This window comes from Zalophus californianus, chromosome 17 (assembly GCF_009762305.2).
Source record: "Zalophus californianus isolate mZalCal1 chromosome 17, mZalCal1.pri.v2, whole genome shotgun sequence".
NCBI classification, from domain to species: domain Eukaryota; kingdom Metazoa; phylum Chordata; class Mammalia; order Carnivora; family Otariidae; genus Zalophus; species Zalophus californianus.
In genome coordinates, this window is record NC_045611.1 from 1,853,492 (window position 1) to 1,904,911 (window position 51,420).

Genomic DNA, 51,420 nt, shown 5'->3' on the forward strand with positions numbered 1-51,420 from the left:
CGCCGGGGCGGGGCGCGCGAGGGAGCTCCGAGGACGGCGGGCCGCACGACGAGCCTCCGTCCCTAGCACGGCGTCCTGAGCGCCCAAGACACGGGCGGCCCTTCTCGTGTGGGAGCAGGGGCCGTCTTCACCTAAGAGTCTGTAAACCCTGGAAGGCGTGGGAACATTTTTCTGGGGCGTGAGGTCGAAGCAGTCACTTAATTTTAAGAGGGTCCGAGTTAGAAGCGAAGGCGACTCGCGCCCCGCGTCACCCCGCTGGGTCACTAAGTGCGGGGGCGCCAAGCAGCGGCTCGCCCCGGCCGGCCCCGGGGGAGCGGGAGAGCCGACAGCTTCTCGCCTACGCGCCTCGCAGCCCGAGGGCCCCCAGGCGCTCCCCGCAGCCCCAGCCCCCCGGCCACGGGAGGGAGGGGCCGCCGGCCGGAAGCGCGTAGTGCGGGGGCGGGACGGCAGTGTCGCATTTCCGCGCGCCGGCCGCCGCGGGCACGTATTTCCGGCGCGCCGCTGCCCGCCCCTCTGGGAGTCCTGGTACCCCCTCGGACCGGCGCGATGGGCAAGAAGGGCAAGAAGGAGAAGAAGGGCCGCGGGGCGGAGAAGACGGCTGCCAAGATGGAGAAGAAGGTGTCCAAGCGCTCGCGGAAGGAGGAGGTGAGCGAGGCCGGCAGCCAGGCCCGGCGCGCCCTCCGCTCGAGCTGCCCGCCACCCGGAGCGCGCCGCTGCGGTCCCGGGTCGCGTCGGGCTTCCCTCGGCCGGCGGGGCTGGCGGGTCCGGGTGAGGGGGCGTGGCTCGGCGACGGTGGGGTCTGGGGCGAGGGCCTGAGCTTCCGAGCCTCTGCCCTTACCCTCAGAGAGAGGGTAAATGACCCTCACGGCGGCTCCGAGCCGTGAGCTTCCCTGGGAGCGAGTGCAGCGCGGGGTTTCCAGGACAGCTCTTGGGAGCACCGCTGTCTTCTCTCTCCCGCCCTCCGTCTCTCCTTTCTGTCTCTCTCGGTCTCTCAGTCTCCATCTCTGCTGCCCCCGCCCCCGCCCCCGCCCCCGCCCCCGCCCCCCAAGCCCGGGCTGCAGATGGATCGGTGCTGAGTTTAGCGCGGAGGGTTCTGCTTTCTGTTGGCGGTTGCTCGCGCGCTTCCTAACCTGGGTGATTTATGATGCTTCGCGAGTGTGTGCTGTGCTGCCTGGGCGTCCGTCCTCATGACCAGGTGAGGTAGGTAGCTTTGGCACGCCCAGCTGATAGCGAGGAAGTCAGAAACGAGTCACGGCTGTGAAGTGGCGCCGAGCTATAGTTTGACCAGGTGTTCCCAATTCCCAGCTCTGACTCCACACTGCTCCCTTTTTCTTCAAAGCCTTTCATGTCTCTGTTTCCTCATCTGTCAAGTAATGGGGTCGGGCTTTTCCTTCTGCTTCCTCTGGGCTCTGCTGTTGTCAGGTTCTTCACCACTTCCCTGTGCAGCCACAGGCCTGGCTTTGCATCTCCTCTCTGGCACAGCTAGCCGGAAGGCCTCAGAGGAGCATGACCTGTCCGTGCAACCTCTGTGCCTCAGTTTCTCACGTGTGGCTGCACAGGCCTGGGTACGGTCATGGCACAGAAAGATAGTGAATTTGTGGGGCATCTTTAGAACAGAGCTTGGCACATAGTAAGCACTCAGTAACTGTTAGCTGGTTTTCACTCGTGTCCCGTCTCTCTGCAGAGCCCGGTGCTTAGGGGAGGACAGGGGCTCCCCTGTGGGGAGAGAAAGCCTGTCGGGTCTGGGGCCTGGGACTTTGCGTGTTGCCTTCATCAGTCCTCAAAACAGATCTTGAGGATCACTGGTCGTCTGATGAGGTCATGCCCATAGAGGATACTCTCCCTTTCTTAAAGTCAACTGTGTCATATGATGTAACCTCCTCATGAGAGTGCATCCCCTCATTTCCTGGCTAGGGCCCTGAGGGCGGATCTTGGAGACAACTGGGAATTCTGCCCACCACAGAACTCACGTGATACCTGCTTGACAACTCCACTTGGGTGTCACACACGCTCCTGCCCCTTCCACACTGTGCGTGTTGAAGCCCTTTGCCCCCAGGAAGGTAATCTCTCGGGTGAATGACCCTGGGCCAGGCGCTCTGGAGTAACTGTGACTCCCAACAGTCAGTCCCTTCACCCAGGTCTCCATAAAGTTCCAGTGGGTCAGGAATTTGCCTTGCCTACCTGAGGCAGCGGTTTTGCATTAGAGATGTGCTGGTCGATAGGAGAGCCTTTAGGCAACTGCTCACATAGAAGTGGCAGGATAGTGATTGCTTTTGTGGACCGCCAGGAGGGTGAAAACTGGCAGAGCCCCTTTGGATCCCAGTTTGTCCATATCGAGAAAAGTGGAAGCTGCCACATAGCAGTTATGCACTTGAAGGCTTACCTTGGAGAAACTTCCAGCTACACAAAGACATTTCACAAAAACGAACACAGTAGTGTTTGTGAAAACAAAGCACTTTCAATTGACCCAGATGTTCAGCGGCAGCAGGATGGGTGGAGAAGCCGGGAGGGGAGGGAGTGGTAACTCGGCCACAGTGAACACGATTGGAGTCGGGGTGTCAAACTTCATTCAGCGGCATTGAGCAAAACAAGTTGCAGGAGAATGTCCAATATGATGCAGGTGACATGAAGTTGAAAAATGTGAAACGATAATACGTGTTACTTAGGGACTTGTTTACGTGTAGTAAGAGTACAAAGAAATGCGTAATAGTAAGGAGCACTCTGTCCCAGAAAGTGGCTGCTTCCTGGGGGCTCATGGGTACACACAGGGGAGGTGGAGGGCTGCAGGAGGTGGCTGTTCAGGCCGAGGAATGTGGTGTTCTGATGTAAGGAACTGAGGCAGCCTTTGCAGCTTGGAGCCAGGAGGTGGGGTGGGAAATGAAAAGGGATCGTCTGGAAGTGTTTTTAGGTTCAGGAAGGACGTCTGCCTATATTGTGGAATGTGGAACTGGGGAATGAGAGCTGTGGGGTTGGGGTGAGAGAAGCAGGGGAGAAGGAGGTGGGGACACATCTGAGATCCCAGCATGAGCAAGGGGAGGAGAGTGAGCATTCAAGAAGAGAGTAAGGATGGAAGGAAATTTTCTGCATGGTGCACAGGTCACACATCACTTGGGTGTGTGTGTGTGTGTGTGTGTGTGAGTGATCACTAGTAGATGCAGGGATATGACTGGACTGGGAGTAGGAAGACCAGGTTCTAGTGCTGTCCAGCTGGGCAGGTAAATTGGCACCTTAACTTCTAAATCTGTTTCTGCGGTTGTAAGAATAGAGACCTTCTTACCCAGATTAGCTGCAGCTGATAGCTGCTGAGCTCTCAGCCTGCAGGCACAGTTCTAAACAGACAAGTCTTGCTTGGAGCTCACCTTTTATTATTTTGGTGGGAGCGCGATGTAAACAAAATGAGTAAGAGCAGGGGAGTCGCAGACACTGCTATGCAGACTGCAGAGCATGTGGTGGGGCGGCCAGGCCTGGCCACAGTGAGAAGTGGTGGAAGGTGCTGGCAGAAGTCAGGGAGGGCTTGTCTAAATGGGAGGCCCTTTGTGGGGAGTGTGAGGGTTTGGAATGAGATGGTACATGCAGTGTGTGCATCTATGTGTACTTCCAAGAAAACTGCCTGTAGGGTCAAGCTCTGAGTATTTTTGCAAGTGTCAGAGTCTGTGTCCCTGAAATGGGAGGAACATGTGCTCATCCCTGGATGTGACTGGACCCCGGGCGGGTCATACAGAGTGGGAAGGTTGAAGCAGGTTTTTGACCACAAGAGGATTTAAGAACATGTCTCAGGTGTGACTGCTTGTTTGCCTTTAGGAAGACCTTGAAGCTCTGATAGCCCATTTCCAGACACTGGATGCCACAAAGACTCAGATTGTGGAGACACCGTGCCCCCCACCTTCACCAAGGTAAGCCAGCAAGGACTCTTCATTCGAGCGTCTGATGGATTTGTGTACATTGGAAAACCACTTTAAATTGGCACCATGTTTTCATAAGTAACCAGGCACATGGAATGTTTTCCTCATTAAAACCCATTCCCATTCCTTCCCAAGCCCAAGTTACCACTCCCTCCCCTCCCGGGTTCTCCACCCAGATAAGCTCCCACAAAACGGTTTTTTCACTTTTCTTCTGAAGAATGGGAGAGAGGCTTTTCAGATCTGTTGTCACAAGAAACACAGAAACAAGGTCCCCTGGCTCAGCTGCTCAGCAGGGATTGTGCCATTCAAAAGCTGTCCAACTGATCACAGTTCATGGACGAGAGCATTGCCCCAGTGAGCTCTTCAGTTTTTAAACTTTTCAGGGGGCGCCTGGGTGGCTCCGTTGGTTAAGCGACTGCCTTCGGCTCAGGTCATGATCCTGGAGTCCCGGGATCGAGTCCCATATCGGGCTCCCTGCTCCGCAGGGAGTCTGCTTCTCCCTCTGACCCTCCCCCCCTCATGCTCTCTCTCTCTCAAATAAATAAATAAAATCTTAAAAAAAAAAAGTGTGTGTCACAGGCGTAGAACTTCAGATTACAGTCTTTTGTTGCTGTTAGTAACGACAAGTGTGATTTTCAAACATAAACGTGTGTAAGCCATTTTAAATGAATTTGTAAATTACTTGAAGAACTCCAGAGTCTTCTGTAGGATTTCAGATACTTGGAATGAGCCAAAACGAGCAGGCCTTGGTTTTCCTCTTTCTTACTCTTCTGTGTCAATTGCTGTCCTCTCAGCTTCTGAATTCTAGGTGTGTTAAAAGTTGATTTAGGGCCCTCTAATTCTTGTATTTGCTACTAACAGGCTAGAGGGAAAACCCTGAATGCATTGAGTTAGGAATCAGGAAAGGCCAAATGACCCTAGAAAAGATACCACCTTCAGAGAAGGGGAAATGCATTAACTTCACAAGCACACGAGACTGGTTTGGTCGAGAAATGATTCGCTTCCTTTCCCTCAGAATAAAAATTAATCTTACTAGTGTTGCTGTCAGAAATGAGATTAATTTTTTTTTTTTAAGATTTTATTTATTTATTTGACAGAGACAGTGAGAGAGGGAACACAAACAGGGGGAGTGGGAGAGGGAGAAGCAGGCATCCCGCCGAGCAGGGAGCCCTATGCGGGGCTCAGTCCCAGGACCCTGGGATCATGACCTGAGCCGGAGGCAGACGCTTAACGACTGAGCCACCCAGGTGCCACAGAAATGAGATTAATCTTACTAGAGCTGCCACCAGCCCGGGTGGAGGCCCGGGTCCAGCATGTCAGGAGGGGGGTGCCAGTCGTGCCTCTGATGCCCAAATCCCACCGCCTCAGACACGGGGTTTAGTTTCCCCTGTCCAGAGATGGGGGGACAACATGGTGGCCCCTGTGCAGAACAGGGTGACGCAGAGTGCTATCCAGCAGCTCCTGGGGTTGCGAGTTGTCCCTGTCTTCACGTAAGAGACATCAGGAAGCGGATGTACTTCCCCCCCCCCACCCCCCGTATTTGGCGTGTTATCCCGGGGGACACAGAAGTTACACATGTGGTAGACACACATTGTCCTTGGAATGGTTAAAGCAAGTGAGTCCTTGAGATCGTGAATGCTTCGTACCTACAGCACCCCTGAGGGAAGCCATTCTGAATGTGGATTGATTTCCCCCCCATCACCCTCCCCCCCACCTTTTGGTGACGTTTAAAAACTTCCCTAAAGTAATGTGCCCAAAAAGCCAGATTTAATGTTAGGATATAATTAGGAACCTTGGCTCTTCCCTGGTCAGCTGGGAATGCTTTCTGATGGGGCTGAGATATGATGAGATCTTTCAGTCAGTAACCTTAGTAACTTCTCCCCCCATCCTTCTCCATCATATTATAGGAAAAAACCATGAAAATTACCAAGTTTTGTGAGTGTATGTATTCCCAGGTATTGGCTGCGATACAATTTAATGGGGAAGCAAGGACCATAGACCAGGTGCATGACGGAGGGGGTGCGTGTGGCCGGTGTGGAGGGCGGGGACCCTGTGGGGGCTCTGGGCCTGACTTGGATTACTGTTTCCTAGCTGTGCTTGTTAATTTTCCATAGAAAATTTTAATAGGTGTTAAGTGGAAAAAAAATTTGGGGTTAACTTTGGGAAACATGGTTTCCTTTTGAAATTTTTAAGAAACTGTGGTAATATATATCTAACATAGAATTTCCCATTTTAACCATTTTTAACTGTGCTGTTCACTGGGATTCCTTACATTCACGGTGCTCTGGACCCGTGAGCTGTCACTCCCCATGCCCCTCCTCTTGGCCCCTGGTGACCACTACTTCCTGGTGTTTGATTTGCCTCTTCTAGATAAGTGAAGTCGCATAAGTGAAGTCTCACAACGGCTGTCCTTTTGTGTCTGGCTTCTTTCGCTTAGCATAACCTTAAGGTTCATGCATGTTGTAGCATGAACCTGAACTCCATTCCTTTTTAAGACGGATTAGTATTCCATTGTATGGATGCACCGTATTCATCTTGTCGATAGACCCTTGGGTTTCCACCTTTGGGCCCCTGTGAGTAATGCTGTAATGAACGTGGGCATGCAGGTGTTTCTTCGAGTCCCTGTTTACCGGTTTCTTTGGCACGTACCTAGGAGTGGAACTGCTGGGTCATGTGCTAATTCTTTGTTTAACTGTGAGACTGTTTTCCACAGTATAGTCCAATTTTTTTTTTTAAGATTTATTTATTTATTTTAGGGAGAGAGAGCATGAGCGGGGAGAGGGGCAGAGGGGGAGAGAGAGAGAGAATCTCAAGCAGACTCCACACCGACCCCAGGGCTTGATCTCACAACCCTGAGATCGTGACCTGAGCTGAAATTAAGAGTCAGACGCTCAACCCACTGAGCGCCCAGATGCCCCAGCATAGTCCTATTTTATAACATTGGTTTCTTTATGGCAAACTTTCTAAACCTATAGAATGTTTTTGTGTACAGTAAATCCCCAAGAGAAAAAGAGAGTTGTCTGATTTCTCAAACTTATCTGACATTGAAACCTTTGTCTTCCTTTATGAAGTATCTTCTGAAATTACTGTTACAGCCTGCCCCCTGAGGAAGGCCACATGAGGGATTTTGAAAGAAGGGGATTTTCCAGTGATTGTTTGTCTCGCCCTCCCACCCCCATCACTGTCTTACTTTCTGCTGAGATGGGCCACGTGTATTTATAGTTTCCTTTTAGCTGGTCTTTTGTCCTCATGTGTGATATAAGTAGGAAGCTATTTGTGTTTTTTAGTGTAAGCTATCTGGATACATACTGGAATGTTTAAGTACTGGACTTTTTAAACAGTGAAAGATTTATTTATTTACTGGAGAGAGAGTGCAGAGTGAGAGAGAGCATGACCAGTGGGGAGAGGCAGGGAGAGGGAGAAGCAGGCTTCCCGCTGACAGGGAGCCCAATGCAGGGCTCGATCCCAAGGACCCTGGGATCATGACCTGAGCTGAAGTCAGATGCTTAACGACTGAGCCACCCAGGCATCCCTATAAACAGTTTTGACTGTGATTTAAGAGGATAGACCTGTAAAAATAAGTTAGCTGTGGGAAATGTGGCCCTTAAATTAGGAGCACTTAGACTTCCCACTGCCTGATGGTTTTTACCCAAATGCTGTGTGAGTCACCCAGGTCCAGGGCCCTCCTGGTGTTCTGGCTGTGAGTGATTTTAAGGGTTAGGGGCCTTAGCTAAGTTCCCAGCGCCAGGCTTGTCTTTGACAGAAGTCTGGGGAGCTGATACAGCCCTCTGGTGGAAAGGAGGCCAGCTCTCAGCTGGGCGCCACGTGGCTGGATTGTGTGTTGAACTGTTGCTTCTGTCTCTTATAGGTTACATGCCTCTCTCTCTGCTCATCCTGAGAAAGACGAATTAATCCTTTTCGGAGGTGAATATTTCAATGGCCAAAAAGTAAAGTATATATTTTTTTCTTTTCTCCTCAAATTTTCATGGGTCTCATTTTGAATAAAATTAGTTTAAAGCCATGATATCAAATATGCATTGGTCCCACCTCCTGGGCCTGTAGGACTGGCATGTGACCTTGTCCTTGAGAAGCCACCAGGATCCTTCAGTGAGCTTTAGACTCACAGCTCTTACCGCCTGCTTGAGATCGACCAGCACACTGCTCACTTGGCTTGATTATTCATATGCTCATGATGGGTTTCAGTTGTTTGAATAGTGGAAGAAAGTGCTGATAAATTGTAGAGCTAATTTTCATTTTTGAGCAGACCAAATAGACTTGTGTTTCAGAATTGTGTATGAAACATTTAGAAAAGCCTGAGTTTGCCTTCCCTCCATGCTGAGGATCCCTGTGAGTTTGACTTAACTTGTTCATCTCCCACTCTGAATTCTCATCCTTTAAGAACCAGGCTTGACTTTGAGAGATGACTTGCCAAGCAGCAAAGGGTATTGGTACCTTACGTGCTAAGAGGCATGGTGGGCAGACAGTTTTTTTCTTTGTCGTTATCCCAAAGGATCCGAGGGGCCCAGCCACAGGCTTCCTGCATTGGTATGATTTACATGGCTTTAGGAAACCTGTTTCCTGGGGAAAGCTAGTGATTGAGATCCTGCTTTCCACTACTGTCACTTGCATGGAGGTTTCATTGATGACACGAAGTCCCTCTTCCTTTTTGCAGACATTTATGTATAATGAACTATACATCTACAATATCAGGAAGGACTCCTGGACCAAAATGGAGATCCCCAATCCACCTCCAAGGCGCTGTGCTCACCAGGTATGTGTCCGTGTTGACCCTCCGCCTTCTTTTCCTGTGAGGGTCTGTTGTGTGCTCGTGGAGTTGGTAGACGACAGGTGGCCTGGTAGAGAAGGCAGGGGGGCTTACACATGGTCCCACTTGCTGTCACTGACTTGAACGCATTGCTAAGTTTCTTGCTCTTCAGTGTCTTCACTTATGAGATGGAGAGGCACACCTTCTCCAGGTGGCCTGAAGAGCATGGGAAAGAATCTAGGTAAATCTACTTTGTGTGGTGCCTAGGACACAGCAGCCGCGTGGCAGGATACTCCTCCTCCATCGGAGTGAGAGGCTCCCGTAGGATCCAGACCTGGTGGCTAGCGAGAGGAATTCCTCGGGAGAAACGGAATGTTCCAGGGTAGTCATTGAGGCACGACATGGGTCATAACCAGAGATAATGAAGGGTGCTGAAGTCAGCCTGTTGTTGGCTGGTTTCTGCTTCCCTGGGGAGCTCTGTCAGAGCTGCTGCCCCTGTCCAGTTCTGTAACTCCACGAGGACGGGCCCTTAGTTTTTTCTGTTCATTGTCCTAACCCCAGACTGGGAACAGTGTCAGGGCACAAAAAATAATTTGAATGAGTGATACGTTTTCAGCATGGAGAAAAAAGATTGTACGAGCCTGTCGTGGTGCAAGTGAAGCATCCCTCTGCAGTACGTGGGATCCTTTCTCGGGTTCTCTCCTCACGGGTAGCCTGCTGATCTGAAACTGGGTCTGCGAGGAGGCCTCCCCTGTCTGAACTGCACATAGAGCCTGGCAGGCATTTGGACTGGTTTGTGTTTTAGAAAAGAAGAATGTACTTGCAGGTTTAGCAGTACGATCTTAGTAAGCTTTGATTTTAATAAGTAATGGATCTTTTTTTTTCTTTTAAAGATTTTATTTATTTATTTGGCAGAGAGAGAGTGAGCACAGTTTCCTGAGCAGAGAGCCGGACGCGGGACTCAATCCCAGGACTCTGGGATCATGACCCGAGCTGAAGGCACATGCTTAACCCATTGAGCCACCCAGGTGTCCTAAATAATGGGATCTTGAAGTTTGATCTGTTCACCAGAGACTGCCCTAGTTCTTGAGAATGCATGATCTGCCCCAGCCCTCCAAGCTGAGGACGAGTCCTGTCTTGTCCCAGCCATGATCTGTCCATGTCCCCAGCCCTCCCAGACAACTCCTTGGATTCCTGGACCCCAAGAATGCTCACGTTCTGATGGAGCAGTCCCACTCTGGGCCCATGTCACGTGATGTGGGCTCAGGGGCTTCTCCCGAGTTTGTTTTCTTATCCATTTTAATCACAGTTATTTTTTTTAAAAGATTTTATTTATTTATTTGACAGAGACAACAGCGAGAGAGGGAACACAAGCAGGGGGAGTGGGAGAGGGAGAAGCAGGCTTCCCGCGGAGCAGGGAGCCCGACGCGGGACTCGATCCCAGGACCCCGAGATCATGACCTGAGCGAAGGCAGTCACTTAACCAACTGAGCCACCCAGGCGCCCTTAATCACAGTTATTAATTGTGGTCTTGAAGAATAAGTGTAAAAGTCTTTGTGATTTTTAAATGCAATTATTTTGCCAGAGTGCTCAGCAGGCTCTGATTCATATGCATGCCTTAGGAGGACTTTCCTAGTCTGGGACTTAATAATATCTTTGTAGTTAAGGTTGGTTCGCCGCTTTCTCTGAATTTCACAATGAATCAGAGCCACAGGGAACAGAAAATTGGTTGTAAAGTCTTTGGCCTGAAGGTCATTACAGTCCAAATTCTACGACATTGAATTCTGTGACCTAAAACCTTCCTTTTTATAGACTTGTTCAGTGTGATGTCAGAGGTCATGTTCTTTATCTTCTCTTTAACTGAGGCATAGGGGGTGGAAAGAGGAAGCCTGCATGTACACCATTCTTTGTCTTCTAGATTCTGGAGTTCTGGGGGGTGAAGTTGATTTTAGTGTGTAATTTGAGAGTTTAGGTGGCTTTTCTATGAGAACACAGCCCAGTGAGAGAGAGGAAAGGGCGCTGGTGCCTGCTGGGTGTGTTTGGCCGGATGTGTGCAGGCTTCAGTGACTCGCTGCTCCTCTTGGCACCCCGTTTTCTGGGAGGAGGACGCAGTCACACAGCTGTGCCTAGAGCGTGAGGATGCCACCACCAGTGGGAGGGGGCCGCTGAGAACTGCAGGGACAGGTGACGAGGAGGTGGCCGTCGTCAGATCACGTCTTCTTGATCCCTGGATGGTTTCTCCCAAAGTAGTCACTAAAACTCACGTGAAACAAAAGGGGTTCTCCCCTGAAATAGAAAACAGTTGATGGATAAAAATATCCTCTGTGTTCTTATCAGTCTAGTGCATTAATGAGCAGTAAGTAGTTTCGGAGAGAGGTTAACGTGTAAGAGACCTTTCTTCGTGAGATAAGCAGAATTCCACAGTGGTCCGTTGGAGCTGCAGGAAGTGTCAGCCTCCGTCTGAGTCCTGGCTCTGTCTCAGTCCCCGGGAGCAGGCATGGCGGGGGTCCTGGGTTGCTCCCTCAGGAGATGGGAGGCATCTTGTACATTCGAGGCACCCTTCTGGGGCTGGGATACGGTGACAAAAAAGACCAATTTGCCTTTCCTGACGATGTCCCATGGTTTGGGTTTTCTCTGGTCCTGGTGGCCTCATGTGTTTTTTGGACCCCCACTTTCACAAAGCTGAAGCTGCTGTCAAATCTGTTCCGAGTCTGTTACTTTGGATTCTGATGGGTTTTTTTTTGGCATTTGGAGGGAGAGTGGGGAACTTAGGGTTTTCCAGATGTGACTTGATTCCAGTTAATGCAACAATAAGCAGACCCAAGTGCCTGGGCGGCATACAGCCTCGTGGGACGGGTGAGAGCGAGGTGCTGGTGAAGCCAACCTTACCTCGCCCCTGGAGCGGTGCGGCCGTGCTTTGTCTTTGTGAGGCCCAGCTGTCGGTTTCAACAGGAACTTCCAAACCGCTGTGTGTATGTGTGCATGAATATGTATACATTTAACGTTGTTTTAGTTTTATTGTTTAATTTCCCAAATATGCAAGTTAATCACTCAGGAGAGGGCCGAGGTGGGTAAGCTTGCTGGGTAGGGAAGCTTCCAGCCCAGTGACCTCACTTTCCTGCCCAGTCGGCCAGGCCTGTCGTGAGGAGCTGCCGGCTGGTCCAGCCCATGCCTTGATGGCTTCCATAAGAAGAATCCGTATTTTAGGATATCGTAGGAAGTCATTTCATTAGTGCTTAGACTTTTTAAAACGTAAACTCTTTAAGATCTCCTTACTGGGCCCTGAATGTGTTATTTTTGTGTTATGTTTTGAGGTGAATGTACATTTTGTGGGTATCTTCTGGCAAATTTTTTTCTTCTGCTGCAGGACATTTTAGAGTACAGTGTGTTTATTCTGAGATCAGCTTTAACTGACAGTGACCTTAATAAAAATCAGTTCTTGGAGAAATTTGGCACGGATCCGTGACCTCGATTAGATCCCTTTCTTACTGCTTTCCCTTTCACTCACTTAACAGTTATGAAGTAGGGGCGCCTGGGTAGCTCAGTCGTTAGGCGTCTGCTGTCGGCTCAGGTCGTGGTCCCAGGGTCCTGGGATTGAGCCCCGCATCGGGCTCCCTGCTCAGCGGGAAGCCTGCTTCTCCCTCTCCCACTCCCCCTGCTTGTGTTCCCTCTCTCACTGTCTCTCTCTCTCTGTCAAATAAAAACAAACCAAAACAAAACAAAAAAAACAGTTATGAAATAGAAGGAATTTGGAAATTTAACTTGGATGAGACTGAAACTTTTGAGTTGGAATTATAAGATCCTGTTGCTAATTCCCAAATGAACCACTTTGTTCCTTATTTCTGTAGCCAAGAAACTTTTTTTAAATCTTTTTCTTACTTTGATATAGAGCTGTATATTGTTTTTACTCATAGATAATCTATTAAAAATATTTGAATGGGGCGGATTATTTGAAATAACTAGACTTGTAAAACATGTCTTGCTGAAGGTTGTATTTGCACAGTAGTGTGACTTCTGTGCATTTCAGTACAGGCATGCAAACTAGTTTCCCTAGAAAACACTATTATAAAGATGTTTCAGTTTAAGCATCATCAGTAATGTGACAAGGTGCCCCCACATGTGTAATGCACGTACTTTTTTTTTTTTTTTTTTGCAGAAGGGGAAAAAAACAAGATGAATTTAATTTACCCTAAAACCCATTTTCTTCATCTTTAGGGCTGGCAAGTAAGGGGAGATTTTCTTTATTATCTATTTCCTTAAGATCCTTAAAAAAACACGTAATTTTGCAGGAAGTGCAGATGTAATTTATCATAATTTGTCTTTAACTGGTACATTGGAAAGGCTTCTCTCTCGGGATTGCTTTGTATTGATGTGCATTGGAGATGCGGAGCCCTAGGTGTGTCTGACCTTGCTGTGTTAGCAGCACACACGTGACTTGCCCTTTGCTTGATTTCTTAGACTTGAATTTCCTAATTTTATCGGCTGACTGGGGTTATGTTAAGTGGCTAAAGTGCCTTCTAATCTTTAAGAGATGGGTCTAGTTTGAAGTCGGTACGAAAGTAATTTGCCTAGTACTTCTCATGTAGTAGTTTTGAAATCATTCTTAAAAGGTGGAGAAAGTTCTGTGTGACTCAAAATCTCAATGCTGGATCCCAAACAGAAGTTGTGTTTCTGTGTAGTTGTTCCTATTTTTCTTGACATGGGGTTCACTGATTTTTTTTTTTCCTCTCAATTTATACATTTGTCTAAATGTTTATACATTTTTTTTTTAATAATTTCTATTCTTTATTGTTTCCTTTCACTTTGGGTTTAATTTGCCTTTTCCACTTTCTTAAGGTGGAAATGTAGAACATGTATTTTAAATCTTTTTTTTTTTTAATGTTTTATTTATTTATTCATGAGAGTCAGAGAGAGAGAGAGGCAGAGGCAGAGGGAGAAGCAGGCTCCCCGCCTGGCAGGGAGCCCGATGCGGGACTCGATCCCAGGACCCTGGGATCATGACCTGAGCCGAAGGCAGACGCTTAACCATCTGAGCCACCCAGGCGCCCCTTAAATCATCTTTTCTAATATAAGCATTTGAAGCTATATGTTTCCTCTAGGCAGTGCTTTAGCTGCATCGCGCATATTTTATTGCATTTTATCGCTCAGATTGAAGTGATCTAATTAGTTTGTGGATGTCTTATTTGACCCATGCGTTAGACTACTTAGAAGTGTGTTAATTTACAAATACTTGGAGATCTCCTGGGTTTCTTTTTGTTATTATTATCTAATGCCGTGGCAGTTTAAGAGCACTGTGTGATTGCAGACCTTTTAAAATTTTTGAGACCTATGCTTTGGCCTAACATACGTATCTTGGTATATCTTTGGTGTGTATTGGAGAAGAATATATGGTCTCTAGTTGTTGGATATGGTGTTCCTGTTAGGTCAGGTGGGTTGATATTGTTCACACCTTCCCTATCCTTACTGCCTCATCCCTGCTAATCTCCTGACGTACCCTTTGTCTGCTATTCGCACAGCCACCTCACGTTTCTTAGGATTAGTGTTTACGTGGCATATCTGTTTTCATCCTTTACATCCATTTGCGTCTCTACATTTAAAGTGCATTTCTTGGGACGCCTGGGTGGTTCAGTGGGTTAAGCATCTGCCTTCGGCTCAGGTCATGATCCCAGGGTCCTGGGATAGAGCTCCACATCAGGGAGTCCTTGCTCAGTGGGAAGCCTGCTTCTCCCTCTGCCTGCCACTCCCCCTGCTCACGCTCTCTTTCTGTCAAATAAATAATCTTAAAAAAAAAAAAATTATAAAGCGCATTTCTTATGAACAGCACTGTTGGGTCTTTTTATCCAGTATGACAGTTGTTTTTTAATTGGTGTATTTGTCTGTTTCATTCATTCATTCATTCATTCATTCATTTATAAGTAAGCCTCACACTGGGCATGGGGCTTGAACTCACGACCCTGAGAGTGAGACCTGAGCGGAAATCAAGAGTCAAACACTTAACCGGCTGAGCCACTCAGGCGTCCCTGTCCATTATGTTTAATGTGATTATTGACATGGCAGTGATGTCTTTGATATTGTTTGTTTTCTATTTGTCTCACCTGTTCTGTATTCCTTTTCGCTTTTTCCCTGCTTCTTTTGGGTTGATTGTATTTTAATATCCATTCTTTATCTTTTCTGTTGGCTTATGAGCTGTCCCTCGTCTTTGTTTTCATGCTTGTTCCGGGATTTGCAATACACATCTTTAACTTAGGACAGTCTCCCTTCAAATGATATTATACCGCTTTCCAAAAACTGTTAGAACTTTACAGTAGAATACCCACATTTTCTTCTCTCCTTTGTGCTGTTATCCCCACAATACAGTGTTACCGGTTCTGCTTTAGGCGGTTACTATGTAAAGAAATCTTGAACCGGAGAAAAAAATATCTTACATTGATTTACTAGTTTACCGTTTCTGGGACACTTCATTCCTCCGTTTTCATCTGGTAATGTTCTTCAGCCTGCAACTTCATTTACTGTTTCTTGAAGTCCAGGTTTGTTGATACCAATTTTTTTCAGCTTTTTTTTCTAAGTGGAAATGTCTTCATTTTACTTTTACATGATATGCTTGCTAGATAGCAAATTCTAGACTGACAGCACTTGAAAGATGTTCCGGTTCCTGGCTTACATTGTCCTAATGAGAGGTTAGTGGTCATTTTCATCTTTGTTCTCCTGTATTTAACGTGTCTGTTTCCTCCTCTAAGACTGCTTAAATGATTTTTCTTTCCCTTTGGCATTTTAGCAGTTTGATTTTGATGTACTTTTGAGATTTTTCTGGGAGTTCAGTTAGGTGTATGTTAGACTGTTTAATATTGTCCAATAGTCAATGAATACTTTTTTTTTCTTCTTCTTCTTCTTGCAGTGTTTTTCTTTTTTGGCTTCATTTTGGATAGTTTTTATTGCCCTTCACAGTGGATATGCTGTGAACTTGTGCATTTTTCATTTTACAGATGGTGTTTTTCATGCTAGAGATTGTTTGGTTTTTGATTACCATTCCCGTGTCTATTTATTATATTCATATTTTCCTTTAAATCTTTGGGCATATTTATAACTGTTCTCACATCCTCGTATACTGATTCTCTCATCTTACTTCTGGGTCTCCTTCTGCTCACTGACACTTCTAATGGGTCACATTTTCCCCCTCGGAATGTATGGTTAGATACTGGTTGGATGCCAAAGGGTGCTCCTGGCACTTGGCAGCACCTGGCTAGATTGGCAAATGCTGCCTGTTGACGATCTGGGTTTTGTTCTCATCTATCAGTGAAGGATGAGATTTGTCCTGGCACACGGTTCAGTCACCAGCAGATCATCGTGATCCTTTGAGGCTTTCCCCCTGGATGGCCTAGCCCGAGGGTGTGGCCTTTCCGGGGTCTCCACCGAATGCCCTGGGTGCTCAGTGACACTTTTCACACTGTCTGGTTTGGAACTTGTTGGTCTCCAAGCCCCTTGTAAGCTCAGGTTGTTTGCAGGCTTTCACCTTAGCCCTGGTGGGTATTTGCCCATCCTTCTGTGGTCGTGCCCCACAGCTGTGCAGCTTGGGGTTGGAAGGCTCCAGTGGGGCCCCTGTGTGGATTTGCAGTGTGCTCTGTCTCCAGTGTTCTGGCCTGCAAAGCAGCAGCCCTCCGCATCCCTGAACTCAGCTCAGTAAGATCACCTGCCCTGCTGCACTCCTTTACTCGCGTCGGGTGCAGAAAGTGCCTCCAGAGTCGAAGGGCTCATCCTGCCTGTTTGCCATCTCTCAGGAGCATGGTCCTGGCCTTCCTCTTGTCTGGTTACGGCTGCTTCGTGGATGGTCCAGTGTTCCCCTTGTTGCCGGAGGGAGGCTGCTGTGTTGCATGTTGGTCCCTCTTGGTCAGAAGGGCAGGTTTTATGCCTGGGCTCTTTGTAGTTTTAGTCTTCTCTTGATTAGTATGTGAACTTTTCTCTTGGTGTTCACAGTCTTTGAGGAGTAGGTTAGATGAAACTATGAGGTCGCTGACTGTAGACCCAACTTCGTGCAGCTTCCAGAGTTCCCACTGTGCTGGGCCTGCTGTTGCCGGCAAGTGGGGAATGGGACGTGGAAGACAGAGCTCTTCTTGCCTGGAGTTTGACTTCATTTTTTCGAATGACAAAAAACCAAGGCATCTGGGTGGTTCAGTTGGTTAAGTGTCCAACTCTTGGTTTTGGGCCCAGGTCATGATCTTGGGGTTGTGGGATCGAGCCCCTCTTAGGGCTCTGCCCTCAGTGGGGAGTCTGCTTGGGATTTTTTTCCCTCTGCCCCATGTGCATGCATGCTTTCTCAAATAGATCTTTTAAAAAGAATGAAAAAACTGATTATGTAAGTAATATTCATTATGAAAAGAATTAAAAAGGAAACTAAGTCCATTGTCCATTTTTCCAGAACTATTATTAATTTGTATTTTTGCATCTCTTGTCTAAACACGTAATTTGAGGGCACCTGGTGGCTCAGTCGGTTAGGTGTCTGCCTTCAGCTCAGGTCATGGTCCCAGGTCCTGAAATCGAGTCCTGTGCGGGGCTCCCTGCTCAGTGGGGAGTCTGCTCCCCACCCCCCATCCCTGGCTTGTGCTCACATGCACGTGTGCTCTCTCAAATAAATAAAATCTTAAAAAAAATACGTAATTCGTATTTTTGCATGTTGGTATTTCCTGTTGGAGTACTCATCAGTACATGCAAATCCACTGTGTGTGTGCATTGTATGATAGCTAGACTTCTGTAACGTGGGACCTCAAGGCACCTTTGTGTTGTGTAGCATGAATGTACCACCTAACTTCACCAAACTCAGCAGTGTTAGACTGGGCCTCAGCAGATCACCGCATCTGCTTTAATGATTTGAAACGATCATGTCTTCCCTGCACACGGACTGGTGTTTTAGGGTGCTAGGAAACTGGCTCGTCTCTTCATAGGGTGGTCATCTGTGCTGAGAGAGCACATACAAAATGGATTAAAATGGGAGTGGAGAGGGCCGTGTCACCCTCAGTACGCCACCAGGACCCCCAGTTAGTGCAGGGCAGGACTGGCATTGGTGACAGAGCCCCAGTTCTGCAGTGTCCTTAGGTGCCAGGCGGGGCAAAGGGCTTGCGCTGTTGTAAGGGCTTTGCGGTGCTCTGCGGGTGTCCTGGGACAGAGCCTCCTGAGAACCACTGCCTGACCCACCCAGTGTGCGCTTTTTTAGGGGGGCCTTGTGAGGTCCCCACGGCCCCGGACCTAGTTCCCCCACCCTGCCACGCTGCCTCCGGCCACGGCCACCGCTTCTGAGCTCCTGGGCAAGAAGGCCCCTCTGGTGTGAAGGACGCGCCTGTGTGTCGTCTTCGTTCCCGGGTACCCATGGTTGGTGATTGCACGTAGACCGGCCCGGCCTCTGCTCTGTCACAGCACGGGTTTGCAGGGTGCTTGCAGAGTCACTTCTGTGAAGTCTGTCCTCTCAGGCATGCGGTTTCCGGATCATCTCACCTCATGGTAAAACCAGCCAGATCCCAGTTGTCCTTGAAATCATGCTGCCCACCAGGCTGTGTGTCATCGGATGAGATCTCAAGGGAGCAGGACTCTGTCACTGGGTGGCCAGTGGGGGGGGTGGCTCTGGTGGGTTCAGGCGGTTGTGGGTCGTTCGCATGTAGCCTGCAGCAAGCTCCCAGAGAGGCCAGGCATTCTGAAATGATGTGCGGCCTCGGGATCAGAGTGTCCCCAGGGTGAGAAGGGGCATAGGTTTTGGGGTTCTGGGCAGGGTCTTCCAGTCTCACTCATACCACCTGTTAGTCTGCACTTAAGCTTATGTTTGGAGAAGAGGTCTACTCTTCCACAGCTCAAAGCCCTGGACCAGATTGTCCAGAAATTGCCTTTAGAATTCTCCGAATTGGTGTTTATTTGCATCTATACAGGTCGATTTACGTGGAGTAGCATTCACTCTTATTTTAGCTATCTGAAATACATGCCCTTACACGATATTTTCCCTTTTCTGGAAAATCAGAATGCTTTGACTTGCTTTGACACATGCTTTTTAATCACATGCTTGGACTTGATTTTTCCGCTCTTATGGGGGACCCAGCATGTGATTCCTGGGCAAATCATGTGCTTTCATGCTTGTATTTCTGGGGTGCTGGGTGTCCTTGCCTCATTTTCGTTGAGGTGGTAACCTTGGCCATGGGAAGTGACCTGAACCCTGGAGTTCCCGTCCTCACTCACCTCCCCACTCAGATGGGTGCGTTGGTATATGAGATGTGCCCCGGGACCATTGTTCTCTGAGAACTTTGATACTCTGCTAAGCCCAGTCACACTTTTTTTTTTTTTTTTTAAGATTTTATTTATTTGAGAGAGAGAACGAGCAGGAGTGGGAGAGGGAGAAGGAGGCTCCCCACTGAGCAGGGAGCCCGATGTGGGACTTGGTCCCTGGGCCCTGGGACCATGACCCGAGCGGAAGGCAGGTGCTTCACCAACTGAGCCACCCAGGCGCCCCAGCCCTGTCGTAGTTGAAATATGCCCACGTCGGTCTTCAGAGCCTGGTGCTGCACATGCCTGGTCGGCCTGGCTCTCCTGCTGCCCCGGCCTCTCCTGTGCCCACGGGTGTGGGACTGCGTGAGCCTCCGGGATGTGCGACCCCAAGGGTGGTGTTTTCCCCGCTTTCGCTTGCCTTTGCTGTTGTGCTTCAGGCTCTTAGAGATAAATATCAGTTTGTGTTAGATCTCTTGTGAACGTTTGACACAGTTGTGTCCATTTTAAGGGGATCTGAGGTTGTCTGAATCTGTTTTGCAACCTAGGAATACCTGGACGTGTGGTAGGTGTTTGACTTTGGAGGATTTGCTGAATGCAGGATTTCTGAGGAATCTTCCCCTCAGACGCAGGGGAAGGTGATCACTGAGTGTGGGTGCTGGCTACAGCCGCCTTGTGTCGTGCTCTGGTGGATCTTGGGGGCGCGGACCTGGCTGAGAGCTGCGTGGCGGCCCTGACCTGTCTCTTTCTTCTCACAGGCTGTGGTGGTGCCTCAGGGCGGAGGACAGCTGTGGATCTTTGGAGGGGAGTTTGCTTCTCCCGACGGAGAGCAGTTCTACCACTACAAGGATCTCTGGGTGCTGCACTTGGCCACCAAGACCTGGGAGCAAGTAAGGTAAGGTGCCGGGTAGTGAGCCTGACCTCTGGGCCTGGCTCCCGTCCTGTGCGCCGTTCTGTGTTCACGCTGATGCAGTCCTAGCCCTTTGGGGTCCTGGGGCTCCGTGGAGCACGGTCGCAGAGCCCTGAGTGGCCAGGCTCGCTGGTGACTGCAGGCGGGCGAGAGCCCACCTTTTTCTCTAGACCCTTCTCGGAGAAGTCTGGCCTGGCGACAGCCACCTGACCACCTGACTTCGTTGAAGGCGTTTCCGGCCTCACTGGGAGCAGCACGTTATCCCTGCTGGCGTTCCGTCCCCCTCAGCGCCTACGTGGAGCATCTGGGGTGCTGTTACCCTCCCGGGCCATCTGTGGATCCCTTTGGAGGCAGTGCTGGGTTTCAGCTTGCCGGCAGTGGACCCGTGGTATTCACTACAAGGGAGTGCTCTTCTTAGGTCTAGTTGACCTAGAAATAGCAGAGCTGGGAAGAGGAGAGGAAGGATGGGGAGAGCTTTCTTGTTGCTCTTCAGTAAACCAGGCTCAGCCGTCGCTGGTGCTTGATTTCTGCCCTTGTCTGTGACATTGATAATGGGTTTGTCACATCTGTACTGCACATTCACTGCCGGTCAGTGCTACACATTGGAAGAATGACAGAGGGAAAGTAGGGTTAGTTGGCTTTAGTTTTCAGGGGTGCACATGCCCTGTGGCCAGGGCCACGCCCACCACGCTCCCTGGGTACTGTGTCTGCTGTCAAAGCCGCAGACCAGAGCTTCCTCCCGTGCTGGAGTAGGTAGCTGGATTGCAGAGTTCAGTCATGGTGCAGAACCCTTTTCGGGGCCTAGGACTTTGATGGGAAGAGAGCCTCACTCCCTGGAGGCTGTGCTTGGTCATTTCATGAGGAGCCATTGAGGAGGCCGCCGAGGCCAGGCTGTGCAGGCCTGGGGTGTCCGCACCATCGAGTCTGCTGTGTGTGCGGGAGTGTCTGTAGCCCCAGGCTCAGCGAAGCTGCTGGAGGAGTTAAGCCGTCTTACTGAAGTCGGAACCAGGGAGCCTTGGTGTGCACTACCAAGTACTGACTTCATTTCCCTTCCTCTTACTTGCTTTTTCTCTTGGCAGGCACAGCAATTCAATTATTTTCATATCAGAAATTGATTTTGTTATGTATACGTGGAAACTTGGTCATTTATCCTCAATTTAAAAAAGTATTTAGGCCTAGAGCACACCAGCTTTGTTCCTCTTTGCTTCAGTTCTTTTAAAAACCCAATTGTCATTTATTTATTGCTTGTCTGTCCATCTTTGGTGAATTGATTCAAGATATTTGCTTAGCATAATTATCAGTTTGAGTAGCTTTTTGTCAGTAATTCGTGGGTGGGTGAAGGACCGTTCGGGCTCCATGGGAGAATACTGCCCTCTGACAGCGGCTCAGCGGGGCCTGTGCTCGTGGTGGCCGTGGGGACGTCCTCAGCTGCTTTGCCACTTTCTCGTGGCCCTCAGCCTGAGGGCACACTTTCTCGTGGCCCTCAGCCCTTCCCGGTTCCGTGGCATGTACTGTGGGTATGTTACACGGAAGTGGGGGGGGGAGGGGCACTAGAGACACATGTCCACTTGGGGATGTGCCCTTTGAGGGGCTTGCTGTGGCCACTGTCTCCCAGCCGGCTGGGGACAGCTGCCCTCGCCTCTGTGTGACCCAGGGCTGTCGGCCCCAGCACGCGTGCACGGGGTCCACGGCTTCCGTCCTGTGTTGGAAATTATCTCTGCGAAACAGGTCCCTCGCTGCTTGAATGCTTATTATAATCATGGTGTAAGTGTTTATGGAAAGTATGTCGTAGAGCCTGTTAGAAGCTAACAGGAAACCGCACGCTGCATCCTGTTGGCATTCTTAAGCCTCTGCTTTCGTCTGGACGGAGTGGCAGGGCTGGAAAAGGAGGAGGTGCTTTACTTTTGTTTGTGTCTGAGTTGTTCTTCCAGCCTTCTTTCTGGGTGAGGACCCCGGTTCTGGTGCGTGGGTGTCACGTGAGCTGCCTGTGGGGCCACGTGGCAGTATCCACTTATGACTAGAAGGTGCAGCCTGCAAGTCAGGAGATAGAGGGTTCTGTCCCCAGCTCTCCTTCTGATTTTGTTTGCCAGGAGATTATTATTTATTTATTTATTTATTTTTAAAGATTATTTATTTATTTGACAGAGAGAGACACAGCGAGAGAGGGAACCCAAGCGGGGGGAGTGGGAGAGGGAGAAGCAGTCTTCCCGCCGAGTGGGGAGCCCGACGTGGGGCTCGATCCCAGGACCCTGGGACCATGACCTGAGCCGAAGGCAGACGCTTAACGACTGAGCCCCCCAGCCGCCCCTGCCAGGAGATTATAAATGAGCAGCTGGATTTCTCTGTTTTGCTGCTTCACATATTTATCGTTATGAGATGTTTTCTGTCTTGAGCTTGCTGACGGGAGGCAAAAAGCCATTAGGTGTTTGTTGTTCAGGAGACATTACCTGAGGACCGATGTCCACTTCTGTGTCTTTGATGTCTCCCACCCTGTATCATCTTGGGCGCTGAGCTCCAGCCTTCCTAAAGCGCTTGGTGCCCCGACTGTTCGCAGGCTGCAGCCCCTGCCCCGCCTGCCCCAGAGGTGGTCCTGAGACCACCGAGGGGAGTGCCACCCCTGCCGCCCCCTCTCCCACCATTCCAGCTCCCCACAGCCCTCCTGGGGGGGGGGGGAGGGGCGGGTCCGCAGAAAGGTTTCCCACTGCCCCAGAAGCCATGAGCGCTGACCCACACGGTGTGTTAGTTTTGTCTGGGAGATGGCGCCACGAGGACCACAGAGAACAGGGACTGGTGGGGAGAAGGGAGCGTGAACACGTGTTCCCGCAGAGACTGTAGAGGAGTGAGCCGCACGCAGCTTGGTGGAGACGGCACGGGGGGCGCTCTCAGGCCAGCCGCAGATGAAGGCAGGCACCGCTGGGGGGCCATGAGGCGGGAGAGCAGGACGCCCCCCAGCCAGGATGTCAAGGCACCCATGGTCCCAGTGCAGCTTTACATGGGCCTCCGTCCCCGAGTGCGCTTTTAGGAACATATGCTAAAGAAACGCTCTCGTTTTATAGAAAGATAGATACCCAAAACCATGAAGCAGACCAATCCATGCCTGAGAAAAAAGCCCAAGAGTGTGTCCACATGCATGTGTGCTCGCCAGGTGGGTCAGGAACCGTACTTGCGCGGGACGGGGTCTGCACCTGTTCTGGGACCGCCCCGTCTTCGTCCCTGCAGCCATCCGCTGTATTCTCAGAACTGGAGGGTTTTGCTCGTTTACTTAAAACATTGCTTTGCTGTGCATTCTTTTCATATGCATTCCAGAATTCGTTTTTGAAATGGTATTTTTAAAAGTTCCAATGGGATTTTGATTGGGTTTCTTTTTTTTTTCTTTTATTTTTTTCACCTTTTTTTTTTTTTTTTGTTAGTCACCATACAGTACTTCCTTCGCTTATAGATTGTACTTTGGGAGAGTTGACATCTTTCTGATCCTATCTTCCTGATCAGGAACATTGCACCTCTCTCCAGTTCGATTTATTTCTCACCCGTCGGTAAAATTTACAACCGCCTACGAGAATCGCCGAATCAAAGGGCACCTGTGTCTCGGCGCCTCTCCCCTCGTGTCTGTTCCCACAGACTCCAGCTGCACTCCCTCCTTGCTGGGAGGAGGCCTGTCACCGGCGCTGTGCCGGCACTCTGGGTTCTAGTTTGGTGATCTTTGCACACCTCCCTTCTCCGGGAAGCAGCTCCTAGACGGCGGGGCAGTGGCCCTGTGGAGTAAGTCATTTCCTGTCCTTACTTGCACTTTGGAAGGGTTCTCTAGAGAATGGTGTGGTGTTCTAGCAATAGTCGGTGGTGTCGTGGCTGGGAGACCTGTGGGGTTGTGGCCCAGAGCTGAGGTAACACCTCTGTTCGTGAATTCTTGGGCTTTATGCACCAAGTAGCACCTCCCTGCCCGCCTCACCCCAAACATTGAGTCTGGTTCAGAGCACGTTTCAAACGGGGCTCAGGAATCTGCCTTTTATTTAAGCCCTCCCTTCCCACTCAGTGATCCAGGCGGTCCTGGGCTGCAGCTGGAGGCCCTAGTTGCTCATCCATTGGCCTTGGTGACTAGTGGGTCTCGTGCTTATTTAGAGCCTTGTTCATTAATGTGAACATGGAACATGCCCGCTGCCCTTTCAGGAGTAAGAAGACTCGAGTAAAATTCCTTAGCCCCTTAACCAGGAAATAGAGCAGCTGGTGCTTCTGTAATGTACTGATTGTCGCAAACTGGAGGGCCCTGGACTGTTGGCTGGCCTCCCGGCCGGGCTGCACACACTTCCTTACCTCGGCTGCCGTGACTGCGAGTGTGCGGGAGGGATCCCAAGGGAAGCCTGCCTGCTGAGTCCTTGGGTAGGCTGAGGTGCTGCTCCTGGGAATGGCACGGGGTCGTTGCCGCCCTGGTCGGTGGCTGCCGAGGAGAGGGGACTGCTGCTGGCGATGTGGCTCCGTCATCTGGTCTTCTCGTCGCAAAGAGAGGCGAGGAGATTCATTCAAAATGCACACGGAGTTTACTGTTTCTGGGGACGGCCTCTGAGTCCAGAAGAACCCACATCACCCGGAAGGTACAGGCAGAGCCCACGCTGAGCTTGAGTGTGTTTTGTGCCCAGGATTTAGCCCGGCGCTCTGCATTCATTCCTCGGTAAATGTTTCTCCCGGGAGGGGTAGTTTTACAGTTGAGGAGGCCTTCAGAGAAAGGTGGTATTGAATCGGCATCTGGAGTATATTTAGCCCCTTTCTGGGCTTTCAAACAGGTTTTTCTTGTGGGACGGCAGGGTGGATTCCGTCTTGCTCTAGCTGATGACTTCTGATTTGTCCGATAGGGCAGGTGTGTCCCGCCCATCCTTGCGTGCATGGGCTGGTCTGAAGAAAGTGCCTTTTGGGGAAATGATTTCAGCTTGCCATTGAGAAGAGTCAGGGCCTGCATAGGGTAGTCAGGGAAGAGCTGCTATTCTGAGGTCTGAAGTCAGATCACTGAAAGGGGTGCCTTGATCGACCATTGCCTGTGTGTTTCCTTGTTTCATGGCTGTGCTATGCACCGGATGCATCGTGTGGAGAAAAGAGCACAGGCCTTGAGTCCCATCCCACCACATGCCTTGTTCTGCCAGCGGAAGCTGTGTGACCTCAGTAGGTCCAGCCACTGCCCCGAGTGCTGTCAGTACCCATGTGGATGTGCCGAGGACCAGGTGCAGCCCCCAGCACCCGGGCCTGCTGGGGAGCACCTCTGCAGCCACCTCTACTTGGAGGTTGGCCTCTCCACGTGGTGCTGATGGCTCCAAAGGGACCAAATGCCAGTTGAGTTTTTGTGAAAGGGCTGTTTTAAAAAGTGAACTTTGATGAATTTTCATAGTCCTATACGGCTTGATGAATTTTACAAAAGCAAACACACCTCTGTGCTTAGATAATGCTCAGAAAAGAGCATTATCGCCATGCCTGAAACCCCCCTGCGCCCCTTGCAGTCACTCCCCCATGCCCACCTGAAGGGCAGGTTAGGTTGGTTTTGAACATCCTGTAGAGGGAGTCTTGATTCTCCTGGCTGTTTTCACTGAGCATTGTTTTTGTGAGATTTGTCTTTGTTGCCTGTGGTAATAGTTTGCTCATTTGGGGCTATGTAGTATTCTCTTATGAAAATAGGACATTGCGTCTGGTGGTTGGTGGGCCTTGGAAAGTCACCAGGTTCAGATTATTGCAAAGGGGTGCTCCTGTCAACATTCCTGGACCCATCTTACGATGAGCATACATGTGCGTTTCTGTTGAGTGTGTGTCTAAGCAGAATAAGGCCACGGGGTCCTGAGTTTTGTGCACGTCCAGCTCTGGCACACGTGGCAGACCGTTTTGCACGCTGGTGGTGCTGGTTTACTCAGCAGCCCTGTGGCGAGTCCTGTGCCCCCTGTGCTCTGCCCCTGGCCATGCCTCTGTGGCCTGTTTAACGCCTAGTGGACTCTCAGCAGTCTTTTCTTGTCTTCACTTAGGTTCTCGTTCCTAGCAACAGACGTGGACTTGACGTCATAGAGGTTTGATGAGAGGAAAGATGATAGGATTGCTGACATCAAGAAGGCCGAAGCTTAGGTGTCCGCATCAGTCGGCGGCCTCACGGTCTGAAAACCCAGAGGGAGGGAGGCCAGGCTACTTACAGAGCTCCGCATTTTCAGATGTCATTCACGTGCCAGGAGGTCACCCTTGCACGACATACAGTTCAGAGTTGTGCCGCCATCACCGCTGGCGCACAGAGAGCATTTCCGTCACCCCCGAGAGACGCTCCACTCCATTACCACTCCCCCACCTTCCTCCTTCCCCCCGGCCATCTCTTCTCTGCGTTCTCTCTGTGCATCGGCCTCATCCAGCTATTTCATACAGCTCTGGTCCTGCAGCTTCTGTGCTTCTGTGACCAACTCCCACTTCACACAATTTGTAAGGTCCAGTCTGTATCAGTATTGAGTGCTTTTCTATGACCAAATAATATTCCATTGTATTGATGAGCCACATTTTGTTTGTTCATTTGTTCACTCATGGACATTTGGGCTGTTTGCACTTTTCTATCTTGGAATAATGCTGCCAGGAACATTCATGTACAACTAAAACACTTTTATGTGCATCAGAGCACTTTGTAGGTGAGCAATAAAAATGGTTCAATGAAAAAATACACAGAAATGTGCGTGTGCGTTTTCTCTCGATTTGAGAAAGGCATGAACATTTGGTCCTCAGTGAAACCTACTTAGTGTGTGTATGTTAATAATGCTGTATTTGAGACACATGGGCATCCTAGGAGAGAAGGACCATTAGCAGAGGGAGTCAGAATTACTTGTCTGATCCAGTTGTGAGGATCATGCCACATACTTTTAAAGTGTGTGAATTTTGGGACCTGAAACGCACGTAGAAGTGAACATACATATTCCCTGCTTTCCGGGGTCTGCAGTGAGCTGTTGGGCTTGTAGTCTGAGTGCTCTCCGCCCTCCTTCACAGCTGTGCGTGGAGCCCAGCACCTGGAGAGGTGGGGGCAGGAACGTGTGTAGACCCCCTGCTCCTGCCCTGTTGACTAACCATCATTCTTGCCACGCTTGGGTGAGGAGGGGGGTCCAACACACAGACAGATGGTGGAATGCGGAAGGTGTGAGACATCAAAACTGTCGTTAGGGTAAGTGGTCAGGTTACTTGATGCACAGATTCTTTAGTGCTCAGACCTCTGACTTCGTTTGGGGTGGCTTAGTGTCTTAATTGGTGGTTGCATGTGTGAGTTCTGGGGCAGACTGTCTCCTTTCAGTTCTGGCTCTGCCTTTGACCAGCCTAGTGTGTTTCTTGACTTCTAGGTCTTGATGTTCTCATCTGTAAAGTGGGATTAAAGATAGTATCTGCCTATCTGGTTGTTGTTAAGAATGAGGGCCCATAAAAGGAGCATGCCTAGCATAAGATAAACACCCCAGAAGTAGTAGTTTTATCATTAATAGTAATAGTTAAAATAAAATAAAAATAAAACAAGGATGGGGCACCTGGGTGGCTTAGTTGTTAAACGTCTGCGTTTGTTCGGCTCAGGTCATGATCTCAGGGTACTGGGATCGACCCCGCATAGGGCTCCCTGCTCCGCGGGAAACCTGCTTCTCCCTCTCCCACTCCCCCTGCTTGTGTTCCCTCTCTCGCTGTGTCTCTCTCTGTCAAATAAAACCTTTAAAAAAATAAATAAAACAAGGATACAGTCTGTTAGGCTGCCTGGGTTCTAGAGACTCCTACTAATTATTTTGTATGATGTGACTGAATACCTTATACTTACTAAGCCCAGAATCTGTTAATCCTTGGAAAAGTGGGGCTGAATTCCAAAGGTACATTGTTGGAAATGAAAAGGGAGATGTTCTTGTACATATTTCCTGCTCAGGCCATGTTGTAACCATTCTTGGAGGAAGGGCCTTTTCCATTCTGAGGATGAACCACTGGACTAAGTTCCCTGTTGGGTCTACCTGTGTGACCTTGAATCTCAGGGATTATGAGAGAAATGGTTCCTTTGCTTACCAGGCGTCTTGGGGCTGCCGGTAAGGCATGGTACTAGAGTGTATCATTTTGTAAGATGTAAAGTTTAAAGTAACTTCAGGGAATCATTTGCCTACCAGGTGCTAACACTGTGCCCGAAGCCATGGAGTTGATGCTTGTCTGTTTCCTGTAAATGTCACTGCGGTGGCTGATAGAGGGACCTGGGTGGTGCTGAGTGGCAGCTTGCCCTGTTGGAATGCCATTCGGCACATGGCTCAGATGCACTTCAAAGCACTCACTCCCACAACATTGCACATGTATTTTTGTGCCACATAGAGATCTGGCTGAGTAGGACTTGTTAATTTTCTAAGACTCCATATTTAGGAGTGACGGCAATTGCAAAGTGCTTGTTGAAGATTCAGATATAAACAGGCTTTTTTGGTTGGCTTTATTTTCCTAAAGGGGTATATAGAGTCATTTTATAGAAAAAGTTTCCCTTTTTGGTTACAAAACAGTGATACTTGGCTGCTGCCAGAAAAAGGGAATTGAGTGTTTCGTGCCTGCCTCACCAGAGGAGCAAGCACCCCTGGGATTCGTGGACAGGAAGCTGAGCGAGGGCCCTGAACCTGCAGCCTTGTGGCCGCCGGTGTCATCGAGCGATGACAGTGGGCCTTTAGGTTCACGTAGCATTCGGGTCTCCTGCATAACTTTTTGGAGTAGAATCGGAAGCTCCATGTTAGTTCAGTTGTTGAACGAAAACTTGTTCCCCAGATTGTACTTTTAAAGTATTCCATCAGAAGATTGCTCAGAAGGGAGTTTACCTGTTGCCAGCATGCTTGGTGTTTTTCTTCTTAGCCTCTGTAACGTGCTGCTGTGCAGGGCGGCCCACGTCCAGAGCAGCGGCACAGAGCGGATGGAGGTGGCTGCGCGGCTGCCGCAGCCTGTGAGCGAGGCCGCCCGGAGAGCGCCGCTGCCACGTGCAGGGTGCCAGATGACGTCAGCGCCCAGCAGGGGCGTGAATCTGCGGCTGCTGGTATCGTGGGGGGCCCAGACCCTCCTTCTGAGCCCTGTTCGTTTGGTATTTTTATCATGAGTTTGGATTTAAAAATAGGCTTACTAAGTTTGTGGGTGATACAAAGCTGGAAAGGAGAGCAAATAAATTGGTTGACAAATTCGGCATCCAAAATTACCTTCATGGACCAAATCCAGCAAGATGAAATTGAAGTGGGAGAAGTGTCTCTTGTAGGTTGCATGTAAATATAGGATTAAGAGAGCTGACTATAAAAAGCTGCCCTTGCTAGTAGAAGAGGAGGGATTTAGTAATTAGTAATCCTGGTTGGCATCAGCACATGGTGAGGCCACCCAAAGGCTAGTGCTTAAAGTTTGGATTAACAGGGTATGGCATCCAAGAACAGGTATCGATTACTTTTGGTTGACTTTCCACTGATGAGTATGATGGTTATTTTGAGTGACACATTCGTTGGGACATTAATAAACTGAGGGCCTTAGGGGAGAGAGGCCATGTGATCGAGCATTTGGGGAAAGGTGGAGAGAATGGAATTGGTTCTGGTTTGGAATAGGGAAGACCCTGGGGGTCCTCACAGCAGTGTGTGATGAGCTGTTCATCTGGAATTTGCCGAAGAGGACACATTGGGCAGTTTGAACTTCCTTTTCGTTTTGAGGTTCTGTGTTTTGGTGGCTTTTTTTTAAAGATTGATTTATTTGAGAGAGAGCACGTGCGCATTAGAGGGAGGGGCAGAGGGAGAGGGTGAGAGAATCTCAAGCCAACTCCATGCTGAGTGTGGAGCCTGACATGGGGCTCTGTCTCACGACCTTGAGATCATAACCTGAGCTTAAACCAAGAGGCAGACCTTAAGTGACTGTGCCCCCAGGTGCCTCTGCTGATGTATTTTTTAATGGCACCTAGTTTGGGGGGAAGCTCTGTCTAACGCACAAAGATAAACGAAGAAGAACGCATGTATAAGTAAGGCCGGACCGCGTGGTCCCGGTTGCAGCCGTCCTTCGCGGCCGGGAGTTGTTGAGGGAGGCGGACTTGGACGGGATTCTGTAGGTGGGAGCTGGGCCTGGAGAGCCACCAGGGCAGCACGCAGGAGGCAGAGGCACCTAGAGCTGGTTCTCTCGTAGGAGCTGAGACTTGTGATCTGTAAGAACATAGGAAGTGTGCCCAGACATGTCAGCTTTTTAAAAATCCACTTGTTTTCTTATTGTTGAGTTTTAAGAGTTATATTGTAGATTTTGATCCTTTCTCAAATGTGTTTTCTGCACATATTTTCTCCCAGGCTGTGGCTTCTGATTCTCCTATTATTTTCTTCTGTAGAGCAGAAGTTTTAAAATTTAATGAAGTCCAGGTTAGACCAGTAGACTGTACTCATGGGGGTGTAATCCTGAGCTTTCTGTTTTATCCCGTTGATCAGTTTGTTTACTCTCTCCACCGACATCGCACTGTCTTATTTGAGAGAGAGAGAGAGCAAGCACGTGAGCACAGGGGGAGAGTGGGAGGGAGAAGCAGACTCCCTGCTGAGTAGAGAGCCTGATGTGGGGGTTGATCCCAGGACCCTGAGATCACAACCTGAGCTGAAGGCAGACACTTCAGCGACTGAGCCACCCAGGCGCTCCAACACCACACTGTCTTGATTACTTAGCTTCATAGTAAGATTTGAAGTCAGGTAGGTCAGTCTTCCAACTTTGTTCTTCTTCGATATTGTGTGGGTTATTTGGGGTCTTTTAATTCTCTATATAAACTTTAGAATCCATTCGTCCATACCCATAAAACAGTTTGGTGGGATTATGGTTGAGATTGCATTGAATCCATAGATTAAGTTGGGAAGAACTGACATCTTGACAATGCCATATCTTCTATACGTGAACATGGGTTATCCCTCCATGTAGTTCTTTGATTTTTGTCCATCATAGTTTTGTAGTTTTTCCCAACTAGATCTTGTACATATTGTTAGATTTATGCTCAGTATTTCATGTTGGGGGTGTTAATATAAATAGTCTTGTTTTTAATTTCAAATTTCAGTTGTTCATTGCTGGTATGTAGGAAAGCAATTTTGTATATTAATCTTGGTGCCTACAACCTTGCTATAATCACTTACTAGTTCCAGGAGTTTTTTGGTCAGTTCTTACAAATTTTATACATAGATCATGTTAGTTGCAAACAAAGACAGTTTTATATCTTCCTTCCCAATATTTATACCTCTTATTTCCTTTTCCTCCCTTATTGCATTAGCAAGGATTTCTATGACAGTGTTGAAAGGGGTGGCGAGAGGTGACATCCCTGCCCTGTACCTGATCTTAGTGGGAAAGCTTTCAGTTTCTCATTATTGAGTATGATATTAATCGTAGGTTTTTTGTAGATCTTTATCAAGTTCAGAATATTCCCTTCTATTCCTAGTTTACCGAGAGAGTTTATGGTGAAGAGGTGTTAGATTTTGACAGATGCTTTTTCTGCATCTATTGGTATGATCATGTGACTTTTCTTTCTTAGTCTTTTAATGCGATGGGTTATATTAGTTGATTTTAGAATGTGGAACCAGCCTTGCATACCTGGGATAAATCCCACTTGGTCATAGTGTGTAATTCTTTTTATATCTTTTTGGATTCGATTTGTTAATATTGAGGATTTTTGCACATATGTTTCTGAGAGATACTGGTCTGTAGTCTTTTTTTGTAATGTCTTTATTCGGTTTTGGTATTAGGGTAATGCTGGATAGACGATAGAAGCTGTGCTCTGAAAGAGATGATAGAAGATTGGTATCATTTTTTTCCTTAAATGTTTGGTAGAATTCACCGTGAACCCCTATGCACCTGGTGCTTTCTGTTTTGGAAGATTATCAGTTATTAATTCAGTATCTCTAATAGATGTCAGCCTATTCAGATTGTCCTCTTCTTGTGTGGATTTTGGTAAATTATGTCTTTTAAGGAATTGATCCACGTTATCCAGGTTATCAAATTTGTGGGCATTGAGTTGTTTATAGTATTGGTTTGTTGTTTTTTTTTTTATCTTTTTAATTTCTATAGAATCTTTAGTGATGTTCCCTCTTTCATTTTTGATATTAGTAATTTGTGTTCTCTTTTTTTCTCTTTTTAAAGATTTTATTTATTTGACAGAGAGAGAGAGACAGCGAGAGATGGAACACAAACAGGGGGAGTGGCTCAAGAGGGAGAAGCAGGCTTCTCGCAGAGCGGAGAGCTAATGCGGGGCTCGATCCCAGGAGCCCGGGATCATGACCTGGGCCGAAGGCAGACGCTTAACAGCTGAGCCAGCCACGCGCCCTGTGTTCTCTTTTTTTTTGAGCTTGCCTAGAGGCTTATTGAATCAGCTTTTGGCTTTGTTGTTCTCTATTTTCTTTTTTTTTTTTTTTTTAAAGATTTTATTTATTTGAGAGAGAGAGAATGAGAGAGAGCACGAGAGGGAGGAGGGTCAGAGGGAGAAGCAGACTCCCCGCTGAGCAGGGAGCCCGATGTGGGACTCGATCCCGGGACTCCAGGATCATGACCTGAGCCGAAGGCAGTCGCCCAACCAACTGAGCCACCCAGGCACCCAGGTTGTTCTCTATTTTCCAAATATTTCAAAATTTTCCAAAGTTTTCAACAATACTAATTTCTGCTCTCATTCTTTTCTTCTGCTTATTTTGGGTTTAGTTTCCTCTCCTTTTTCAAGTTTCCTAAGGTAGAAATTAGATTACTGACTTTAGATCTTTTTTCTTTTTTAATATGTGCATTCAGTCCTACAAATTTCCTTCTAAGCGCTTGCTTTCACTGCATCGCACAAATTTTGATAAATTGTGTTTTCATTTTCATTTAGTTAAAAATATTTTAAATTTTCTCCTATTTAGGGACTCCTGGGTGGCTCAGTTGGTTAAGCATCTGCCTTTGGCTCAGGTCATGATCAGGGTCCTGAGATTGAGTCCCTCATTGAGCTCCTTGCTCAGCAGGGAGCCTGCTTCTCCCTCTGCCTGCCACTCCCCCCCCCCTCCCCGCTTGTGCTCATTCTCTCTCTCTCTCTCTGACAAATAAAATAAAATCTTTAAAAAAACTTTTCTATTTTTTCTTTGACCCACATGTTATTTATAAGGGTGTTGTTTTAATCTCTGTGTATTTGGGGATTTCCCAGCTATCTTTCTGTTATTGATTTCTAGTTTAATCCTACTGTGGTCTAAAAGCAGACATTGTATGATTTCTCTTTTTTTTCAACTCGCTGTGGTGTGTTTTGTGGCCCAGAACGTGGTCTATCATGGTGAACATTCTAGGTGAGCTTGAGAAGAACGTATTCTGCCTATTGTTGGATGAAGTGGTCTGTGAATGTCCGTTATATCCCGTTGATAGATGGTGGTGTTGAGTTCAGCTCTGTCCTTGCTGATTTCTGCTGCTGTGTCTGTCCATTTTTGAGAGAGGGGCGTTGAATTTTCCAACTGTGACAGCAGATAAGTGTGTTTCTCCTTGCCTTTCTGTTAGTTTTTGCCTCATATAGTTTGACATTCTGTTGTTGGGTTTGTACATGTTAAGAACTGTTACGTCTCGTCTCTTTGGAGAGCTGATCCTTGCATACTTAGGTAATGCCCACCTAAATCCCTGGTAACTTTCCTTGCTTTAAAGTCAGCTCTCTCTGAAATGTAGTTACTCTTACTTTTCTTTGATTAGTTGTCCGCATGGTATATCTTCTCCATGTGTCTACTTTTTGTCTGTATACTTTTTATCTACTTTTATGTTTAAAGTGGGTTACTTGTAGACAACACATAGCTGGGTCTTGTGTTTTATCTACTCTGATGATCTCTGTCATTTAAATGGTGCATTTAGACCATTAACGTTCAAAGTGATTATTGATATACTGGATTATCTACCGTATTTGTTACTGTATTCTGTTTGTTGCTCTTGTCCTTTTTTCCTCTGTTTGTCTTTGACTCTTTTTGGTGGTTTTTTATGATTTGAATTGAGCATGTTGTAGGATTCCACTCTTCTCCTTTCTTAGCATATCAGTTATACCAATGTTTTTACTGTTTTTGGTGGCTGCCCTACGATTGGCAGTGTACATTTACAACTAATCCAGGTCCACCTTCAGGTAACACTGTACCACTTCATGAGTTGTGTGGATACGTTGAAAGAGCAAAATAATCTTCATTCCTTCCCTTGGCCCTGTATCATTGCTGTCTTTTCTCTCACTGATAGGAACAAGCTTACGAACGTGTGTATAGACGCCCACAGTCACATGCATCGCTGCTTCTGTCACTGGGAACAAACGGTTATTTGTTAGATGGGTTAAGAGTAAGAAAAAAGCTTTTATTTTACCTTCACTTTATTCCTTCTTCAGTTCTTTTCCTTCCTTTATGTAGACCCAAGTTACTGACCCAAATCTCTCTCTTTCTCTCTCTCTCTCATTTCTTGTGAGGCAGGTCTGTTGGCAACCAAGTCCATTAATTTTGGTTTGTCGGAGAAAGTCTTATTTCTCCTTCACTTCGGAAGGGTACTTCCGCAGAGCACAGAGTTGTGTGTTGCTGATGTTTTTCTCCCACCACTGTAAATACTTCATTCCACTCTCCTCTTGCTGGCACGGTTTCTGAGCAAGAGTTGGATTTGATTCTCATCTTTGTTTCTCTGTAGGTAAGGTGTTATTTTTCCCGTGGCTGCTTTCAGGATTTTTCCTTTATCTTTGCTTTTCTGTCATTTGAAAATAACAGGCCTCGGTATCCTTTCTTGGCATGTAGCCTGCTTAGTGTCCGCTGACCATCCTGCATCGGAGGTTTGATGTCAGAGTTCAGTTTGGGGAAATTCTCGTCGTTTCGTGTTTTTCTTCTCTTCCTCTGTTTTCTCCTTCTGGCGAGCCCACTGTGCTTCTCTACACCTTTAGCATAATTGTCCCCCAGTCCTCGGATGTTGTTTTTATTTTTTCCCGGTCTTGGTTCTCCTTGGTTTTGGGTTTTCAAGCTTTTCGTTGCTGCATCCTCTGGCTCGGGGGTTCTCAACCACATCGGCCTGCTCGTGACCCCGTCCGAGCCATTCTGGGCAGTCTGCGTTTCTGTTAGTGGTTTGATCTCTTGTATTTCTTTCTGGTTCTTTCTTAGGATTTCTGTCTCGCCGCTTTCATTGTCCATCTGTCCTTGCATGCTGTCTGCTTTATCCGTTGCAGCCCTTAGCGTAGTCATCACAGTTGTTTTAAATTCCCAGTCTTGTGGTTCCAGCACCCCTGCCTATCTGGTTCTGGTGCTTGCTCTGAACCCTCAGACTGTGTTTTTTGCCTTTCCGGGTGCCTTGTAAGTGTCCCCTCGCTAGCAGGATGTGATGTACCAGGTAGGAGGAAGTGCCGTAAATAGGCCTTCGGGAGTGTGGTGGTGAGGTGTGTGAGGAGGGGAGGCGTGCGCTTGTCCTGTGAGGAGGTTTCAGGTCTTTATTGAGCCTGTGCCTCAGACTGGGAACTTCCCAAGTGCCTCTCAGTTTCTTTCCTCCCCTTCGTAGGTGGGCCAGCATGCCCAGAGGGAGCTGGAGTTGGGCATTTCTCTTCTTTGGGTCAGGTTGGCTCTGATACTGCTCCAGCACACAGTGGGCTCTGGTTAGCTAGTTTCCCCTGAGGGAACAGAATGTAAAGAGGAACAGAATGCTCAGGCGCTTTTCAGAATGGTTCCTTCTCCCCTCCCTGCCTCTGCCAGAAGCACGAGGGAATTTTTCTGTGATACTTACTGTGGGAATGCATTTGAGCCCCTCGGGTAAATCTCATGGCATGGTGAGGGCCCTGGAGTGACCGGGTCCCCCTGGAGTGTTCCACTCTGAGTGTGGCTGCACTGAGCCTCCAGCAGTCCGTCCAGTTCAGGTTTTCCTGGCAGTGTCTGCTCGTGAGCCTCTGCTTCTGGAAGCGTGACTCCTGTATTCACCTGTCTTTACTTTGGGGCCAGCAGTTTGACCTGTGTGGGATCCAAGAAGAGTTGTTGACTTTCAATCTGTTCAACTTTTCTACTTGTTGGGACAGAGTTGTGACTTCCAAGTCCCTTGTATGCCAGACCAGAACTCAAGAGTCCCTTCTGTTATTTATTGCCATGTATTTTAATATCAGGTTTAATGCGATAAAAATCACATTCAGTAAAATGACTACCTTTTAGCTGGACAGTTAGAGAGGAGTTTCGGCTAATACAGAGACCTGTCTAACCACCGCCATACTTGGGACAGACGAGGTGTCTGTCACTCCAAAGTTCTCTCCTGCTCACTTGCTGTCAGTCCTCTTGTAATCTTTGGCCCTAGGCAGCTACACTCATCACCATAGGTTGATTTTGCCTTTTTAAGAATCTCCTAGAAGTGGAATCCTACAGTACGTGCTCTTCTGGTGCCTGCTTTTGCTAGTGTGATGTCTTTGAGACCTGTCCGTATTGTGTGTAGCAGGAGACAGCCCCCTTTTGTTGCCGACAAGTATTCCATTGTATGAACGTGCTGCACTAGTCATTCACTCGTGGAGGCATCATCTTGGCTGCTTTTGGTTTTTGACAGTTCTGAATCAAGCTTCTCTCAATGTATGTATGTAGGTCTTTGTATGCACTTGTGTTTTCATATCTGAGTAAGGATCTGGCATCCCATTGCCAGGTTGTGTGCCAAGTGCATTTCATGGTGTAAGGAACGGTCGCAGTGGCCATGCCATCTTACACCTGCCCCCGTGCTGTGTGAGGGAGCCAGCTCTCGGTTCGTGCTTCCTGAGGACTTGATCCTGTCATTGGGTTTTGGCCGCTAGTGGCCTGTGGTAGGGAGCACACTGTGCTCTCAGCTTGTTCACCGAACAACTGATGATGGAGGGAGGTGACCATCTCTTGCTGTTTTTGTTGGCCATTTGTGTGTGTTTTCTTTCCTGTTTTTATTCAGCCTTCTGTTCAAATCTTTTGCCTATAATTTTATTGGATTTATTTTACTTGTAAGATACAGGAGTTCTTCTATGTATTCTGAGTGCAAGTCATTGGTTAGATGAGTGTTTGCAGAAATCTCCCCCCCTTTCCATCTCCTGCTGTTTTATTCTGTGATGGTTTATTTTGAAGAGCTGAGGTTTTCTGTTTTAATGGAGTCTAGTTTCTGTATCTAAGTCCCTGCTTGCTCTCAGAGGTCTTTACTCCAAGGTCATGGAAACTGTCTCCTATTTGATTCTCCATGTTTACAGCAGCTAGCTAGACTCAGGATGGTCTGGGTTACTTGTGGTCAAGTTAAATGGTACTCAGTAGGTGCTTATGAAACCAAAATTGGTGTAAAAAGTAGTCTTTTTTTTTTTTTCCTTCATTTCAGATCAACAGGAGGCCCTTCAGGTCGGAGCGGACATCGGATGGTAGCCTGGAAGAGACAGTTAATCCTTTTTGGTGGCTTCCATGAGAGTACAAGGTTGGTACCAATAGCAGGACATCTTTCTTTCCTGAAACAGTAAGGAGTGGACTTTTTGTAGGAAGAGCCATTCTGAATACACATGAAAGATGCTGCCCATCCCTAGAACCAGAGCCAGCTTTGTGCATGGATATGCAGCTGAGGCAACTCCACAGGGCCCCGTGCTCTGCTGTCAGTGTCTTGAAATTCTTAATAGTTACTGAACAATGGGCTCTGCATTTTTATTTTACACCGAGACCTGCAAGTGATATGGCCAGTCCTATGTAACACAGGATTCTCCACCGTTAGCCTGGTACAGCATCCCCCGGAGGGCTTATTGAAAGTCTGGTTGGCAAGCCCCACCCTCTGGTTTCTGACTCAATAGGCCTGGGGCGGGATCTGAGAATCTGCATTTCTGCAAACTTAGAGGTGATGCTGCTGCTGCTGGCCAGGGGACCCCACTCTGAGAGCCTCTGGCCTAAAATAACTTTGAAGGGGCGCCTGGGTGGCTCAGTCGTTAAGCGTCTGCCTTCGGCTCAGGTCATGATCCCAGGGTGGCTGGGATCGAGCCCCGCATCGGGCTCCCTGCTCGGCGGGGAGTCTGCTTCTCCCTCTCCCCCTCCCCCTGCTTGTGTTCCCTCTCTCGCTGTGTCTCTCTGTCAAATAAATAAATAAAATCTTAAAAAAAAATAAATAAAATAACCTTGAACTTCTCAGTGCTGGGGAATGCAGCGAGAGCAGTGATGTCTGAGGAGGGGCCTGCCGTGTGCCCATGTGTGGCCGCCTTCGCGTGAGCTGCCGTGATCGTGTGCTCCGTGTGTGCTCACGCCAGGCCAGGCTCACCGGCTTTCCGGTTGTCGGGAGCCTGTCGTCCACACCATAGCCTCTTGGAGGTCCCGAGTTCAGTCCCAAGAAACAGGACGTGTGGTGACGGGTCTGTGTTCCTGTCATCATCGTCCTGCAGGGCTGGGTTGTGTAACGCGACAAGGCTGTCCTGCCTGGCGAAGGCCCGCGTGTTGTGCTTTGCCTCTGACCAGGCCCCACGTGGAGGAGGGGGGTGGGCGCGCGTCTCTCCCAGTGGCCATGTTCTGTGCTTCCCTCTCCGCACCCCTTAAGGAATAGCAGAGGCATCAATACACGAACTGTCATGGTACCTCTCACATTTCTGTCACATGATTTTTTTCTGATGATGACTGGCTTCTAAATCAGTCGTCGTGCATGGATGTGAAGGAGGAGGCCCACGGTAGGAGTCTTGCTGTGTTTCATACCCCCCATTACCCTGGTCTTAGTTGAGGTGTGGTGGTGTAGATTTGGCTCAGTTAAAGCTGCAGTTTGTCTTCATGAATTAAAGATGTTTTATTAATTGAGAAAAGGGGATATAAATTCTTAAATACTCTTGGGGATTTTAAAAGCATAATTCAGTTCAACTTAAACAGGAATGATTTTTGTGTCCTTAAATGTGTAACATGGGTGTAATACTGCTTTAATGTTGAGTCTCAAAGACCGTCCTGTTGGTAGAGCAGGTTGTGGTCCCACGTCATAGATGAGGAAACCAGGCTCCCTAGTGCCTAGAGGAGTGTGGCCTCCACAGAAGATTGCTCATTTTCGGGCAGCCCACCCTCCCACCCTGCAGGTGTGCAGCGGGTTATTGCCATATCAGATGAGAGAGCCCGGCTGTTTGTAAAAGTTTATACCTAAGGGATTGTCATTTATTATTTATTCTGAACACTTTTAAAACTAGGAATTATTTGTCACACACACACGGGGATTCGTGAGTGTGCTGGTACGTTAATTCACTGCTTGTGTACACGATGGTGGGGCCAACACAGGCCCTTCCCCCTGGGAGCTCACAGGTTAGAAAGTGGATCAAGGTTTATAATGGTTGTAATCTGCAACTTTTTCAAAATCAGAACTATTTTCAAAACTGTTAATCATCTGTTACCTTGCTCAGCGTTACTGTTTATAAAGTATTTAAACACATAGGAGAAACGGTGGTAGAGCTACCTGTGCAGTCAGCTTCCCTGTGAGACAAGTTAGTCTGACTTGTGAAAACCCGGGAACAGTTGATATTTATGTTATTTATGTGTAGAACCGCACTTTTTTTTTAATATTTTATTTATTTGAGAGAGAAAGAAAGCACGAGCAGGGGCAGAGAGAGAAGCAGGCTCCCCTTTGAGCAGGGAGCCTGACATGGGGCCCAATCCCAAGACACTGGGACCATGACCTGAGCCAAAGGCAGATGCCCAACCAACTGAGCCACTAGGCGCCCCTAGAATAGAATTTTTTACTGAAAATCTGCAGGGTGAAATCTGAGGAAACAGTAGAATCTAGTAATGCCTTCTCAACTCTGAGCCTTCGTGTTCTCTGTTCACGTATGAAAAGCCGTCCTACAGAAGGTGTGTTTCCGTGGGTGCCGGTCAGGAGGGGCACCTGCCAGGTGGCATCCTGTGCCCCGTGCTCTATGTTGGCAGAGGACCCTGGCCTCTGGCCAGCGCTCCTCTCCTGGCAGCCTTTCCACACGCTGGCTGCGGGGCGCCCCACTCGGGCTCAGACCGTGGGATGGCTTCTCACTTCAGGCCTGGCTGTCTGTTCTGAATACCTGAAGAGCACCTCTTACTCTTCTCATGTCATTCTGACCTGAAGCCCCTTGGCTTTGCCTGTGACTGTCCATGACGTTACATCAGAACACTGCATCCTCGAGCCGCTGCTTTCCCACGCACAGGCTCCTTCTCAAGGCTCCTTCTGCAGTTGAGTCCTTGGCCACTTCAGTCCCAGGAGCACTAGGCAGGGCCCTCTTGCTGCTGCCGGGCTGCTGGGCCCCCGGGACGGGCCTCTAGGCACACCGGTTTCAGGAATGCTCAGCCCAGCTCAGGGTCTCCTCCCAGCCCTAGCCCAACTCTTAAGTGTCTGAGTATTCACCTGGCCCTGTAATTCATGATTTAAAATTACACGCGTGGAAACCTAATGTAATGATTTGCAAGATTGTGATTTTGTAAACTTTGTCAGGAGGTATGGTATAACTTTCAGACTAAAAAGGCTTTCAGATCCAGGCAAATTACTGTATTCTTTAAGCTAGCATTATCTCTAGTTTCCAGATGCAAACTCACATATGCCCGCGGTCCCTTCATGTGGATTTAAACTTTTTTTTTTCTTTTTTTTAATTCGACAGAGAGAGAGACACAGCGAGAGAGGGAACACAAGCAGGGGGAGTGGGAGAGGGAGAAAGAGGCTTCCCGATGAGCGGGGAGCCCGATGCGGGGCTCAATCCCAGGACCCTGGGATCATGACCTGAGCTGAAGGCAGACACTTAACAACTGAGCCACCCAGGCGCCCCATGTGGATTTAAACTTTAATGAAACCAATAACTTACTACAAATGGCAGAAAATTTACCTTTAATTTGAAATCAGGTTCACTTTTTAATGTCCCCACCTCCTCGTTTGTGTCCCTGTGTTATAACCAGAGATTACATCTACTACAATGATGTGTACGCCTTTAACCTGGACACGTTCGTTTGGAGCAGACTAGCCCCATTAGGGGCTGGGCCCACACCTCGGTCAGGCTGCCAGATGTCCGTCACCCCCCAGGGCAGCATTGTCATCTATGGGGGCTACTCAAAACAGGTAAGACGCGGCTGACAGGGAACCAGGAGCTCCTCTCTGTTGCCTTTTTCACCAGGAATGGAACTTCCAAATAGGATTGCGAATTGGTTTAATAGAAACACTTTCTATTGAAGTAGAGATGGATGTCATGTTCATCTGTTCCCCTGTGAATATATTAAGATTTTTTTCATCCACATTAAGCCATATTATGTTGTAACCCATATGGCCCGAACATGCTGCAGTGTGAGTAATTCTGTATTGGGGGGAGCATGCTCTTGATGCCTAAGCCACAGACACCAGGCACTACATACAGTGTTTGATTATAGTAGAGGCTGTCATTGCTGTGAGCGGTGCAGACACGCTGGAGTGAGTGTGTGACGTCCTGGCTCTGGTTGTGTCCCCCACACAGGGTGCCCTGCACAGCGTCGGCAGCCCATAAGCAGCCCCTCACCAGCTTGCATGCGCCTGTGAGCCCCAGAGAGATGAGGTGGCGTCTCACCACAGGCTTTTTCTTAGCCTTCATAGTTTGAAAATTTCTCCAACATAGAGTGACTTACAAGCACTTAACGTCCCCCCACCCAGACCCTTCTGTAGTTAGCGTTCTGCTGTCCACACTTCTTCATGTAGCTGTTCACATCATCCACCCATCATCTTTCTGGGCGTATTTTAGAGAAAAGTCCAGATATTGGTCACTTCCCCCCTGAATACTGGAGCATGCATACCAGCATGTAGAGTTCAGCATTCAAGTGGTTTTTTTGTTTTTAACTTTATTTATTTTACATCCTCTCTGCACCTATCAGGGGGCTCAAACTCCTGACCCTGAGCTCAAGAGTCACATGCTGCTCCGGCTGAGCCAGCCAGACACTCCTCAACATTCCATTTTTAATGTACAGTTTCTCTGCAGTGACGTGCACACATTTTAAGTGTGTACCTGCTGGTTGTGACAGATGCATGTGTGTGGGTGCTCGGAAGCCCTCATCTGCCATGCCCTTCCCCCACCTGGAGGCAGGTGCCAGTCTCTGCTTTGTCCCACCTTGTCCTCAGCGTGCTTGTTCTAGGACTTGTGACAGATGTGCTCGGTGGAGGAAGGTGTCCTTCCTTCAATGTGCTTTTGCGATCTCACCACGTTGCACGTTTTAGTTGCTTGCTTCTTCGTGCCGAGCAGTATTCCACTGTGACACAAAGTTTCTCAGTTCTTTATTGGTGGACACCAGGCTGTTTCCGGTTTTTGACCCTTGTGAACAAAGCTGCTGTGAGTGTTCTGTGCAGGTCACTGTGTGGCTCTACCTTCTGGTTTCTCGGGCAGATGCTCAGGAAGGGGCTGCTTGGGTTACAGGTGCGGCATGTCTCAGTCCTTCCTGCACTGGTTGCCCACACCCTCGCCAACCCTTGATGCCACCAGTCTTTTTTATTCTCGGCCATTCTGGGCGGATGTGTGGTGTCTCATTGTGGTTTTAAATGTCATTTCCCACATACGGAATGGGCCCTCTGACTTGGGGGGCCGAGCAGGTCGCCTCTTGGTGGTTGGGGTGACGCAGGCAAGGAGTCCGTCCTGCCCTGGCGGAGTGTCCCGCTTCCACCTTCTTCCCACCCCTTTCACCCTAGTGAGCCATGGCCCTACCGCTCAGGAAGTGGTCAGCCTTTGTTCTGGAAAGAGAACATTGATTGGTTTTCTGGCCTTAGCTAGATGTTTGATATATGGGAGGGCCTGAGAAACAGGTTGCTTTGGCCACGAGCTTGTGCCCACATCTTGTGCTTCATAGAGTGCACCAGACGGGATATAGAAGGGAGCCTTGTGATGCTCACGCCACTTTAAAGAGGATATTTAATCAGAATAGTGTCTCTTCTCAACAACTGCTCTTCTCCAACTAGGAACACCGGCTAGGGGTGTGGACACGCTGGGTCCACTTCCCTCAGTGACCACTTGCTCCAGGCCTTTGGCGTTTGAATCACAGTGAAGAGCTTGTCTGTTTGGATCCATGGGGGATTTATCCCAGTCAGGGCAAGGTGGGAGTTAAGGCTGCTATGGAATATTAGGGTGTTAGTCTAAGTGGGTGATGGGCTGCCTGAGTCCTGACTGGAACCCACTTCACGGTCCTGGAGCCTGGACTTGCGGAGTGCTCCTTCCTGCCCAGTGTCCCCGCCTAGGGCAGGTGTGGTTGGGCACCATGGCAGTGAGCTGACAGCCGCCAAACACGGCATCGAGTGCAGATGCCTTGGAAGTGGCCGGGGGCGGCCTGCAGAGCAGGGTCTGAACTTGTGAGGTGTGGGAGAGACGGCCTCTTGGTGGTTTCGTGTATCACAGATGGTCCACCTGGGCACCTCAGCTGTCCCTTGCCAGGTGTTGAAAGCTTGCTGCTGTTGTGAATCCAAGGGAACCAGGATGAAATTGTGCTAACTTTATAAAAGGACCTCCCGTTGCCAAGATGCTGAGGTGGCTGGTTGGCAATGCTGGCTGCTTCGAGAGAGGGGGCAGGGCCGTCTGCACCTTTTGGACTTGTGAGCCCGGCATTCATGGCTTGTCTTAAAGTAGCTCCTCTTTGCCTTTGGGGAGGACGTCTCATGCACATGGGGTAGTTTCTGTGGGTGGTTCCGCGCTGGTTCTCAGCCATCAGGACAGGAGCGACGAGGCCATGGGCCTCCCTGCCCTGCCCCGCCTCACCCGCTCCCCAGGAGCTGCAGGAGCACCTTCTCCCAGTGGCATGTGGCATCTTCCTTTGTCCCCGCAGGCCCTGGTTGGGATGTGCTGAGGAGGGTGCTTTCACTGGCCCTGGGAACATAGGTTCCTTGAAGGTGCTTCTCCCACATGGTCCTTTTCATGTTTGACTTTCAACCAGGTTACAGCCACTCTGTCTGGAGCCTCTCCCCACCCTCTGGGGACAAACTGGGGAAGGCCCCAGAGAGTGGACAGTTGACAAACAAAGGGTCCTCAGAGCGCAGCAGCGCAGGGCCCTCCCTTGCTCGTCTCAGAGCCGTTGCCGCCCCTTAGTAGGGTCAGATTACCCTGAAACTGGGGTGGCCCAGGAGGTTGAATCTCCACATCTGAGGCTGAGGGAGCTAGAGCTGCTGATTTGAAGACCCGAGTGCAGGGTGTGAGTGCAGTGTGAGGAGGTGCCTGGGTTTCAGGCACACTCTGAGTCGTTTTGGAGATAGTTGTGTTGTTTTGCAGTGTAATGTTGTAACGCTTGATACACGTCTCTGTCCGAAAGTGTCTTTGGATTCCATGGATTCCATTAGTACTGCAGTGGACAGAAACGTGTGAGCGGGGGAATACATTCTTTGTAAAATGCACCTAGTTTCAGCCTCTTACACAAGTGCCCCTCCCTAGAGAGAGGCTGAGGCACTGTACGGAACGTCACACTGCCGAGGCGGGAGTTCAGCGTCTCCCAAGGCTTGTGCAGACTTGCTTCCTCCACCAGGCCTGTTGAATCTCGTGGGAAGCCTGGCCGTGCCCTTTAAAGGCAGTGGCACAACAACAGCATTACGCAGGTAGCTTCCTGTGGGTCCCTGTGAGGACCACAGACTGGATTTTGGGCAAGTCCCTGCACTTCAAGAAAAGAAACTGCTGTACAGGAGGAGTTAGTGAGCTGGTGGGGCGGGCAGCCCTGGCACCAGTGAGCTCTGGTCCGAAGGGCTGCCCGTCCCCGTCCAGCCAGAGCCCTGGTCCACGCACTGGCCGGCACCAGGCTGTGGCCCTGGGCTTGTGGCATCGCCCTTCTCGGGAAGGCTTCTGGCTCGTGGGCCTTGAGAGGAGGTGTTTAATTGGTACAGCATAGAAGAGCCCCCTTAACTACTAGGCTCTGGCCGCTGCCACAGCACGCAGGTCAGCAGGTGCAGCGACGCGGGGGCTGCAGCTCAGCTGTAACTTATGTCTCTAGCAACAGAGCGGTCACTGAACTCGTTCCAGGTCCCCCCAGCGGGTGGGGCCTCTGGGTGTGAATTCAGTTCCTGCACGTGCTGGGCCTTTTGGGTGGAAGGGTAGTCCCTCCCGCTGTGCAAACATCTTGTCTGAATAATGTGCAGACATTGCCTCACTTGAATCCTGCAGATGTGTCCGGAAGGAAAACCAGAGAGGCGCAACCCAAGTTTTCATTTCCAGAGATGCAGGCCATTCCCCACTCAGGGCCGATCCTGAACCTCCTGGGCTTTAGGATAGTCAGGTCACATGTCCAGTCTGTGGACAGTTGGATTGTGGCTTTGTTTTCCAAAAGGAGACCGGCTTCTCCCCCCTGTAGTAAAGGCATACCTGTGTTTGAGAGGAAAGGAGGTATGTGTTCGTATTTCCTGATCTCGTGTGTGTGTGTGTGTGTGTGTGTGTGTGTGTGTGTGTGTGTGTGTGTGTGTGTGTGTGTGTGTGTGTGTGTGTGTGTGTGTGTGTGTGTGTGTGTGTGTGGCGGGGGGGGTGGTGTGTAGAAGTAACCGCAGCAGTGAGCACTCCTGGTGCCCAGGCCCCCTGTAGTAAAGGCATACCTGTGTTTGAGAGGAAAGGAGGTATGTGTTCGTATTTCCTGATCTCGTGTGTGTGTGTGTGTGTGTGTGTGTGTGTGTGTGTGTGTGTGTGTGTGTGTGTGTGTGTGTGTGTGTGTGTGTGTGTGTGTGTGTGTGTGTGTGTGTGTGTGTGTGTGTGTGTGTGTGTGTGTGTGTGTGGCGGGGGGGGTGGTGTGTAGAAGTAACCGCAGCAGTGAGCACTCCTGGTGCCCAGATCGCAGTTTCTAACCATGTCCAGTTAGAGGACCTGGGGCTCCTCGGGGAAATGGTGGATTCCAGGCCTGGATCAAAAAAACTACGGGATGAGGCTGGAGGGTCTTGTGGTTCCCCAACCTAAGGGTGTGCTTATAGGAAACTCACATTACGGGCTGTATCAGACGGACACAGGAGCCACCGAAAGGGTTTCCAGTGGCCAAAGTTCAACGGTTTTAGCAGCAAAGTAAGTAAAGCGGACTGGATTTACAGCCCAGAGTAGAACATAAAAATCTGTGAGTCCATTTGATTATAAGCAAATGATTGAATGACTAAATAAATCAGGGGAAGGGGACAAATCCCTATGCAGAATTCCACATAAATTATGTAGCCAACTCTGCCCTTGAGGGGTGGAGCCTGACTTCCGTTCCGCAACCGGGGCTGTGCACAGTGATGTCCTTCCCCAGAGGACTGTGGAAAGCTACAGACTGGGGCGGGGGAGGGGGAGGGGGGTGACAGCCAGGTGACCAGGATCAGCAGCAGTGGGAAGTCATGGCACCAGCATGTACCCCTGGTGTGCTGCAAGGGAAGGGCACTTTACCCGTGGGGCCCACAGCCCCGTGCAGTGCTGAGAGACAGATCAGACAAATCTCAGGAGACCCAAGATGCAGCACAGCTGAGCAGCGACTTCTCTACTCCTGAGGGGCGTCAGAGATGGGGAGTCTGGGCCAATGCAGCTGACCTGACGCTGAGGACTCAGGGCTGGGAAACCTTGGTTTCATTGTTGGAGACGCTCAGAAAAGTTTTTAAATGGTAGCACCTGGCTGGCTTGGGCAGCAAGTGTGAATGTGATTCTTGCAGGGAAGTCTGAGCACATGAATTGAAAGATGATGGGGTTGGGGACACACGAGAACTGCGATGGAACTTTATGATGGCCTCGGGGGAGGGCCCCTCCACCTGGAACAGGGTCGCTGCAGAGCCATGGGAGCTCACGACAGTTCTTGTTAGAATGGTCAATTTTTAACATTCAAAATCTATTCTTGGTTAATAAATCATTACTAATATTTTTTTATTATATCTGCTCAATGAGGTCAGAATTGAACGGGTCATAGTTCTGATTTTCTTTGAGGCTCATCCAAACGAAGGCGCCCAGGGCGTCCACCCCAACAGGAAGGCAGACCACAAGCTTGAGGGGGCTGTGCGGGGCGTTGTAGGTGGCGCCTGGCCAGTTCTCACACGACTCCCTGTTCCTTTTGCAGAGAGTCAAGAAAGATGTGGACAGAGGCACCCAGCATTCAGATATGTTCCTGTTGCAGCCTGAGGATGGAAGAGAAGGTACATGCACTGGGTCATGGGGGTGGGCCACAGGCTCCTACAGGAAGCAGGGCAGAGACCTGAGAGCCCCTCCTGCTCTGTGGTTGCGGGGCTGGGGGAAGGGAGGGTGGCAGCGAACCCCTGCACACTGTGCTGGAGTCATGGGCAAGTCCTCACCTGAGCAGGCAGGCCAGGTGCTCATGAATAACCCTAAGTGTCTGCACAGCAGGGACAGCCGAGGAGTGATCACCCTCAGGTGTTTGGGACGGCAACCTCAGAGCAAGTGGAAGCCACCGTTTGTCAGCCGTTCCCTGACTTGTTCTCAAGAGCAAGTGGCTGCTGGATGTGGGATTTGGGCATGGTTGTTGTGGGTCAGCGGCCCCCACGTTTGCTTTCTAAAGCTCAGAAAGTCAGGTGGTGGCCGGTGAGACTTGGGATGAGTAGGCTGGGCTAGCTAGACTCAGGTGATCCAGTCTGGTCCTGGGTCTGCTTTGGGACCTGCAGCAAGCCTTTCCACCCGCCCCATGAGGCTGTCTGCTGTAGAATGACGGGGCTGCTCCACACAGCACCCTTCCATCTCTCCCACCCTAACCTCTGTGAAGCCGGGCACTTCTCAGGAAGTCAGCCACGCTGCCCAGTGACCAATAAGGACATCTGCCTTTTCCTCAGTGGGCACCAAGGTTTGGAGTCAAGGAGAAAGCTGCCTGGTGTGCACATCAGGGAGCCGGAGCTGGAACCGGACCCTGAGCCCGTGTGCTCAACGTGTGCACCTGGGCATCAGACCCTCGACCGCCAGCAAGAAGTATGTGGTGCGTTGTGAGCTAGGGCCCTCTGGTGTTTTTCCTCCTCTGTTTCCGTACCACATTAACATGCTGGCTGTGAGCAGTAGTCCTCGTGGCCCAGTACTGGGTGCCCCCAGAGTCGCACCTGTGCTCTGTGCTGATGAACAACAGGTGGGCGTGACATGGTACCACGTTGGCCATTTGTTGCTTCTGTTCAGTTTTCCTTAAACGTTCAATAAAAGGACAGTCTCGGTTCTTTTTTCTAGATGTGGTGGGAAGATATCCTCCACGCTTCACCCTAGGTCATGTTTTGAGCGTTACCACGTTCATCAGGCACGTGCTGAGCGAGCGCGCGTGCGTGTCGCCTGCAGGAGAGTCTGTGGTCCTGAGCAGGGCAAGAGCTCACAGCCCGCGCGGAGCAGCTCTCTCGGTTCCGCGGCCCCCCTGCAGGGCCTGGCGCGGCGTGAGGCCCTCCTAGCACTGCGGCCTGCCCACCTCCGTCTCCGCCGGGCCTCAGAGCCAGAGCTGGGGCGTGGTTGGCCCAGGGGCTGTCTGCAGGGCGTGTGGAAACATTACTTAGTGCGCGCAGGACCTTCGGGAGCAGGCTGAGGCTCGGGGGCGTGTTGGACTGTTTCGTTTCTGCCGAGGGCTCAGAATGCCTGAACCTGATGCCCTTTTGCCTGCAGTCCTGTGTTTGCGCTTGTCCCGTCCCCCGGGGTCGGTGATCCTGGGTGAGCCCGTGGCCGGCCCACCCTTACCCTGTGTTCCCGCTCCTCCAGCAGGCAGGTGGGCGTGGACCCGGATTAATCCTGCAGGAGCCAAGCCCACTCCGAGGTCTGGCTTTTCGGTGGCTGTGACCCCAAACCATCAGACGCTGCTCTTCGGGGGAGTGTGTGACGAGGAAGAGGAGGAGAGCCTGGAGGGAGACTTCCTCAACGACCTGCATTTCTATGACGCCACCAGAGGCCGCTGGTTTGCGGGGCAGCTGAAGGTAGAGCCGGGCCCCAAAGTGCGCACCCCGATGCAAGGCTGCACCTGCTTTCCTTCCGCTGCGTCAGCCGGTTCTTCCCCGAGGCTTCAAGCTGCCCGGGCCTCCCCAGTTCCTGTGTGTGTGGGGCCCGTGGGAGCTCTCGGCATCTTTACTGTCGCCGTGGGCAGGGACGCCTGCGTCCCTCCCTGCACTCCACGGCGGCACTATGGGTGGCTGTCCCAGCAGCGGGGTCCCCTTGGGGCTTCAGGTCTAGAGGAGTTGATGGGGTCAGTGGCCCTGATGCCGAAGGAGGTGGCCCATTCTGGTAGAGACCCCACTCCGGTTGCAGAGCCTCTGCGGGAAAACGGGTGGACCGCACCGCGGCCAGTGTCTGGATGCGTGGCCCTCCCTGCCTTTTTCTTGGAGGGGTCACACGCAGGCAGAGGCTCTGTGCCCCCAGGGTGAACCGCAGCAGGTGCTTCACCCCTGTGGCCTAGCCCCTTTGGGGCTCAAGGATGCTGCCTGCTCACTGCTGTCTGCTGCTAAAATGCGTGGCCTTGCTTCTTCTCAACAGGGACCTAAGTCGGACAAGAAGAAACGGAGGAGGGACAAAACAGCAGAGCCCGGAGGCGCTGACCAGCAGGGGCGTGGGGGCGCCGGTGCCCAGGGGCCGCTGGAGGTGCTCAGAGAGGTGGCCACAGAGGACGGGACCGTGGTCACCACTAAACAGATGGTGGCTGCCCCGGGCTCGGCTGGACAGCCCCTCTCTGACGAGGAGGACAGCCCTGACGCCGCCGGCGGCCCCGTGGTGGAGCCGAGCCCCCGCTCGAACGCCATGCTGGCCGTAAAGCATGGGCGGCTCTACCTCTACGGAGGCATGTTTGAGGCAGGTGACCGCCAGGTCACCCTCAGTGACCTGTACTGCCTAGATCTCCACAAGATGCAGGAGTGGACGGTCTTGGTGGAGATGGATCCAGGTGAGCTGGGGTGGAGGTACGCTCCTCCTCAGGTTGGCGCAGGAACCCCGTCAAAGCGTCTCTGTCACATCTGCCTGCAAGCAGGCGCCCCCTCAGATCTGCCCTGTGCCGCTGAGCCCGTGCTGGGCGAGGGGCCACGTCCTCTGTATTTCCATCCCTGCTCTGGGAGCGGAGGGGGGTGGGCTGCCTGCTCCAGCACTCCGATGAGCCTTAGACCTGTCCTGGTGCTGCTCAGAGGGGCGTTGTACAGAACAGCTCTCACAGAGCCCCTCGTCCGCGGACAGCCGCCTCTGAGCAAGTGAGGGCGGGGCCGGCCCAGGACCTGGGGGCACCTCCAGGCCTCCTCTGCTCTGGTCCAGACTGCTCCGTCCCTCGCCTCCGTGTCCTACCCCGGCAGCTGCTGAACACAGGCCACCGCTCCTTTCTTTAAGCCCAGAAACCAGAAACAAAGTTAAAATCCACACTTTTGGGGAAAGTTCCTCTGTGGCCGGTGCGAGACTCCTGTCTTGCAGCGAGACCAGGCTAGAGCTGGGGAGCAGGAGAGAACTCTGCGTGGGTCTCGTGTCTTTGCCCGTCAGTGTCTTTCACCCCACCTCCGCCCGGAGACCGAGAGAAAACGCGTTTCCTCAGAGCGTGCGGTGGTGCCGGGGCTCGGGCCGCTTCCGCACCGAGAGTCTTGTGAGGGCGCTGCCCCGCCGCGTGGAAACTTGGAATGTGCACTTTTGCTTTAAAGGCACTCAGGAGTGGCTGGAGGAGACAGACTCCGGAGAGAGCAGTGAGGAGGGCGAGGGCGCCGAGGACAGCGGCGGGGAGGCCGGGGGTGAGTGTGGCACACGTGCCGGGGAGGGGTGGCAGGGGGTCACTGGGCTCCCAGAGTCCTAAGTTTTACTGGTAATGAGAGACTTGAATGCTTTCCTGAGGTTTTATTAAAATTTGGCTTTGCTTTGTAGATGGGCTCTCAAGGCAAGCTTAAGGTTTTGAAAGAACACTTGTATGTGGAGTGCAGTGAGCGGCGCCGTGTTGGCTTCTTGGATGGAGTGAAGAATGCCCTCGCCATGTGGTTTCTTTAAACGCGGTGCCCGTGCTCGCCCCGTCAGGCGGTGAGCGGGTGGCCTCTGGAGCTGCCAGACCCAGGCCTCCGTCCTGGGCTCAACGTGCTTGCCTCCTGCCCCTCCTTCCCCGCGGAGCAGCTCCTGCACGCACGGTTGGGCCCGCCGAGCGGCTTGCAGACGGCCTGCCCGGGCTCCAGCGGTATCGGGTAGGGCTCACCCTGGACAACGTGGGGCCCCACGCCGGGAAGGGAGCAGCCCACGCTGTGCCAATCGCTTTGTGTGACGACCTGGCCTGAGCAACCTCTCCTCCCCCCACCGCCCCCAGAAGTTAACCTGAGTGAGGTGCAGTTGCCTTCCCTCAGTATCACTGGGTGTGGTTTAAAATAAAGCGGTCTTGGGGCACAGCCGCAGCAGAGGTGGTGATCTGTGCGGCCCCGTTTGCCCTGGTGGTGGTGGCGGGGCCCCCTGCTGCAGGCGGCACCTGGAAGATGAGGGGGCACGCGGGTGCTTTGTGGGCGGTTTCCCTTTGGCCAGACAAGGAGCCGCGTGTCCTGGTTGATGGTACCTTGTCCGCCTGTAGGTCTCTGATTTCTAGAAGTTCTTGGCGGCAGCCCGCCGACCACCTTTACACGCTTTGTGTCTCTGCCGATCTTTGAAATAAAGTTCCTGTTGGCTGGGCGGTTCTGTGTGTTCTGTGCGGCTGGCTGTGCTCGGGCGCCTCTGAGTGAATGTCCCCGACTCCTCAGAACTGCTCCACTAGCCTCTTTCAGGAAGAGATGCTAGAGCCCCTCTCTGCTTTTTCCCTTTCAGGCTCCAGGCTGTCATTGGCAGAGTGACAGGAGGACGGGAAGCCTGAGGTCAGGGACCCCACTGTCTCCACGTGGTGCTGCTCTCCAGCGCCTGTGGA

General features: G+C 50.2%; 1 protein-coding gene across 4 annotated transcripts; it reads left to right on the forward strand.

Moving 5' to 3' along the window:
- The first annotated feature begins 493 nt into the window (after positions 1-493).
- Positions 494-51,192, forward strand: KLHDC4 (kelch domain containing 4). 4 transcript variants are annotated; one of them, XM_027618537.2, is made up of 12 exons: positions 494-645; positions 3,802-3,893; positions 7,771-7,849; positions 8,575-8,673; positions 19,662-19,798; positions 37,067-37,159; positions 40,600-40,759; positions 46,678-46,753; positions 48,294-48,505; positions 49,059-49,461; positions 50,195-50,281; positions 50,412-51,192. In XM_027618537.2, exons 1-12 carry the CDS (start codon positions 547-549, stop codon positions 50,432-50,434), a joined length of 1,560 nt encoding a protein of 519 aa, XP_027474338.2. In that variant the 5' UTR covers positions 494-546; the 3' UTR covers positions 50,435-51,192. The 4 variants fall into 4 exon arrangements, with proteins under 4 accessions (XP_027474338.2, XP_027474339.2, XP_027474340.2 ...); XM_027618538.2 differs by having other exon boundaries at positions 500-645; positions 48,297-48,505; XM_027618539.2 differs by lacking the exon at positions 494-645 and having other exon boundaries at positions 3,808-3,893; positions 7,771-7,826.
- The last annotated feature ends 228 nt before the right edge of the window (positions 51,193-51,420 follow it).

Coding starts and splice junctions, on each gene's coding strand:
- KLHDC4 (XM_027618537.2), top strand. CDS start 547: ATGGGCAAGAAGGGCAAGAAGGAGAAGAAGGGCCGCGGGGCGGAGAAG. Junction 40,760..46,677: donor ATGGGGGCTACTCAAAACAG/GTAAGACGCGGC, acceptor TTCCTTTTGCAG/AGAGTCAAGAAAGATGTGGA. Junction 48,506..49,058: donor GGTTTGCGGGGCAGCTGAAG/GTAGAGCCGGGC, acceptor TCTTCTCAACAG/GGACCTAAGTCGGACAAGAA.